Source organism: Coturnix japonica, chromosome Z (assembly GCF_001577835.2).
Source record: "Coturnix japonica isolate 7356 chromosome Z, Coturnix japonica 2.1, whole genome shotgun sequence".
In the NCBI taxonomy this organism is placed as follows: Eukaryota; Metazoa; Chordata; class Aves; order Galliformes; family Phasianidae; genus Coturnix; species Coturnix japonica.
Genome location: NC_029547.1, coordinates 8,867,646 through 8,930,415, shown reverse-complemented (window position 1 = coordinate 8,930,415; position 62,770 = coordinate 8,867,646). Strand labels below are relative to the sequence as shown.

At 42.3% G+C, this 62,770-nt stretch overlaps 2 protein-coding genes across 4 annotated transcripts in view; both read left to right on the top strand.

Moving 5' to 3' along the window:
• Nucleotides 1–2,539: 2,539 nt before the first annotated feature.
• GOLPH3 (golgi phosphoprotein 3) lies at nucleotides 2,540–37,658 on the top strand. The gene is made up of 4 exons (XM_015848346.2): nucleotides 2,540–3,025; nucleotides 22,333–22,464; nucleotides 32,723–32,837; nucleotides 35,667–37,658. The coding sequence occupies exons 1-4, from the start codon at nucleotides 2,813–2,815 to the stop codon at nucleotides 36,089–36,091; spliced, it is 885 nt and encodes a 294-aa protein (XP_015703832.1). The 5' UTR covers nucleotides 2,540–2,812; the 3' UTR covers nucleotides 36,092–37,658.
• Nucleotides 37,659–55,764: 18,106 nt separating this feature from the next.
• PDZD2 (PDZ domain containing 2) overlaps nucleotides 55,765–62,770 on the top strand; it is a 184,277-nt gene continuing 177,271 nt past the window's right edge. For 2 of the 3 annotated variants that reach the window (XM_015848372.2, XM_015848370.2), the window contains exon 1: nucleotides 55,765–55,873. The gene's annotated coding sequence lies outside the window, so the exon portion shown is untranslated. The remainder of the gene's footprint in view (nucleotides 55,874–62,770) is intronic. The other variant, XM_015848373.2, reaches the window with a different exon arrangement.

The following is a 62,770-nucleotide window of genomic DNA, read 5'->3' as shown; positions in this document are numbered from 1 at the left end:
GGAGATCAAGCACACCCACAGCAAGAAGGTAAGGTACAGTACAGCGCTCTGTAACACTTGAGTAGCATGAGGCTTTGTCTGTGTTTTCAGAGCCAGCTTCCAGTGTAACAAACCCAGCTAATTAGATGTGCTTCCACGCTGCTTTGAGTCCTGAATGAGTCAGGGAGAAACGTAACCCAGAGATATCTGTGTGTTCCATCAATGAACGCCTATAGCATGCTTTGGGTGGATGGTATTACTGGAAGTACCATCACTTCCAAACGCTCTGTGGGCTGCGATCACAGCCTGGCTGCTGTTGGGAGTGAAACCATCTTGTACCAGGCAGGTGTAGAACAGACCTTGTGATGCGCTTGGCTGAGCCCTCAGGAACAACGTAACTCCATTCCTCTCCTTCACCCCTCTGCACAGAGGCTTACAAATTACGACTCCATGGAAACATCTTCTGCGCACCATCTGGCTTTATGTATTTTTCAATGAGTTGATGAGTATTTACATGCTTTACAGAGAACAGGCAGTTACTGATTTGTTACACGGGAAGGGAAATAAAGGTTTTTAAAAACTGATTTCATATAGAAGCTATTGGATTAAGTGCTTTAAGTTTTGCCAGAATCCCAGTGGCCATTTTGGTGTTGGTTTCACAGGATTTCCACCCCATTTTCCTCATTGAACTTGCCAAGTTAAGGCAGCTACACATTATTCCTAGTGATAATGGTTGGACTGAATCACTGTGTAGAAATGAAAGCGCAGCTTCCCCACAAACTGCACTTTAACCGATACTTTGTCTTTATCATTTCAGTACCACGATTGCAGAACTAAAATAACCAGTATGGACTCTTCCTACTGAGCAATATTGCTCACACAAAGGGAGAAGATGCCACTAAAATACAAAGATTTCAGCAACAAGCAATCGTCTGAGCTCCACAGGTGAGGGGGAAATGAGAGGACCTGGAAATACATGAAACGAAGGAGATCTCTTTGAAAAGCGAATGCCTTTCTGCCCCTGCCTAAAACATCTGTCAGTCATCCTGCAAGAAAAAGGCCTATTGGTTTTGTTTGTAGAAATATGGAAGGCAGTACTAAATTATTAATTCAAAGCCCTGCGGAGCTAAGAGAAATAATTTTACTGACTTTGTGGCTACATCATATTTTATATGAGCCAGGTATTAATGCCTGGCACTATGCCACTGGATGTAAACTGTGCACTCATCATAACCCGATCCAATCTATGTCAGATATGGAATTATCCTTCATATTTTGGGACAATATCATTCTTAAATCTGACAGGGAAGAGAATTAAGGAGAGGCTTATTGGAAAAGATATATTGTCAAGTTCCATCTTTGTGAAGTGATAGGTTAAATGATATCTGACTACTGAGTGCTGATTGCTGTCAAAGCATGGGCTTGTTCTATCAACAAAAAGAACTGTAACAGTTGGAGCTTTTTACTTAGCAAAATTTTGCTGCTATGCTGTTAGTGTTGGGAAGTTCATTGATAAAACCAACAAAAAAATGCCAGTTGGTCTGCAATGGCTGCTGATGGTTTTATTTGGTACCAGGACAGCAGTATAACAGGTACAGCTGAAACTGCAAGAGAGAAAACACTCGAGAACAGCATGCAGCCACTGTGCTCTAAATATGGTTTTTACAGTCATTTGGCCACCAACTCTTGTTTCTTCCCACCCAAAACACCTCATGTTATTCTGATCACCTCTCTGGCCCAATGGCAAGTCAAAATCATTGCTCCTTCTCTTGTCTTTCTGTGCCTTTGTTCCTACTGCAGGCCAAACTCTTGTTGTCAGAGACCACCACTAATATTGGATAGAACAAACCTCAAGGTATTTTTTTCCTTTGAACTGCTTTTTATTATTAATGCTTACCGCAGATTTTACTTAAGCACATGTCTGTAATCAGTATGGTTTTAAGGACTGTCAGGTCTTAGGAAATCCATGCATCCCTTTGTTCCTGGCCACTGTTTTCCATGTTGTAAGAGCTCCTTCAGTCGTGGTACAGTGCCTATCTGTGAGGCAACCTCATCCTGGAATTGATAATTTATAATATTTTATTATAAATAATTTATAATATTGATAATATAATTCCTGGCATTATACAGGTTAGCACCAACTTTTGTGTGTGTGTGTCACAGCACATCCTTTCATGGATTCCAGCAGCATCTCCACCTGACATCAGCTGCAATGGCATAGCTAGGAAAGGCAGGTATATTTTACTTATGGAAACGCCTGTTGGACACGAGCAATATCGCTGTTATGGCCCCGAACCATTAAGGCCATGAAATCAGCGCTGTGGGATCCTCCTGCCTCCACATCGCCTTCTCACACCGAGGCCGCCCCGCTGCGGCCTGTTGTCTCGCTCCCTCATTGCGGGGCGGAGCGGATCGTGGCTCCGTCCCTTCGCTGTCCCCGCCTGTCGCTGTGGCTGTGGCTGTAGCTGTGGTGTCCGCCCCCTCCCGTCTCCATCCCGTCCTTTCCCCTCCCTCCCCTCTGGGCTCCTCCCGCCCGCGGCCTTTTCCGGCTCTCCCCCCCTTCCTCTCTCCGCTGCCACATCCTCCGCTGACATCAGCCCGCTCCGCCATATTGCACCCGAATCCTCCTCCTGCCGCCAGCTCGTTCCCCGCTTCCTCCGCCTCCCGCAGCCCAGCCCCGCTCCCCATGACCGCCCCCGGCCGGCCGCAGTTGCGGTGCGGGTAGGGCCGAGTGGGAGCGGCTCCCGCACCTTCATCCCCGAGCTCCCTAATTACCGTCGAACCCCCTTTGCTGCTGCTCAACCCCCGGCCCGGCCTGTGCCCTCCCGCAGCCATGACGTCCCTCACTCAGCGCAGCTCGGGCCTGGTGCAGCGCCGCACCGAGGCGTCCCGCAGCGCCGCCGCCGATAAGGAAAGGGGGGCAGGGGGAGGCCCGGAGGATGAAGGCAGACGAGAAGAGCCGGGAGACGACGAGAAGGGGGACTCCAAGGAAACACGGCTTACCCTGATGGAGGAGGTGCTGCTGTTGGGCCTCAAGGACCGCGAGGTGACGACCGGGCGGGGGGAGGGGGCGGCGATTATCGGGAGTGTGTGTGGGGGTACAAGGGGAGAATCAGGGGAATTATTCTGCTATACATTCATTTCTGCCGTGTGTTGGGTGGGATGAGGTGGAGGTGGAGCCCAACAGCCTCTGGAGACGAGGTGAGGAGCCTTGGTTCGGGTGTCCTGGAGGTGGGAACACGGCTGGCTTGAGCCTTGGGGAGCTTTGTGGTGGCTCACCCACCGATGGTACGTGGGAGGCTTGTCTCTGTGCTGCTTGTACCCACAGGGCTTTATAGGATGTACATCAGCCCTTTCTGGAAACACTTCTCAGATTAATGCTTGAGAAAAAAGGCCTTAAAGTTCATGGAGATAGACGTGATAAAAACAGGCCTTGAATCCTAAGTGGGTCAAAATGAGGAAATAGCGTTATTATGTAACTCAGTGTTTTCACTGACTTTATAACACGCTTGTTTGTCGTGGTGCTGTGAACAACAAAGTGTATTTCTATAGATGTGGTGGTCAGTTTTGTATTGACTTACCATTTTGAAAGGATAATCAATACAAAAGACGTGCATGCTGCATAAAGGCCCTATCAGGCAGAACAGTTTGATGTGCTGTGTGGTGAATCGCAATATGCTTTTATTTTAGTTACTAGCTGTCGTGTGAACTTAATTAAGTGACCAGCTTAATTCTTTGTTGTTGTTGCAAGTAAACTAAAGACTGATTTGGGTGCAAGTATCCTGACTGTTCACAAACAGAAAATAACAAGAGGAAACTGCCAAACGGTGTGTTCCCTGACATTGCATTGCATCCAGAATAACTTCACTGGTTGCTGATATATAGATTAGAAAGTAGTTTTTCTAAATAATGTTAACGTTGTTGGGGTTATGTCTACATATACATATATCTGTTGCAATAACTTGCTTTATTTCTCTCTCAGTCTATGTGCTTCAGGCCACGTTCTTCTAATCCCATTTTTCCCAGACGGACCTTGCCATGGCATCCCAGTAAAGTCAGCAGATACTCACAGTGATGTGTGCTTCTGCCTGCTGATCCTGAAGACGTGCCTATGTGTGTTGCTCTTCTAACTCACCTGAATAGTTGCAGGGAATAGTTAGGCTTGCCGAGACAAGTCAGGGTAGGAGGTCTTGCTCTGAGGAAGATGGGTTAGACTGGGTGAATTTCCAGCCCTGTTTTTCCTCAGATGTGTGGTAAATCTCCTTAATCTGTGGGCACTGGGCAGTAAAGATTTCAAACTAGGGAGTATTCTGTCTGCTTAGAATATACAGCATGTATATTTAAAGTTAGTAATTCATACCAGTCCCAAAAAACACAGCTTTGAACTGTTAAATCATCTAACTTTTACCATGAGTATCAATGGTGCTTGCTACAGATAATGCTGTGTCCCTTTGTATGAAATAGGGAAGTGATTACAGTGGTGTGGGTATTTGGGACTCCTTTGAGGTTTTGCAGTCTAAACGTCAGACAAGAAGAATGATGAGAATGATAACGTCGTTTGTAGGGTGGGGGGCTTATATGCACCAATTAGCACACAGTTTCTGAGGCTGTTAGGTATGAGTCACTTGAGCCTGTGTTTTACTTCTGTGTCTCCTTATGCCTTTGTCTTTCATGCAAAGTAAAGCTCTTTATCTTTAGGACTCTTTAAATTTAAACTGTAGATACATCTTTGAAGGTTTGGGGGTTTGCTTTCTGTTGTTTTAGTGAGCAAAGCAAATTTACTTTATGCAGTTGGGAATGCTTTTTATGAAGTTTTTACTTCCAATAGAATTGGTCCCCAGTGACATTTGTTTGAGGCTTTCTCATGACAGCAAGTAGAGAAAAGTAATCAAAGGTCTATAAAGAACAACTGTGAAACTGCACAAAGTATAAGGGACGGGCATAAGCAGGTATGTGAGCTTTAATCTCAACAACTGCAAGCCAGTAAATCTACAGTTGACAATGTCCTTGTTTAACTGAATGCTGAATTACTTCATGCTTTTGGAATAGAATAAAAGCTACAAGTCCGTGCTTGTGTGAGAGTGCGTTTCCCTAAGAACAGTTAATTGACAGAAGTCACTGCTAACTGCAGCGATAATGGCTTCAACAGCCTTGGGGGGTGAGTTCTTTTTCAATGTTAAATAGTAGTGAAAATGGCGTAATATGTGAATTTTATCAGAAATGCCTCACGTGCCAGTAGACACTGTTTATGATTTCTTTGTGTAGGTAGAAGAGCCTTTGCTCTTCAGGGAGTTTTACAGGAGGATTCAGACAGTGATGGATAGCTGAGTTCAGTGTTCCTAGGAGATGCCTATAGGTGTGTTGTGAGAATCCCACTTTCACGGCCTTGAACAACCACAGCAGAGTCTGAGTTGTTGCCTTGTTGTCCTGCAGTGTTAGTTGAGCACTGTGCACGTCCTGCTGCCCTAACACATGCAGAACGCTTCATTCCCATTCATGCTGGAACACATTTAACAGCCTTTGAACAGGCTCCTTGGGCATGGTCTTTTTTCTTACTTTTTCTATGTTCTTTGTAAATTTGATATTATTAAAATGTAATTTATGTACATGGGCTGATCAATTTTTCACTGATGGCTCCTTTTCTGTTTGTATCTTCTAAGTATGCATAACTATTTCTGTATTCCAAGGCTAAGAAAGGTAGCAAGGGGTATATGCTGATGTACGCACATGCTTGCATAAGGTGTCAAATGTGGTGTCCTTGGAGGAACAGATAATGCAGTGGAACAGAATGCATTACTGCAGTTCCAGAGGGGGCATCCTTCAAGAAGTATTCAGAATCCCTTTGGAAAAGAGGCTGGGAAAGGGAGTTGTGTTCATCCATCTAGAGCAGAGCAGCAGTAGCCTGTTGCTATAGGAATAAAAAATACTGAAATAAAATACTTTGCTGTATTAAGTTAAAAACAGTAATGTGGTGTGATAGGTCAAAGCTGTGGTGAAAGGGAGTTTCTGAAGCATCTGAAGTCATCTCTGCCAAAAGAATGGAGTGACAAACACTAAGGGCTTGTTTGTGAATGACAGCTAAAGGGCTGGTGTAGGCCAGTGGCTCTTTGACAGTGGCTCTTCCAGATACTGTCCAGCTCTGTCCCATAGGATGCTGGATGGCTATAAAGTGCTTTGAAGCCATCCCTCCATTTTACGTTTTTCTACATTTAGATTTTGAGTTGTTTTTTTTTCCTTGTTGGAGTTCTCTCTTGGCAGTGGTTGGGAATCTGTTGAAGTTCAGCAGTGTTTACAGCAGTTCCTGTGTATCCTGTGTCACAGCTAAATGAATGAAAGCAGCTATAGAGGTCTGTAGTTCAAATAATAATGGTGATAAAGTAAAACTTGTATTCAATCTGTAATTTGTTGCATGTTGGAAGAAAGCTCGTGTGAAGTATGCTGAAATAAGTCGTACTACTGCCTGCTCCAGCAGGGAATATTTCTGGTTCTATTTATTTGTTCCTTTGGTGAAGTCTGAAATGTTGTTTGTGAGAGTGAAGCAATATTCATGCACTTAATTAGGTGCAGAAATTCTTTGGGATCTTCATTCATGCTGGCCTTCAGAAGTTCCATTTATGGATGAAGTTTCAGTGTTATGGTAGAGTTACAGTGTAGCTTTTTTGTCAAAATGTCTCTGATGAAGTTATTTCTTCTACAGTTCCCTTCCTTTCTGCCCTTCTTTTTTACCTCCCTACACAAGGTCTGAGCTGGCAGAAGATGAGAGGTACAAGATGAGGAGTACACAGATTCTGAGACACAGCGAAGTGCCCCTTTACTGTGCTTGTCAGTAAACCCTGCCTTGAGTCTTTGGAGAACGTGCTGATCTGGAAGCAGCGTTATTTCCATAAGTAGTTTTTGTGTTGAAAAGGTGTTTATTTTTCATAGTTTGGATGCAGCCAGTGTGTTAACCCTGCTCCTCTAGCATAGCTAAACTGTGATCTGTATAACTAACTTCAAGTGTAGTGTGATTCTTCCTTTCATCTCAAGCTGTCTAGTGTAAGAAAACCAGGCAAAAACTTATCCAGAGCCTTTCTAATGATACATCACGATTTTTTAGTGCTCTTAAAAAGCAAAGCTGTAACTCTTCTTCCTCTCTTGCAGCAAGCTGTTTTTCTGGCAGGTTTTTTTTTTCTTGATGTGTACCTGAGAAAGTACTGCTGGTTAATTGTGGAGTAAGTAATTCTGGAACAGGAAAACAACATTTTGTATTTAAAAAAAAGTAGTCATATCCAGCTTTTATTTTATTTATTTATTTATTTTGATGGTGGAGCAGTTGAGGTGCTGATGTATTTATCTCAATTAAGCTGCGTGTAATGGGCCTTCTTTGCAAGGCTAAGTTTGCAGCTTAAGAATTGCAGGCAGTATGTTAGCTATGAATATTCATCGCAGAGCAAGTGACTGCAGCACCTGTTCACTTGTTTTGCCTTAGCTGGGGAAGGGGAAGGTAGGCCACAGTAACAGCGTGGGTCAGTTTCCTTTGTGTGGACACATTTGCACTGAGCATTTAGTAAAAAAAGGTAAAAATAACAGTTGTCTTACTGTGTACTGCTACTGATTACTTGTTTTTCCGTAGCTTACCTGCTTGTTAAATGTCAATTTCAGTAATGTTTTCTTTAGTTTCAGAATGAAGTATTGATGAAATATTACTGAAAGATTTAACATGTATAATTTTTATGTCAGAAGTATGCATGAAATAGAACAAAGCTGTTCTGTTCCTCTAAATGATACTGCCTGTAAACCTGGGTGTGTGGGAGCACGTAGGTTGTGTGTTGGTATGACGAAGACTCTTAGTGCAGACCCATAGGTCAGCTCCACCTCTTAACTCACTTTGAATTACAGTATTTCTGCCCTTTTGTTTCATTTTGTTTGTGGTGAACCATTAAGTTGATAAATGGTATGCCTTGTGAGCTACATCGTTGTGATTGGAAAGGCATTAAACATTTACAGGACCTATTGCTGTTTGTGAGTGTTGCAGGCTGCTGTTCATCACACCAGGAAGTTAGAAGACTCTTGGGTTTTTTGCGTATCTGCCACTAGTTTTCTTCTCATGTGTAAGCTGCTTATTGCTGTACAATTTCTAACAATCTCCTCTTATGGTTTTTTGGATAGCATCATGTGGTTATAACCAGTCCTTACCTTACAGACTTGCAGTCTGTTGTATATTGACAAGGGTTGTACCACAGATTTTCTGCTTTGCAAACAGTCCTCCCAATTTTTACTTCTGTAGAGGTTTGTTTCTTCCCCATCTGACACTCTCAACTAGGAGAGAACCATTCCTTACCTATTAAGATTCAGCACATTTTTCGCATGTCTTAGTGGAGGAGGCAGGTACAGCACTTTCTGGTTGGATTGAGGTATATGCCAGGAGGAGTGCCAGCGCTGTCTGAAGCACCAACTACAACTGCTTTGCTTATGTAGCTTATTTAAATACAGTTTCTTCTTTAGCAGCATCTGCAGACTGTGTACAAGACTTTGCAGTTGGTACATCTCAAACGCTAAATGGAATAACTTGTTCCTTTTAGTGCAAGAGCGGTGCAGCGGGTGGCTTTTTTCTTATCTCACAGAGAGCATTTTGTGATGTGGCATTCTTAGGAGATAGACTGTTTCTTGAAATTTTTTTGCTCCTGGGTAAGTGAAACAAAGGCTGTTCTGAAAACAAAGGGCTGAAAGGATTTAGGGAAGTTCAGACAGTTTCATTTTGTACACTTTTTTTAAACATCTAAGACATTGCTCTGGAAATTCATTATCTTTGCAGTGACTGATGAATAGGGATGGTTCACCTCCTTCAAAGTGAATTACTCTGCTGCTCCTCTGTTTGTGTTAACCTACTGCTTTACTTTGTACATGAATTATCACAACTGTGTGGGGAAAAAAGCAGGAGACAAAGGTAGCTGTTGTATTTAGGGGCTGATACCGGTATATTGGTAAGTCAAGAGGAGAGAGTTGTAGTTGTGGTGTTACCTAGTCAGTCCAAATTAGTTTAGCGTCCACCTATTACTTAGCCAGCATTAGACCCACTTTCTCTGCATTAGAAGGACTTACAGGATTTCAGCTTTTCTCGTTCTGTGAGTAGAGCCTGCCATGTCTGGTAGGTGGCGTTAATTTTCTCTGCAGCAGCTGGTTTGGTATGCAGTCCTCCATTCGTGACCTAAGCAGCACTGATAAAGGATCCTGTTAGAGCTGTTGCTGAAGGCTGCCTGGCAGCATTAAGGCCTTCTGTGTTTGCGCCTTGGGTGCAGCAGGGAGGCATCACCCGCAGCTGTGGGGGCTGCCAGGATAGCTGTCCCGCGGGTATTGTGTGCCATATGGCCTCATGCTCAGCAAAAAAAGGAGGGGATGGGGGTTGTTGGTCATGGACTGTGTGGTTCTCAGTCTTATATGTGGGAGGTGGTGAGTTATTTTCCTTTATTCTTTTCTTATTAAATTGCTTTCATATTTCAACCCACAGGTGTTTGACTGGAGTGTGGGTTTTGGTTGGTTGTTTGTTTTTTTGTTCTCTCCCCCTATCCTGCTGAGAGCAATCTGCTGTGGGGCTCAGCTGCCTGCTAGGGTCAGCCCAGCACCAGAGGCCCTCACTGTGTGCAAGTGCTGTGCTGAGAGATTCTGCTTGTTAAATTTGCATCTGGGCAGGATGTGATCTCTTTGTTTCTTTTCCTGCCATGTTTGCTTACCGCAGTGTGAAAACACACCTTTTGAGTGAAATAACTGATCTGGAGGATTTGAGCACCAGTCAAACATTTCTTTCAAAGTGGGGCTGGATTTTATGCTCAGTAACAGTAGCTGGTAGTGTAGAAATTAAGTTGCAGGTTATGGAAGATACTTATTGCAAATTTTGCACAGCATATGGAGAATAGAAGTTGGACTCTGATGGAAGGCAGCATTGCATGAACTGCACATTAATTGAAGTAGCTGTCTGCATGTGTGCACCTAGCCATGCCAAAAGTGAGGATTCTGTCTTTTCATTCCTAAAGGAGCAGTCAGGCTTCTGAGTGTTGCTTTGTTAAGGGTTCAGCATAGTGCATGTTTAAGTTGCTTCCTCTTCAGTAAAGCTGTGTCTTTTAGATCTTCCTTTTGGTGAAGAGATATATGTCTGTGCATATGCTTACAAAGCTGGGTGGTAGTATTTAGCTTTAATGCTTTCAGTAGTCAACCGCAATTGCTATTTGTTATTCTTGTTGTGCTGTCTTGAGTTAGTCAAATACCTGACAAGTTTCTTGTCAACAAAATTGCACCTTCCAGAATATGCCTGCTTGCTTTCCTGAAGTATTTCTAGTGCTTGGCTGTCAGAGCACTTCTGAGACTGTGTTTACAACCTCACCTTGTGTTCATAACTAGACAACAATTTTTATTCCAGTAAAATGGCTAATGATTTAAATGTCATTGAAACTGGGAAATAGACTGCAATCTGGCACTAAGTTCTTCAAATCATTGTACTTGGGTAGTGTACAGTTCTTCACTTAAGTTTGCTTTTCTGTCTTAAACCTCTGCAGTGCTGAGAAGGCAATGTCTTGCCTGAATTATAAGAATTGCAATGAAGAGTTGGTTAGTTGTGGGTTGGTACAGTTTCTTAGGGACAGTAAAGAGTAATCACTTTTTATAATTACAAATTAAATATCCAGATATAGAGCTGAAATGTTTTTCCACTGACACATCAGAAAATACAGAATATTCTTGTAGAGGAGTTTGTCTTCTATATTCTCAAATTTCTTTTTTTTCCTTGGTACTGTTTCTGAGGTATGACTGAAGAATGATGAGTGTCTCTGTAGCATTCTCATTTTTTCCAATTACGTAGAACTGTTTCTTTTGCTGAATCTGAAATTATTTTGTACCCATTTAAGAGCTACTTGCAAAATGAGACTCCCTGTTTTCTTCACCAGATTTATAGAGAACTCAAAATTGTCCTCTCTGAATGCATTCACATTAGCTGAAACTGGGTTGTGTGTTTCTTTAAAACAAGTTAGTTAGGAAAGAAGTTAAGATTGAGATCTGCCAGATGTTACGTCTGCCAAAACTAAAAATCAGTTTTTTTGCATTTCAGCTAAACTTCTTGTCTTATAATCTAAATGTGATGAAACAACTTTGAGTGTCTTCTCCAGAACAGGTTTTTTGTTATTTGCTTGTCTTTCAGGTCCATAATACGGGGAAGAGAAGGATAAACTGTGAGTGGAAGGAAATGATTATTGAAGAATTCTTTAAGCAAGACTCTAACCCTCAATGTTTTGTTTTCTGCCAAGCATGAATAGGTTGGGCTGAGACCGTGCAGTTCCCTGACAAAAGAAATTGATTTGGGTCTTGGCAGAGAATACTGCCACAGAAAATGAACTTGGTGTTGTGTTTTAACCCATTTGGCATCATGCACACTGTAGTGTTATGGAAAGTGAGATTTTCTTAGTGGTAAAAATATAAAAATAAAAAATGTATAACTTTTATATGTAGGGATTAGTATGCAAACTTTGAACATTTTTGGAAAGTAAGAGAGGATTCATCATCATTTTCTGTTGTTCACATTTTCCCCCAGCTCCTTATGAATGTGATCAGATATGCTGGTAAAAAGACTTTTGGTTCTCTTTGGAATTAAGGTGCTTTGCCTGTTTACAGTCTCTCTAAAGTTACTTAAAGACTGAGGGCCTTACACAGGTCCATGTAAAGACCTAGTTGAGGAGAAACGCATGCTGGCTGTGCAGGAGAGGAGCATAGAATTCCTGTCATTCCTCCTTTACTTGCAGTGAAGCTTATGAACTGATAAAGCTGAATTTCCAGTTTTCCTGGTTGCAAAAAATTCCATTATTTTTTTGTAATGATCTGTAGTAAATATACAGAAGGTAGTATTTGAAATAATTGTTTAGACATTAAAATGAAATTAGTGGATTTGTTGAGTGTATTGTTTTACGCAATAAATAATTTTTGGGGGAAAAAAAAAATGAAACCTCTGTAGCAGCCAACAAAGCAAACAGTTATTTTGGTATTTGTACAGGTCAGACACTTAAGTAGCATTTTTGCAGTGCTTTTGGTAGTTTTTATAACTTTTGCAGCTGCTTTTCTTGTTTCTAAACATAGATGTCAGTTTGCCAACAATTCCTACTAGTGTGGTGCTGTGTGTTACCTAAAGTTATGCTACTTAGCCTTGTTATGCAGACTGTGGTTTTGAAAGTGTTGACACAATGGATTCAAATTGTCTAATGGCCATGCAATTATTTCTTCAAGTAGTGACCAGCTTTTCCTATTTGTGTCACCGAGAATGTAGAAAATTCTGGGTTTTTTTGTGCTTTGTGTTCATTTTTTTACCAAATTTGTTTGCTTGTTTTTATGTTGAGAAGCTTCTTGCAACAATTCTCTGCAAGAATAAACATAGGTAATTTTTTTCAGAAGAGTTTTATTCTAATATAAGCACTTCCTGCTCAAAAAAAGAATGTTGTTCAAGTTTTTAGGATTGCTTGGAAAAGTCAGGTGCTGTTTTGTTGGACTGATACTTTTATGAGTACGCTCAGCACTGAGTTAAGCATACATTGCATCGATCTTGTTGACTTGCACCCAAGATCCAGCAACTGTGTTTGTTCCTCTTTGTATAATGATAGTATTCCTAAATGAATCACTGTCTTTCAAGGAGTTTCCTTATCTAAGAACTCTGTATTACAGCAACCCGGTTATTGACTTTTTATCTGTATGAGATTTTGTGAAGTTGCACTGTCACTGAGAACAGGTTTGCTTACCTGCAACAATACCAGGCAATATTTCCTAAGCATCAATTTTACTTTCGGCAGTGTTATGTAAAGGTTCTGAATTCAAGGTTCCCATTCTGTTCATTGTCCTCTTCTACCCTTCTAGGCTGGGATCTCCATTTAGTTGCAAGATGTGACGGGAATACCCAAGGAGATGTAGTGTGTCTGTTAAGGAGTAGTGATGGTAGATGCATTAGGAATTCATAAACATTTTTGGTCTACGTAAAGGAGTGAAATTTTATGTTAAAACACAGTTTATAATAAACCAGATGCCTGCTTTATCCTTTTTATATACGTACTGCTTATAGTTTGTATTTTACCTCTTTGAATATGAGAACAGCTTTAAGGAGATATTGCAGTTTTTTTAGGTGATTCTTGTTTTTAAACGTTCAAAGTGTTAGTAATAAATGCAGAGGCCTACGTAAAATAAACAGTATATTAAGGTGGTTTTCTTTGTGAGAGTTATGATAGCCCCATGCTCCTTAATTTGCTGGTACATTTCATTAAAAATGAAACACTTAATAAAATAAGTGTACTCCATTAAACATCATAGTTCAGAAGCAGAAAATAAAATCTGTTGTAGTAGCTTTAGAATTGTGTTTGCAGAGAGTGCAAAGGAAAGGCATCACCCATTCTTGATGAGGAAACAGTGGCAGAAAAACACATTTTTTTTAACCCATTGCAATGTGCCTGGACAGTGTATGCAGTTACCCCTTGCCCTCTGTCCTCCCCAGCTCTCATTCTGCAGATCCAAAAATACGATGTTGCTTCAGTCAGGAACTCCTTGACTGTAAAAGTGAGAGTTCTCTCACTGCTGTGGTCAACGCCATTGTGAAGTACATCATAACATCAAGCCTACACTTCAAGAGAAATCATCTCTGCCTGTCTTTTGCAGTAGGTTTCAGCATGTAGTGGATAATGATTTGGGATTATTATGTTTTATCTGTGCTTTGTGTTAGCTAATAATAGGTTAGCAGACACCTTTGAAAGAGCTTGGTATTGCTTCAGAGAATCGTAAAACGATGCTGTTGCTGTTCTGTCAGATTTAAATAATATAACTTTATAACTTCAAACTTATGATGATTAGGGTCATCTAAAGCAGGGAGCTCATGTTAAGTGCTAAATGTAGTGTTTAATATGCTCTTTATCCAAAAGACAAATGTGGGGTTGTTACAGAAGGGGGTGCTCCTGCCTCTTGCTGTCTGTCCCAACCATCTTCCTTTTTCTTTCTTTTTTTCCTTTTTTTCCTGCTTATTTGCAGCCATTGAAATCATTTCAGCTGCTCAGTGAATCAGATGAAGGAACTACCATTGGCTTTCAGAGAGACTGCTTTCTCATACAGCTCTCTATGCAAATACTGCTGTGGACTCAAGGGTGAGAATAACAGTGAGTTGTCACCAAGTGCAAAAGCAGATACTGTTTCTCAGCAGAAGTTTGGGCTCTTTTGAGCTGCCTTTTTTGGTGTGGCTCTCAGGTGGCTGGAAATGAAAACACAGAGGAGGACTTACCTCCTCAAGTTTAAGGAATTTTGTGCAAGGTAGGGTTTGAAATGCAGTGATTTTACCAGTCACTAGAACTGCAATGAGAGGAAGAGCAATTGAAATGATGTATGGAAAGTAGTGATTCAAAAGCAGTTCTTAGGCTGGCAAGGTAATAATGCACCAGGGTATCATTTTGACCTCTGTTTCTTTTCCTGATTTTCTTTTTTTCTTTTTTTTCCCCCTCCCTGGTGTTTCTTGTTACCATGTTAAGTACTTCTAAGTACATTAAAAATGTGAGTCTTTCTCTCATTACTGGGATGGCTATTCAAAGTGATCATTTGAGTTTTCCTGCTTCATTATGCATCATGCTGTGTAAATGCCATTAGTAGACCTTCATAATTGTGCAGTGCAGCTTATAAATTATATCATACTGTTTTGCCTAGGCCTACAAATAACCCAAACTGACTGAGTACTTCCACGACCCACACTTGATTTATCTAGTCCATCTCAGGTTATGCATCTGTTGGCAACGCTTTTTCCTCATCTCCAAAGGAGAAACGAGCCACTTTGCATTTCTTGTGTTTCCAGAACTGTGGCTCACCATGACGTTTCCAGCATTGTGTCTTTATTATACTGGTGTGTTAATTAAGGAAACTGATTGAGGAGGCCTAGTTTAATTGATCTCAGTAATGCCCCACAATGCTGCCAGGCCTAGAATGTTTTTCTGTATGTTTATCATCTATGACTTCTGAGAACTTAACATGGTCTGCCACGTATCAGGAAGAACAGAAGGCAACGAAGAAACTACTGCTTGGGAGAATTAGGTATCTTATATAAACATAGTAGTTTTGTACTTTAGAGGCTTTATATGGCTACCTTTGACACAGCATTTGAATGCCAGTCATGCAGAAGTAATAAGTTTCGAAGATTGCTTTCCTTACTAAATTTTTGAAATCTTTCTGTTTGTGTATTTTGTAAGAGAAGAATTTGGAATTTCCTGAGTACAGGCACGTATGATTTTTAGGTAGCTCCACTGATGTTTTTTGTTCAGAATGCTCCCCTTTAATTGTTTCAGTTCTGTTACAGTAGATCTTCTGTTCCTCTTTTTAACAGAGGGTGTTGGGTGAGGGTGTGAGAGGTACTCTGAGATCTGCATATGAAATGAAAAGGCTTTTATGGAGAGAAATATAGATTGGGCAGCATTACTTCACGTGCTGTCATAGAATGGCTTGGATTGCAAGGTATGTTATTGATCATTCCAACCTCCCTGCTGCATGCAGGGCCACCAACTTCTCCATTTAATACTAGACCAGGCTGCCCAAGGCCCCATCCAACATGGCCTTGAACAACTCCAGGGACGGGGCATCCACAATCTCTATGGGCAGCCTGTTCCAACACCTCACCACTCTCATAGTAAAGAACTTCCCTGTGACATCCATCCGAAATCTTCCCTCCTTCACCTTAAAGCCATTTCCCCTTATTCTGCCATTATCTACCCTTGCAAAGAGTTAACTCCCTTCAGAAGCTTTGCTGTTGTGGCTTTTCATACATGTAAATTGAGTCTGAGTCTGAGCTGAGCCTTCAGCCAAGCACTGACCTCTAATACTGAATATTATTGAGTCTGCAGAGTTGAAGCTGAGCCTGATGAGCCTGTTCTCTAAATAAATGAATTCTGTTTTTTTAGCAAGTGGGTCATATTAACTCTCAGTAACTTTCATGGACTACTGCGTGGCTTTGTGATGTTTTTTAATTAAGACTTAGAAAACCTCCATTCATTTGCTATGGTTCTGTGGTCTCTAGAGTGATCTGTAATAGCTTGAGACTTGCTGCATTAGATAAGGAAATGCACTGAAAGTCACAATCTAACATGTGCTGAAGAAGGTTCTATAAACAGATATCATTAACCAACTGCATTAAGCATGCTTTGTGTTACCACGTGTATCTTCAAAGTCTCAGGTTTGGAGCTCTGCAGCTACTAATCCTCTTATGAATCTGTGATGTTTTTCAGAGTTCTCTGCCAGTTTCTGGTTTTTGCAGAGTATAATAGAACTTCTGGTTTTCTATTACGAGATATTCGAAGAATTGGAAAGAGGATGTCTTTTTCTATAATGGGAAGAAGCTTTTAGTAACTCTTAAGGGTAAAACAGAATGTTCTGAAGTAGAATATTACATGGCCCCACTCAAGTCCTTTGTCCTCATTTGTAATAAAATGTATTTTTAAACTTATCTGTTAGAAACTTTCTTGGTCAGTATTTTCAGATGATGTCTATAAATATAAAATAGCATCTGCAATTCTGTTGTATTTCTTTGCCATGCTGTTAGCTGACTTTAATTTGTGCCTGAGACAGAGAACACTGGACTTCTTTTGTAACAGAACGAGACTCACAATTTCTTGGAACTGAATAGAGCAATGAGATAGGTGGGTGAATGACTGTTCACTGGCTGTTTAATACTAAAGTGAAATATTTTTGAATTTATGTTCAGGTTTTTAAAGTAACATCAATTGTGTATAAATCACATTTGACAGTAATAGTTGCCATACACCACTGGTTATTCTGGTCATGTTTCCTCATTCTGATTGTGTACAACTGTAGTGGTCATTACTGCAGTAGCTTTGGGGGTCTCAGATGGAGAAATTGTTATCAGTTGGTTGAAGTTTTTCTTAATAATCAGATTCCATAATTTGCATAAGATTTATGGATTTTAAATGTGCACAAGTCTATACTGAATACCTTAGAAATTGAAAATCCTTAGGAATGTATTCTAATACTTTGCAATAGGTCTTTTTCTGTAATTGTGCTTAGTTGTATTGAGTGATTCAATAAAATATTTAAAAGAGATTCTATACATAGAACCCTTTGGTGCTGTTGGTGCAGTATATGTATTCTAAGTTTACTTTTCTTGCTCTGTTTTTTTTTACAGTGTAATCAGATGCTACAAGGCTTTTCATAACCAGGGCGATGTTGGAGCTCCTGAAAGGCATTTGTTTATTTGCGCAGGATTTCTCATAATTTCTAGCAATCTTCAGATCTTTCTGCACATGTCCCAGGGCCCTACTCCACTTTAAATATAGTCTTGTGAAGTTTGATAGTCAAAGATATTGGAATTAAGCAGGGTAAAGAAGTTGGGAAACAAGTGAAAGTGTCAGGGTACACTGGTAGGACCTCTCCAGTTGGGGTCATTTCCTTTCTGTGGGGTATGTGCATCAACCCAGACTCCTGTTACATTCTGCATGCCAGCATTTGTAGGACATGGCTTCCTGTATATGTTTGTGTTTTTTGCTTTTTTATATACAGACCACAGCTTTTGGATTCCCACCGCACATAGGAGGAAGCTGCAGGAGTTTTGCTTAGGTCAGCATTGCTCAGCCCAATGTATTGGTAAGGGTAGCTTGAATGTGTGCCAGTACAATCGTGTGGCTTTTCCCCCTCTTCAACTGGAAACAAAAATAAGATGGCTGCTCTCCATAGATGGTGTAAATATGTTGTCTGCTATCTGGTATGCACCATATGCCTGAACAGTGAAATCCATGAGGATCATAGGAACTCAGTCTCTGATAAATGCAGGTGTGAGAGTTTAATATCTTACTATCACATAAGCATGTAGCAGGGAAGCAAGCTGCTGTAGGAGAAGGGTGTTGTGGGTGAATGGTGTAGACATACAGCTGAAGAGGCAAAGTAAAGGCAGGGAATGGTGGATAAGGCAGTAGGGTAGGTAACACAGTGGTGTTAGAACCGTGGTCAGGATATGGATGGTGTTCAGTAAGTAGAAGCTGTGGTGATCAGTGGTTTACTGGACAGAAGACCTCTCAGAGCTGGGAAATGGGCAAGAGAACAAAGCGAGTATGTGCTTCACCATGTGATGGGAGAGAAATGTTTTAATGAGCATGAATTTTGGATAACCTATTTTTTTAAATAGAAAGAGGGTGTTAGTCTTAGCTCTGTGCTTTTCTGTAATTTTGTGGAAAGTTTGAGCTTTCAAAGTTAATACAGTTGCAAGATTCTACTATAAACATTATTTATTTCCCTTTATGCTTGTATAGCAAAACTATTTTTTATATTGCAATTTCTAGGTCAGCTCAAAAGAACTTTTCTGCTGTGTTTCTGTAAATAAACATGACAGTTGTAAACAGTCTAAGGATCATTGAATCGGTGTAGATTTAAAACTGTCTTGTGAGCTATTCATAGCTTTGTGCTATTCTGATGTGATTGCTGTCAGATAAAAACAATTACAACTCACTGCCTTTTAAGTCTTCCCCACCACCATTGTCTGCCAGCTTTGAATGTTTATAAAATCAGTAAAGGCTTGTAGGAAAAGTGAAAAATATTTGGCTTTGTATTGCTGGGAATATTGGTGCTGTTCAGGAACATCAAATAGTGAAATGTCCTGTGCCTGTCAATAGTGACCTTTGTTCTGTAAGCATTTTGGGACTGCTGGGCGTTTGGAACATAACATAAAAACAGGGATAAAATGTCAAACTGAACCCTTATTGTCTTCATTGCTCTATAACCAGCAGTGTCCGGGCAGCGTTCAGGAACTGACGTGCACAGAAGGACTTTCAGTGCACACTTTGTACTCCTGTGGTAATTTCCCAGATTGTGTACTGCTTCCAGAATCCATTTAGAAGTTATTTGAAGAAAACTTTCACCTTCCTATAAAAACAGTCTAGTACTTACGTAGACAAGGAATTTGTCTTTGACAGGTTAAAAAAAGATAGTTTCAGTTGCCACCCTCTAGTTCTTGTCTGGCAGAAGGAGTAGTTGCTTCCTGTGCAAACAGTACACTGTTCTACAAAGCTTCCTCTCTGTATATTCTCTCCACCCTTTTCATTCCTCTTTTCTTTGCTGTTCACCTATGACCTCTTTAATAGGTAGTACCATAGTGCTGAACATTATTGTTTTTCTTTCCCGTTTCTTTGACTACATGCATCATTTGAGGTAGGTGTCAGGGAACTCTTTTCAGAGTGGAAGATAAATGTCTGCTTCTGCTTTGTTTCACCAGAAAGCTCAAGTTAATTTAAGGATGATTTAGTTAGACTGCTGTGTGCTAACTTCACCTTCTCAGAAGGTTCCCTCAATTGACTGACATTATTGCAGTAAGTACTGAACAAGGTTGGTCAATCAGTCTGATTGAACTATCTAGAAAGACCAATTTAGTGGATTGTAAAATGTTTAGGATGTCACTGGCTGTTATAAAATACCTTGTTCCTTACTGTGCTAATATAGTCTATGTCTAATGAGACGTTCCTTATCTTGTGGATACCCTGCAAACTTTGAGCCTGAAAAAAAGTTGAGGCAATGGACCTTCTCATGACTTTAATGTCACTGAACTCACTAGACAAAGCAGTTCCTTTTTTGAAGATCATGATCTCTTTGAACTACCTTTCAGAATTGCTTCATTAAATCATCAGATGGTTTTGCAGTCTCCATCCTCCCAGGTTTTCAAGACCTGCTTGGATAAATCCCTGCATAATTTGGACTGACTTTGTAACTGAACCTGCTTTGAGCTGAAAGTTGGAATAGAAATTTCATGAAGTCCCTTCTGACCTGAATTATCTTAGGATTATTCATTTATCTACATCACGCAGCCTGTGGTTGTTCATGTTGGATAATTGATGAAACAAAGGGTTTAATGCTGAGTAATTGCTGTCACCTCCTTGATAAATACTTTAAAAATAAATCTGTCTTCTCTTAACTAAACAAGGAAGTAATTTCGAGAATTTAAACTCTTTAGTATAGTATAGTATAATACTTCATAGTAGAAAGAAATATTCATGTATCAGGCCATAGCTGTTTGTTTGATTTTTGGTTTATATATATCTTGTCTGCTTTCAGAAATTATTTTTTACTTAAAGGGCATAATTGATTTGAAATAGGACGTAGGAGTCATTGTTTTATTTCATAAAGCAAGTACTGCACCTTATCTTACATGCTTGTTTTTCTTTTGAGAAGGAAGTGGTCTGATGCCAACCAAAAAATTTATGGAGTGGCCAACATTTGGTAATAGCTGATTCTCACAAAGATCGGTTTTGAATAGAAAGACTGGCTAGATAACTTCCAGAATGCCTTTGCAACATTATACTTAAGGCCTTTTAAGTAAACATCTGATATTTCATTAACAACTTCGTAAAAATTCTGTGGAATTTTTACAACTATTGTTTGTTTATATAATACAGCTGTTCAAAGCATCTAAATGCAAAATGGAAACACATTAGCTGGGCCTAGTTTGTGTTTGCTGTCGTGGACCTCTGGTATATCTGTCCGGTGTCTCTGTGCACTGACAGATGTCATTTGCAAATACTGTAAGGTTGTGTTGCTCATGATTTGGGCTAATCTTAGTTGCTGGCTAGGGTAAATTTTATGAGCGCTCTCCTTTTTTTCTGTTGTTTCCTGTATCCCAAAGTGGCTGTTTTCATGGACAGGATGCATTGCTGCAGGATTTTTGGAAGGCCTTCTCTGGGTCATAGCATTGTTTCTGCAGTCATTTGTCAGAAGGAAAATCATTTCTTGAAATGATTTTGTTTTGTCTTAACATTAGAGAACTTAAAGAACAGTGCTGAGTATTTAGTAATTAAAATGGAATCCTTTTTATAAGTCTTTGTCACTATACATGAACAGGAGAGTACAAAAGTCAATAAATAGCGTTTCTAACTGTTAAGGAAATTTACAGGGTGAGGTGTTCTGTTCTGCAGACAGCTATCAATGCAGAAATATAGATGAAGCATGAAGCGTGTGATGTGGTTCATAAAATAAATGTGGTTTGTGGAGAAGTGTGCCTCATGTTTCAGAAATATTAATGTTTTCAGTGGGTTTAGGTGAAAAAATAGTTACTGTTAAAAAATTTGTTGGAAAACGTTTTGGTTTGGTTTGGTTTACTATTGTAGAATCACCAACATTTGAAAAGAGCTTCAAGATCACCCAGTCCAACTGCCCACCAATCACAGTATTTAATATTTTCCACTAATCCACATTCGTCAGTACAGTATCTACACATTTCTTGAATGTTTCCAGGGATGGTGACTTTACTACCTGCCTGGGCAGCCCATTCCAGTGCCTGACCACTCACTCTTTCACAGTTCTTCCTAACAAGCTGAACCTCCCCTGGTGCAACTTAAGGCCATTCCTTCTTGTCCTGTCGCTAGTTACATGGGAGAAGAGGCCAACCTCCTCCTTGCCAGATCTTCCTTTCATTGAGTTGAAGAGAGCAATGAGGTCTCCCCTGAATCTCCTCTTCTCCAGGCTGAACAACCCCAGCTCCCTCAGCCATTCCCCATAAGCCCTGTTCTCTAGACCCCTTACAGCTTTGTTGCCCTTCTCTGGACACACACCAGGTCATCAATGACTTTCTTGCAGTGCACGTCCCAGAACTGAACACAGTACTTGAAGTGCAGCCTGACAAGAGCTGAGTACAGGGGGACGAACACCTCCTGTTCCTGCTGTCTGCACTATTTTTGATACAAGCCAGGGTGCCATTTGCTTTCATGGCCACCTGGGCACACTGCTGGCTCGTTCAACCGAGCACTGACCAACACTCCCAGGTTCTTTCCCTCTGCACAGTCTTCCAGCCACTTTGCCCCAAGCATGTAGCATTGCCTTGGGTCACTGGTACTATGTTCAGACTGGGAAATCTGGTCTTCAGTTTGTGCTGATTGCAGCATTTGTTTGATCTTTCCATTTACAAGATGTTTTCTATCTTACTTAATGTTGATTTTTTATTTTTTTTTCTCCATATAATCATTATTTCAGTGCCGTATTGTTTATGGCATGTTTCTGTTTATCATGGAACTCAGATAAGCCTGTGAGATTCTAGTAATGCCAAGTGGTTGATGTCTTAGAAATATATTGTTTATTTTGATGTGCTTGAGCTCTGTGGCCTATCTTGCTGTTTTGTTTTCTGTCACTTTCCTGAAGTTTCCTAGTTCTTCAAAGAACTGACAGAGCTTCAAAAGTAAGAAAATTCATCTGTTTCTCTTTAACATTTACAGTATAGAAATGATGGTTTTCTGTCATTAAACTGTACGAAGGCAAGATAACTGCTTAGAGAACACAGCATACTTCTTTTTATTTATGTTCAGGTGCATGTGGAAGTATCTGACTGTCTTTCATTCTTCACAGGGTTACACATCCTTCTGGAATGATTGCATCTCCTCTGGATTGCGTGGCTGCATGTTAATTGAACTTGCATTGCGTGGTCGTCTTCAGCTAGAGGCTTGTGGAATGAGGCGTAAAAGTCTGCTGACAAGAAAAGTAAGTGGAGTTATGTGGTCATTTTCACTTTTGTGTTGCGTTTCAGGCAGTGCAGTAGCTATAAATTACAAATGGTTGTAACAAAACACTTTTTTTAAATTTTTTAAATGTGGTTAGAGATTGAGTGGTGACTTAATCTGCATCCGTGGAGTTTAAACAGTGAGCTAAAATACCCTGGAAAATCTTCTGTGTTTGTTCACAGCTCCTGTTTGTTCTTGTTGACCTGTTCCTGTTGTACTTGGGAACCTTTCATAATCAGTTGGCAGTGGTGGTGGCCATGGTGCTGTGGCAGCAGTTGCTACTAGGAGCCTCCAAGCACCAGCTGTAATCTGCTGAAGGAACTGGCTCTTGCAGCATGGGCTAGATGTGAGCTGGGGCTGATAGGGACAGCTGACTGTCAATGTGCTGGATGCATCCTGCAATTCTCAAGGCACCCACAGTGCTGCCATCCCTGCACTGTAGAAGGAGACATTCCTGTGCTTTGGGCCCCTGGCAACACACAGATATGTCTAGTTAAAATGGTTTTAGTCACTTGACTTGTGGAACAAACTCTGTAACCACGCAGTAGTTGTAGAACAGATAGATTTTATTTGTCTGGCTGGGTGCAGGGGGGATAACTCCTTCCTAGCCTGCACACTGAAAGCAGGTAAACATCCCTATTTCTAGAGGGAATACATGCATATTCATGGTACAAGGAGTAGTTATTACAATTAATTCTAGAAATTCATTACAATATTCCACACCCATTCTATGCCCCAGACTCCACCCCTAACTAATGACCCCCTATCATTTCCATTGTTATACTTTTATCTGTTATAATTTTAACAATATAACAGATGAGCCTTTTATTCGTTTCCCCCCTTTTCTATGTCCTAGCAAATTCTTTTGCTAAATTATTCTGTTATTAGCTATCACCTGTTTGTTTACACATCCACATAAAACAACATAGCATACAGCATACAAATATCCCAAGGAAAAGTAAATATATGTGTTGCCTTCTTATGTTTAAGCTTAAGGGGTTCTTCAGCAGTCCACAGTGGTTTTGCTGTCTTCTTGACTTGAGGATGGTGAATCCACAACACCTGTTCTTTCACCTAGATCACTGTCTATGATGTTAATATTACCAAAAATGGTCCTTCCCACTTGGGCTCAAGTGGTGAATCTGAGAGGGATTTGACATATACATAATCTCCAGGTTTAACATTATGAACAGGTCCATCCAATCCTCTTGCCCTTACGCCCAAAACTGATCTTTCTGTTTCTTTTAACTGCCGTTGCAGGCCTATTATGTGTCCTGTCAAGGTCTCTTCACCTACTTGATTTGAGGTACAATTCTGAATCATATACAGCCTACCATATAACATTTCGAATGGGCTTAGTCCTTCCTTCACTCGAGGTTTGGTTCTTAATGCCATTGGTAATGCTTGGGGCCAAGTCACCCCAGCCTCCTGCCCTAACTTAACAATTTTCAGATGGTTTATTTTCTCTACTTGACCACTTGACTGTGGCCAATGGAGAGTATGTAATTGCCAGTCAGTCCCTAATAGTTGACTTACTTGTGCTACTACCTTAGCTACAAAGTGAGGCCCTCGATCAGAGGAAGTAGTTGCTGGAATGCCAATTCTTGGAATTATTTTCTGTAACAATAGCTTTGTTGGTTCTGCAACAGAATGCCTCTGGCTACTCTGAACCAACTGGCACATAACAAAATCCTCCTTTTTCCTGGCAATACCATAAAAATCAGTTTGCCATTGTTGCCCTGGAAGGTTCCCTTTCCCATTAGGCCCACTTGTACCCTGTTCCTGGTACTAGGATCATATAATTACTTAATCCCTTAGAACCAATTTCCATAAATTACTAACGGGCACAACAATGTGTCCATCTGGGTATGCACCCATCTGTCAGCTTGCTCTCTTCCCTTCTAAATCATTAATTAGATTCCTATCCTCTTTAGAATACCTTATAGGTTCTGACTCTGGTTCTGATATTTTAAATATATCATCTGGAATTAAAGTCAGTTCACCAGTTTCTTTTCCTTCAGCTGCCTGTTTTGCCACCTGATCCACCATCTTATTTCCAGTTTCCTGTACAGTGTCACTCTTCTGATGTCCTTTACAGTGTAGAGCAGCCACACTCTTTGGTAGATTTACATCATGCTGAATTTGTTTTCCTTGTGTGTAAGCAATCCTTGCTCTTTCCAGATAGTACCATTAGTGGGTACCACCCCAAAAGCATCTGTCCATATATTTAAGGTTCTTGTCAAGGCAGTCATTTCAGCCTTCTGAGTGGAAGTCCCCACAGGTAATGGTTTTGCTTCAATTACCTTGTCAGTAGCAGTTACTGCGTATCCTGCCTTACAGTTTCCTTGTCTCACAAAACTGCTTCTGTCGATGAATCCAGGAATCCTCCGCATCATCCAGTGGTTCTTCCTGTAGGTCTGGCTGACTGGCACAGTCTCCATGCAGTCACACACTGCTGGTTTGGAGGTAGCTCTGCATTGCTGTCCTGGGCTTTTGCCAAATTGCTTCCTTCCTTCCCTTTGATCAGTTGAGCTTTCTGTTGAGAAACTTGATAACCACTGAAACCAAGACATTCAGCAAACACACTGTCCGTTGCACAGTCCTCTTGGGATGGAGGAACCAAGTCTCAGGCTCATGAGCTGACCAGTTCTCAGAAATCATAGGGCTGTTCTCACAACCCTGGGTAACACTGTCCAGGTTAACTGATTTATTTATTTTTTTCTCCCTGTATTGGGGTTTTCCTATTCAAGGGCAAATAATTTTAGACTTTCTTTAGCAAAACCAGGCAGAAAAAAGCATCCTTCAAATCCAGAATAACAAACCACACCTACTAAAATGTGTGGATTTGCCACCATGTGTTGTCAGCAATTCTATTCTCTGCCCTCAAATCTTGTACCAAACTATAGCTCTTGCCATCCAATTTTCATTGGCAAGATTGGGGTGCTGTATTCGGATCCCTATCCAATTAATAATCCAAAATCCAAAAAGTTATTTATTATTTCTTTTATCCTCCTACAATCTTGCATCCTCAAAGGATGTTGCTGTACCCTGACTGGGCTGGCTCCCATCTTTAACTTCTATTAGGCTGCATTTTAGGCTCTTCCTGATACCCGTGCTTCTGAGTATACCTGATTTAAGATTTCTGGGGGTACAACATTGCTTTTCCCAGTTTGTGTTAAAGCTGGATGTAAAATTCTCAGTCAGTTGGTCTTGCTTGACACTCCAGTTTTCTTTACTAAATTTAATCTCTACATTCAGCTGTTCTAATACATCATGCCCAGGTAATGGTTTTGGAGTGCCTGGTGTGTAGAATAATTCATGTATTCCTGCATGCCCTCCTAGCCTGTATTTAATTGGTCCCCAAAAAGTAAGCTTCTCTTGCCAGTAGCTTCTACAACTATTACAGAAATCATCTACGGGTAACAATTCTTGATGTAGTGCTGAATAAGAGATGCCTGTATCAGAATGTAAGCCTCTTCACCCTGCTTCCCATCCAGTGGGGGTGGAACTCTCCCTGAGCCCTTCCAGGCTGCCCCTTAAGCTCTTCCCTGAGGGAATCTCTGGGTCCTCAGGCCCTGTTCTAGTGCAGCAACAGTAACAGCTGCTATTGTTCTTCCCAATTTCCTTACTTCCTTGCTATCTCTGTTTCTCAATCAGTTTTTCCAGATCCCTCACCTCTCTTCTCTGTAAGGACTTGCCTGTTACACCTTGCTCAACTTTGCCTTCCTCAGCCTGTGTCTTTCCCAAACTCTTGTCACTTTCCGAACTTCAAAATCCACAAATCAAACAATACTGCACCTTCCACGAACACCCAGTACTTGGTCTCTTGATTAGGGGACTCTTTATAAATTATAAATATAATTATAAATCCCATTACTCCATTTATGATCCTGGTTTCTTACTCCGTATTCCCCCTGGCTCGCCAGCAAAGACTCTTCAGTGAGCCAAAACACAGCCCAGGGGGTCTTCTAGATATTTCTTAGACACCCCTTGTACCGTAACAGCTTCTTAGATAGCACTTTCACAAGTGTGAAATTTAACAGTCACAAAGACAGAGACAGCAACCAGTACAGTTTATCCTCGGGATCCTTCCTCTCTCCACCTCTCCCCAGGGCCCAACCTTCCTTCTGTGTTCCATTCCCACTCTTGCATAGCTGCCCACCTAATCATGCCTCTTTCTTCTCCAGTAAACAACATATCCATGATAAACATAGAAATTTGGCCCCAGAAATTGATCTAATTGTTCTGCTACTCTTATAGAATCTTCAATTAAGGATTTCATTTCCTTCCTGAGACTCTAGCATTTCTACTAGTAAAACCAGCCGGCGTTACTATACAGCGTTTTCCCTTGACCTAAGAAGACTTCCCTAGGAGGAAAGGAGAACTCTCCAGGTCCTGTTTACACTGTTCCAGTTCCCTCGGTAATTGAGAGTGCATCCTCCCTCTAGGGCCCTGCATGGGATCAGCAGCTCAGCCAGCCCCCTTCTCTGGAGGGGTTGCTGCTGCTTTAGAAATAGAAGAGAGGGAAGTTATTTATGGGATTTCCCCCACCCCCTTTTCTCCTTTTCTAATGCTAAAACCATCGGGTCCTTGGGTGGCACCATGCCACAATCCCACTGCTGTTCAGGGTCATTATGGAGAGTAAAGAACGAATCAGCGTTGGTGGCTTCCTCCCCATTGCCCTCCCTCCTCAAAACCGACGTTAACTGTAAAAGGGTGTTGTAATTCAAAGTGTCATTTACAGGCCATTATTCATTGCTTTCCAACTTGTCTAACAACAACCACTGATTACAAAACTTGATTAAAGTTTTCTTGCTCAGGCTGCTCCCAGGCAATATCTCGCCAATGAGCCAAGGTGCATACAAGTGGGATTCAGATGGGAACCTCCTTTCTCTGTGTTTCCCCCATATAAAATCTTATTAATTCTTTGTTGTTCCCCAAAGTCCACACCTTATAGCTAGTATATCAGCTAGACCTGATACGTGTTGCTCTTTAAACCCCAGCTCACAACCCCAACAGAAATATGCCCGTCTCCTATGTTCACTGTAATTCCTGGATAGCGTTACAGGTTAAGCATCTAACAACAAATACAGGGTTGCAATTACTTTCACGGTGTAACAAGCATCCAGTTGCTTTCAGATCACACAATAATACCACTCACAGCTTGGATCCAGTATTTAACATTCACACTATATAGCAGCCACTTATAAATTATCCGTTGCTGGGTAATGGAGTCTGCCTACTTGCCCATGGCGTAGGAATTCCCTGGATAAGAGCTATAACCAATGTCCCCAGCAACAATAGCACTTATATTATAAATGGAATTCCACAAACAATATTGTTGTAACAGAAACACTGAACAATTGCAAAGATAACAACGATGACAAACAGTTCCTGTCACGAAAGGAAAGAAAATCAGTTGGGGCTTTTGTCCTCCCCCTTGCCCCCCTTGACCAGTCACTTTAAACACTTCCATTAACGGGAAATTAACACTTCCAGCCACCTCCCTCACAGCCGAACGAAACCAGGGATGGGACACACTTTTGTAGCTATGATCTCTCTGAAGTATTACAAAGCTTACATTCCCGAGCATTTTAACAATATAACAGATTACCCCTTTATTCTCACTGATGTTTAAGATGAGTTTTTAAGGTTCTTTATTGAATTAAGCTGAGGATTAGAGGCTTTAATTTATTCCTTTTGCTGCTGGATTTTTCCTTTTCAAATGCATAAAAATTCTTTGAAGAATTTTAACTTCATCTGCTTCAGTGGATATTTGTTAAATAGCTTTACTGAATGCGAGGTCAAATATTTCTATTCACCACAAATAAATGCTCTTTTGTGGGCTGTTTCCCTATCAATATTATGCTTCGTTAATTTTTTTTTATTTTTTTTTTTTAAAGGAGAGCTCCCAAGTTCCTCAAACATCTCCCAGCTTCCTTCTTTTCTGAAGAATTGAACCTCTGTCGAGGCAAACAGCTCCTACTTTTAGCTTTATGTAAACATATTCAGCACTGATTAGTTTGCACAATCTTTTTTTTTTTCCCCACAAAGCTTTTGGCTCCTTAGGCATTCAGGAATGTTCTTTAGCAGTTATTTTCTTTCTATGCAGACTTTGTCAGGTCTGTCTAACAGAAGATTTAACTGTGCTTTTTAGGAAAATAGGAAAAATAACCTGTGCCATGCCCTTAGTGCAGCATATGAACCAAATTCATGTATTCCTCCTTTTGTTAAGAATCAGATTTTGGGGGTTGGTCTGTCTGGTTTTTGACTTTGATTTTATTTTTTTTTTTCTTTTTTTAAGCTATGTAGCATTTTAATGCTTCATTCTTTTTGTTGTTGAAAGAAAATCTAGAGCTTGTTTTGCAGGCAGGAGAGTTCTTTGGAAATGATCTAATATAAAATTCAAATGCAGTTGATTTCTGTCTAAGGAACTTGATGCTTCTACTTCACCTCTCGGTATGGAAATAATTATTGTATTGCTTCCAGTCTTATTTCAAGTCTAGCAGTGTTTAATACTGTATTGCTCTTTTGAAAACCAGGTGCTCTGATTTGTAACTCAAACCCATATTATCATTACAGCCATGTTCTGATGGGTAAAGTTTAACTTTCAATTACTTGTTTGGGTTTTTTTCGAGTTTCCCTTCAGCTGTTAATAGTGTTTGTGGAGCTATATCAGGTAATCACTACGACTTAAAACTCATTCACTTCTCTGCTCAGTTAAATCTTTACTCAAATCATTGTCTTGATCTTGTTGTCTGATGTGGGACATGAGACAGAAGCAATAAGCTGAGACGAAGAGGAACGGTAGGACGAGTTTTTTGGCAGTAGTGCAGGCACTTAACTGTGCTTAAATGTCAGATACAGATGAAACTAAGAAACAGGCAGATCGGTGATGAACTTTAGAGAGTCTTCCAATAGCCAGTATGACTGACCTTTGTGTTGTCTGGAGAGTGTAAAATCACTGCATTGTTTCAGAGTTCTATTTGCTGGTGCCGCTACTGGAAGCAAAGAAATGAAAGTTGAGGTTTGTATGTAAATAAAATAGTTTCTGAGACTAGTGGTTGTTGAAGGTGGAAAATGGAATTCTGTGCTGCCTTTTACTGTCTCAGAAAGCAAAACTAGTAATTACAGCTTTTTTTATTGTTTAAATAAATCTCGGCAATTCCTTGGATTTACCTCTGTTTTATAACTGACAATTCTGAGCAGTTAATGCATGAGTGATTTTTTTATTATTATTAAAACTAAGTAATGAAGAGTTCACTCAAAAAATGAGTGCATGAGGTGCTTAATCTTCAGTGCTGCTTAATTGCAGAATGATGTGGAAAATGCAAATTAAATACTTTATATGATTGAAATATTCTTAGTGGCTGAATATGAGGCAAATCTAGTATGTGATAAATTCCTGGAGAATTGGAGTAAAGAAAGATTTCTGCAATGAGGCTGAGGATCATAATCTCTAAATAATCAGGTTTGTAGCTTCTTAACCTTAGTTCATCTATTAAAAAGAGGAAAAAATGTTCCCTTGTGTGGATACTTTGTCTTCTATGATGGTTCAATTCACAACATGCCCAACTCAGTTTCCACTCTTATTGTGCTTCAGTGACTCTGGAAAGAATTAACTAAGAGATTTTAGTCAATAAATCCTTGTCCAAGAAAGGCAGATCTGTGAAGAGAGGAAAAAGATGCCTGAGCTCCCCTTATTGCGTGTGTCCATGTGCTGAGAGAGAGAGAGAGGAAGAAAAAATACCATGGAATTGCAAAGCAAAATAATTTTATTTTTTTTTTTGAGGGGAAGGGTAATTGGAATAATGTGTTTAGTGGAGGTTCTGTTTGGCAGAGAAGACTCCTTGTAGCTTTCCTCTAAGTGACTTTATGTAGAGGCTCATTCTGTCATCACAGATCATATGCTGACTGCCTTCTTGAACCTCCTTGCAGTGGTAATAAAAGGTATCTTAACTCTACATAATCAAGGGAAGCTGTTTCCTAAACTTCTTAAGAGATCTTTAGTGAGTGTCTGTGTGGCAGTGGTGAGGATGTTGTGTTTGGAATTAGTTTCCTCTAAAGCAGGTCAGTAACTTCACACCTCACCAGTTAAGCAGGATGGTTAGTAGCAGTAGGCTGCTCTCTGCAGGAGGCTGGAGCTGCCGGCTGTAACTGAAGTTGCTGCGAAATTAATCAGATGGGAGACTTCAAATAAACTATCTGCTGCCAAAATGATAACTTTTCAATAAGGTAAATAGCTCGTGGTTGTTTTTTCTTTTTTCTTTTATTTTCTTTTTTTTTTCTTTTTTTCCTGATCTTTAAAGAAAGGTGTAGAAGGTTGCTATTAATTGAACACAACGTAGCAACTAAAAACACTTGAAACTTGCCCTGGTGTATTTAAGGAACAGAAACTAAGAGAAGTTAAGAAAAACATGGTATGAAACTGGAAGAGATGTAATAACTTGGTATGTGGTTGATGAGGTTTTTGAGCTAAACTGTGCTTCAGGCTTGTAAATCAGAAAGACACACGTGTTGTGTTCTGTTTCAAATAGGAGTTGTCTGGACTAAAATTAAACCCTGAACTCCTGATTGATGCCTACTTTGCAAAAATATTTTGCATGCTTTGTTTTTGTATCTAAGTGAATCTTATTCTTTGTAGTCTGCCACTCTTCCAGTCTTGTTAATTTTATTCAAATTTCAAATTGATTGCTTTATGCATGCCATCTAAAATGGAAATGACATTCCAGCAATGATCTGATAGCTGTTTAGAGATCTTTCCTACATTTTTTCTGTTAACACGGCCTAGAATGAAATTTTCACTTTGCTAAAAGGCTGCTTTTTTGTTGTTTCCGTTGACTTGCTGCCTGTTGATGGAGGGTTTGGGTTTTTTTTCCATTCTAAATTACATAGTGGTGTATTGGGTCTTCTGTATGTGCTCCCTGTTTCTCATCCTGGCTAAAATACTTTGAATTTCTTTCTAATTTCACTTTGTTGTCTTTGGACACATCTCTGGTTAAGGATAATCTTGTCATTACAAAGCTTTCTCACTCTTGCAACTCACTTCTGTTCTGCTCATCTATAGACTCTATGAAAACACATCTTAATTCCTTTGTTGTTTATAATGTGGGTTGAGTGACAGAGCTAAACTTGGGCTGTATTTCATTGGAATACTTTAAGCTTTTACAGTCTGACAGCCGGCACCTTTTGACTTTGCTTGAAAGTAAGATCTCTTACCTGCTGCTTCTCCTGTAGATGTGGAATTGTTTTGATGTGGCTGAGTTTTTCTTTGTTTCCTGTTATTTCTTTACCTGCATATAAAATGCCAGCTTGTGAGACAATTGCCAGGTTTAATAGTTTGCATACGCAGCTTTGTATCTGGCAATTCATCTTTTCCTAAAGAAATAGCATTGTGGGAAAGAGGAATGTCTTCCTTATTAAATGCATTGAATTGGACTGCTTAAATCTGTATCTTTTTAGTTTCATGATGTTGTCTTTTTAGCCAGAAAAGGTGGTATTTGCACATGGTTTATAGGCTTGTACTTTTAAATAAGCAGTTACTCAAATTCTTATGCTCAGTTATGTTACTGTGATTTTTTTTTCCCCAGTGCTCTCTGGGGGAAAGAATTCAATTAAATCATTTTAGAATTAAGTGACATCAGTTTTTATATGCGTATAGTTTGCTTAACCATTAGCGAATGGAAAGTAACATTTCTCATCATTCTGTTCTGCAGAGCTGTAAAAATTACAGATGTTGAATTGAGCTCATAGTTTCCCATTGATCTTTGGGAGAAGAAAACCTGCCTTTTAAATTTTTGTAATTGATTTCTCAGTTTCATGTTGCCCAGTTGCTTAACTGCAGTGTTTTGAGTCAGTTGGTTTGAAACACTGCCAGCAGAGAACAGTTTAAAACTGTAGTGTCCTTCGTTTCGAGGAGGAAGGGAAGGACTACCTTAGTAGTTTATCTTCCTTAAGTAAATAAAAGTTAGTGTTAACTCACGCTTTATAGCTATAGTTTTAGTTAATTAACTTTTGATACTGGATAACTGACTTAACACAGATGTTTTTGTAATTAAAATGTTGAATAGTTTTTTAATAGTGAGATATTTTAAAAACCTGCATATTCTTAGCAGAAAGATTTGTTGCTTTTTTCTTTCCCTTTGTTCTCATTACAAGTAGATTTTCAGAGTTTTTTTGTTTTTGGATGTTTGTAGTGTCTGAATTAAGTGAAAATATTGTGTTTTATTCTGTCTTAGGTGATTTGCAAGTCTGATGCTCCTACAGGGGATGTTCTGCTTGATGAAGCTCTGAAGCACATAAAAGAGACCCAGCCTCCTGAAACAGTACAAAATTGGATTGAACTGCTTAGTGGTAAGCCTTGGACATAAAGTATTTGCTTTTTTTCTCCCCTCAATAAAGCGGGATGCTTGGAGTCACTGGAGATTATACTGTTAGATTTTGGAGAAGAAATTATGCAAAAATTTAATTAGTCTGCCTTCCAGAGTTGTTTCTGATTGATTGTAGCCTTTAATCAAGTGTAAGTAACTGTTGCTTTCAACTTAAGTTGGTACGGAAAGGATCTGGGTGGAAGTGTCAGAGAACGTCTCAGCTCTGCGGTAAAATGTGTCTTCTGGTAATCTGAAGTGAGTCAGGACTGTGCCCTGGAGCTGTGACTGTCTTTACTGTCTTTCTTTATAACTGGAAATGAGAGCCAGTGGGAGCCTGGAGTTTAGCCATATGGATTCAGCACTCAGAACTTTGGGTAAGAAGTTAAGAAGCTACCCTTATGGTTGTCACAGTTGAGAGTGAAGATTCAGCCATCAGTCATAAGGAAATAATAAAGACGAGTTCTTTTTTTTTAATACCTGGGGAAATGTAACAAATATTTTCAAATACTGCATATCACTTTTAGTTGATCTGTGTGGTTTGTGTGCAGATCTTCATATGAAGCTAAACATTTTTTGGGAAAAAAAAAAAAAAAAGGAAAAACATCAGTTTGATTTCATTTTTACAATTGCAGTTAAAACTCTTAATATAACTCTCCAACAGCTGTAGTCATGGGCTGTATAATTTAAGCTGATCAACAGCCACATTTAATAGCATATACTGGCTTTTTTGTCCAGTTCTCTGCTTCTTTGTATTTCTGTTTTTCCTGTACTACCTCAATAAGCCTTACTTGCTCTCTCATGTTCTCCTGCACAGTTCATACTTAGTCCTTTCCATTCCTTCTTTCTAGTTCTGTGAGTGTTGGTCAGTAGGTAGAGAGAATGAAAGAGTTCTTGTCAGTAGGGGGCAGGGCTGCAGCACATCCTCACGATTTAGTCTGTTCTTGCCCAGCCCTCCTTCACTTCTGCAGCTTGTAAAGGCAGTTCTTTTCATAAATACAGACATTTCGCCTTAACAACATCAAGTTTGTGCTGGTTCAAAGAAGTTTATGCAATAACTGAAATATATTGTAGGTTTTCCTTGGGGCATGAGCCTGATAAACTTTGGCTCTAAGAAAAATTATTACCATTAGTGCAGTGGCTGAGACTTAGATCAATCCTTTTTGCTTGCACCAGTAATTACTGGTTCTTCTATGGTGCTAGGGTATTTTGCATTTCTCATGGTTGAGAACTGCTGTTTGAAGAATGTTTTAAAAGAGCTCTTTAATCTGGGACCTGATCCTGGGAAAACAGTTGTTCCAGCTGTCGTTATCAGAAGTGCAAGAATACTGCTTCTGTTCCAATGTGTATGAGTTCAAAACCATTGTGGAAATCTTTATATGGATGTTTGAAGCTACATTTGCTAGGCCGGTGTTGCTTATAAGATAACCTCAAAGAGAGGCAAGTACAGGGAATACAGAATGTTGGGTCAAAAAGCCAAGTCTCCCTGTATTAAAAACATCCATCCATCTGTATTGGAATAAATGTGTAGTGGTAGAGATTGGTCACAAGGTGTCACCACAGTACTAGTTTTTATTATCACAGGCGCATCCACATACCAGATTTAGAAGCATCTAAGAAGAATTGTTTGCTCTGTGAAGAGCTGAAAGGACACTGCCATTTGGGGGGTGATGGTGTGTGATAGTTTCATTCGTGGTCAAGCTGTAAAATCCCATGGCAGTAAAGAGTGGGACCTACAGGACTTTTACGATGCAGTTGGTGTCACCCCATTTGTTTACTTGACTTGGCTGTTACTTGCATAAAGCTTGTCACCTTGAACTAAGTGGGAAAGACTTAAATTCTTCTGTGTTTTTATTTATTATTACTGAAAAGTAACAGAAAAATAGAAACACACTGCTGTAGAAGTTGTTATATTGTTTACAGAAAAACTGTTTCTACATGAGAAATGTTCAATGCTGTTTATCTTTCCTCACCTGTAAAAGTGCAGTGGCTTTTTAATATCAGGAGGAGATCTTAATGCTGAAACACCAAGGTAAGCTATACCTAAAAATTTTAGGCAAAGTAAACTTTTAAACAAAGATGGATTTCTCAGTGCTTAACAACTTCAGCTGCATATGTAGCTGTTGGCATACTTTGTGCTTTAAAAATTCCCTTCTCTTAAGTGCATACATGTGCTCTGAAGTGCCCTTGAGAGGAGCGGAAATGGGGGAAAGAGCATAAACTCGAGGATACAGAATAAACAGTTATGTAGGGTAGTTACACATAAACTTAACTTTATGGCAGAAAGAATGGTGGTGACAGTTCTTCCAGTCTCTGAATTGATAAATACTGGAAGCAGACAAATATGTTTTAACTTTTGGTTAGCCCTGAAGAAGTCAGGCAGCTGGTCTAGACAAACTTGGAAGGTTCCTTCCAACTCACCTACTCTGTTCTAAATGGACAAGGATGGAGGAAGTGCTTTTTAAATTCTATATAATAAATGTTTTTGTTATTACTATTAAAACTCTTTGTGACTGTTCTCCATCAGTACAAGAGTGCTTATTTATTGTATTCTCGGTCAAGGCATGACTTAGCTAGCATTTAATCCCAACTTTAAACATACCCTGAAACTCTTCAAATTTGTTCTCATGGTTTCTGTCCTTATTAATGTGTCTGGATAGGTCAGGGATCAGAGAAATGCTGACATGCCCACACTGTCTTACGGTAGTAGTCAGCTATATGAATTTGACAGCTCACTCTGCACCACAGGGAAAAAAAATCACTGTGTAGTTCAGCTTAGTTTTTGCCTGACTAGCTTTTTTGTTTGTTTTTTTAGGTGAAACATGGAACCCGTTAAAGTTGCACTACCAGTTACGAAATGTCCGTGAACGGTTAGCTAAAAATCTAGTGGAAAAAGGTGTACTGACAACAGAGAAACAGAACTTCCTTCTTTTTGACATGACTACGCATCCTCTCACCAACAACAACATCAAACAGCGCCTCATCAAGAAGGTTCAGGAGGCAGTTCTTGACAAATGGGTGAATGACCCGCACCGCATGGACAAGCGTTTGCTGGCACTGGTTTATTTAGCCCATGCTTCAGATGTTCTGGAGAACGCTTTTGCCCCTCTTTTGGATGAGCAGTATGATTTAGCCACAAAGAGAGTGCGGCAGCTTCTGGATTTAGACCCTGAGGTTGAATGTATGAAAGCCAACACAAATGAGGTTCTGTGGGCTGTTGTAGCAGCTTTCACAAAATAACTGCAATCAGACTGAAGTGTTCTCTTTTCTTTCATGTAAACCAGTTGTTTCTCTTCTATTGACTATTCATATTTTCTGTAATTTGTACCTTCTCACATGATGAATCAGCTCTTGTTTAATGGGGATTATAAGTGGTGTATTCCTTCCTTCTCTGTGCATCTGTATACAGGATTCTGCTGGTACAAGAGACCTTCCTGTTTAAAACAACAACAGAAAAACGTTTTACTGCCATATTGGCATTCCATTTCCTGTTAAGTAGGAGTTATCTGAAGTACTTTGGTTACTCTATTTTTCATTTTATTGTTACTGAAGTGGTTTAATGTGGAAAGCACCTCGAGGAAATGTGCATGCAATTGGATCACTAGTCTCAGATGACACAGATGTGTGCATGCATCAGTACTTCTACTGTACAATTCATAACAGATCAAAAAGGGCCTTTTTAAATCACCAAAGCTCTATGTTGAAGTGTCTGTCAGGGCATTTTACACACAGACCTTTATTTCAGTTATGTCTAACAAAATTACTTTAAAAGCAGAAATTGCATTAAGCAGCTTCGTCAGTAGTTTTTGTGGGGATACCCGATAAGTTTTACTTTTCATGTAAGTCTCTTGTGTACTTATACTTTCATTAGGGTGATAGGCGAGTCACAAGGCTAGTGTAGAAAGGTCCAGTTGTTTCATAAGCCAGTTTTAGGATGGAATACATTCCATTATCTTGTATATATAGTTCAAGTTGTATATTAACAACTGCCCCATCTTAGTATTTTGCAAGACCCGTTTAGTTGTATGCCTGGTGCCCCTTACTTGCTGTCAATCGTTGCCATCTGTTGGAAAGAAAGGCCTCTTATAAAGAGCATGTATGTGAAAGCGTTTTGTTTCTGGTGTCTACAGAGTTTGCCATCCAGATACTCTCAGTCTGTACATTGCCTTTGATTACTAGTGTACAGAAAGAGACCACTTTCTGTCATGGATAGGTGTTTGTTTTTCTTTCCCCTCCTGTGTGGAAGAGGCTTGTGACCAGCACAGTTCTCGAGTGCAGTTATTAATTCTGTTTGTACGCAAGTTAATGTTTGTCTCAATGTCATCACCTGTTTTACATTTGAAAATGAAGTCAGCCCTAGCAGGTGTTGCATGTAAGTGGTTTGCAAGTAATGGCTGCAGTTCGGATGATTAAGATTTCTGTAATGGGACACTCATTTTAATTTTCATATACGATTATGCTGATTAGCACACTATTGTGGGGGGAAAAACAACGGCAACAAATATATACAACTTAGGCTTTTTCAAGTTTATTGCCTCTTTACCACTCCATGTTACATCTCCCAGTGGTTTTACAATGTAAATATTATGCATTGAACAAATAAGCATTGATTTATATATTTTTTTCCTCATAATGCAGATTTATAGCGGGGCTAACAGGTGTCTAGAAACGTTATTGGTTAATATTCAGAGCAAGAATACTAGATGGTGTATAACTGTAGAGTTGAAATTTAAGGGATCTCTTAATCTGTATACTAGCTTTTTACCTACAGTAAATAAACTATGATCTTGAAAGTGCCTGAAACAGAGCAAGCATGTCATTTTTATTTTCTGTTGCTAATTAGAAAGGTTTTATTGCTTAACTGAAAGCTTTAGTTCATATCCTTCTTATTAGAAAGGGTGAGTTTATATTGCGTAGATCAAACTGACCTGATGAGTGGTGTTGCTCAGAGCTGCAGCATTCATGACCAAGGGGTAGTTTGTGAGTGTGCAGCTGTGCCTGCCCAGGTCGGCCTCTTCTGTCATGGCACAACTTTACAGCCTCATCTGTGACTGGACTTACGATTTTGCACTTCATTTCAAATCATTCAGATGCTCACGTAGCTTAGTTTAAAACAGAAACTGAATTCGTCGTTACTGCATCTCTTAGTAAAGATTTTGAAGACACGGTCCTCAACTTTTAACACCACTCTGTTCATTCAGTACTTAAATGCTGTTTCTTTGCGGAAAACAAAAGGAAAACAAAAAGAAAGAAAGAAAGAAAGAAAGAAAGAAAGAAAGAAAGAAAGAAAGAAAGAAAGAAAGAAAGAAAGAAAGAAAGAAAGAAAGAAAGAAAGAAAAGAAAGAAAGAAAGAAAGAAAGAAAGAAAGAAAGAAAGAAAGAAAGAAAGAAAGAAAGAAAGAAAGAAAGAAAGAAAGAAAGAAAGAAGAGATGAAATTATATTATAAAGTATTTCAAACTCTGGTTTACAAATAAAAAGATAAACAGTGTTTTCTCAGTTGCAAAATGCTGTTTAAAACTTTGAGGAGCTTGGGCATGAACTTGCAGCTTAGGCAATTATTTTAAACATTTTCCAGCCTTGATTGTTGTAAGTGGAGGAAAAATGAAGATTACTGTTTTGCTCTTATATTTGACAGCTTACAGGACACATTCTGTGCTCAGTAGTGTTTGCTGTTCCACTGTGTTCATTGCGTCACTGGTGATGTCTTGTATATCAGAGCTCTTTGAGAGGAGAGAATATATTAGTTGGAAAAGTCAGAGGAGCAGTCAAGCACTCAGAAACAGGTTGAGTGCATAAAGCTTCTAAAGCAGCTTTGAAAACTTGGAGCAAAATGTTTTGGTCTGGCAACATCTTCCATCGTTCCCTCTCATCAATTCATCTTCATTCTGTACTTGTTACGTTCCTGCCGTGTTTCACGTTAGGTTCCCCCCCATTCAGGGCTTTTGTCTGCCTTTCAGCCAACGTGTCTAAATATGTCACTCCTCTTTAACTGTCCCCCCACACACACACAGATGTGAACTCCCGACAGTGCTTAGCACCTCGCTTTTCCTTCAAGGTAGAACCTGTGTGATAAGGGGACTTGGAGTCAGTGCTGAGTGGTTTGTGAAGAGTGACAGCATCTTCTACTAGATTGCTTGGTATGAAGCTGGGTATGTGGGGGAGATAGAAGAGCTTTGGAGTCTTCAAGTCCAAGTGCCTCCAAACCTTGAGGCTAACAGCGACAGCAGGTTAATAGGGGCTGATTTAGCAAACAGCCTTGCCTTCATTACTGCATCAGGTTCTAACAAAAAGGAGTCTGCTTTGTTCTGTTGAGATCCAGGTACCCCTCTTCCTACCACAAAGGTGGTTTTAAAGGGAGTTTTGGCTGCTTGGGTTCCAGCTCTCACAGGCCGCTTGGTGTGAAGGCTGCGAGCTGTAGGCTGAAGAACCTGAACCTCAAGGGGAAAGATGTTATTCAGGGACTCGTTCTTTTAGAACGCACTTCCACATTAACGTCAAAAGGAAGGGTAAATTCACAAGTGATGTATGAGATTTACCTCCTCTATGTTTCTAGAGATGACAACAGTGCTCCTCTATGGGGCTTTAGTGAAAACTTTCATGCATGATGCTTTCAAGGTACAAGTCGCATAATTTGGCTATCAAAGACTGGTGACTGAGTGCTTGTGTTCATGCCCATTTCTCCTCCAAAGTGAAGATATGTATTAACTGATGTGTTCTCTGTGAACTGAATCTGTACTCAATCAAAATAAAGCACCCTTTCAAGTTATCAGCTGCAAATGGTTAATGTGTATCACATGCACGTCGTACCCAAAGGATTTTTTACTCGTTTGTTGGGTAGTTCACAAGTGTTAAGGTTTTGGTCTAAAACGGTTTGGGAAATAGAACTTTTCAGGCTTCCATTAAAGCATCAATTCCATGTAAACTGAGCTTTCAGCACTGAAAGTATCAGGGCCTGTTGTGTCTGTCCTATAGAGAAGGACGCGTTTCTTGCGAACAGCTTATTTGTGCTGTATCAATGCTTAATGTGCTCAGTGGTGTTTTTACTCAAGATCTGCAGCCAAGTGCTTTCTAAGTGTTAAATATTGAAGTGAGGTTTCAGGAGGCCTTGTGTAGAAAGGCAGGGTCTTGGGGTGGGGAGGAAGCAAGGGCAGAACCACTGCCTGTGCTCTGGACAACATCTGGAGTTTCCTCCCATCAGTTCTTGTTTTCTCCTTTCTAGAGAGCAGCAACACGAAGCCTGTAAGGAGCTGAAGAAATGCCTTCTGACTCGGAAGGAGGAGAAGCTTGTGTTAAAAGCTGGTTTAAACAACAGTGGGGAAAGCAGGGAAAGAAAAGCTGTTGCATCGTAGCTTTTCTTTTCCTTTTTTCCTCCCCACAACCTACCTGAACTTTCAGGCAGTTTGCTGTTTCTCTTTTGACTTTGGCACCTGCTCTTCTGTTCCTTTTCTCTGTATCCTGGTGACTTCCTCTTTTGTGCTCACAAACAATCTGTACTGACTTCCAGCCTCATGTTGTCAGTCTTGCCGTTTCATTTTAACCTTTTATTATTGCTTTTGGATTGAGAGCCACCTTGAGCTCAGCTTTCCATCACCTTGTCCTCAGAATTGCTTTTACCTCCTGGCTGATGGTTTGAGCAGCCTCCCTCCAACAAATAGCTTTGTCTGAGCTAGCTGGCTGTGTGGCTGAACTGAAGCTTTCTGGTATAGCTCATAAGAAATGATTTCATAGGATGAACAAAAAAAAATGATTTAATTTACCTTGACACTGCTCTTTGCTCACTTCAACAGCAAGCTACTGTCCATGCAGCAGAGGGAGGGCTTGCAGGTGACTAATGTGACTTTTGCCACTTCTGTCATGTAAGCAGATCTTGTTTCTGAGTCAGTGTTCTGAGGACTTGCCGTCTCCTTATTAAATCTATCTCATAGTGAGGATGCAGATGAGATTCCTTCCTATTGTACATTTCCCTTTTTTCCTTTCTCCCAGGACGGATGCCAGGAGAAGCCTTCAGTGGCCTGTTGTGAATTCAGATGGCAGAGGGTTTGTAACCTTGCTTTGCCACTATCAGTGTCTGTGTGGGTCCTTCTTTGTTCTCTGCCTTTTCAAATGGAATCATGTTAGAACCAGCTTTTAAGAATCTGTTCTAACTCCTTAATTTCCTGCGGACCTCAGTCACTTCTGAAAGGTTTGCCTAAGCCATGTGGTACATTTTGCAATGCTAAGCAGAACAACGCCTACTCACCATTAAAATCTCTGTGTTCAGAGGACTTGGGGAAGGAATTTAGCCACCCAGGTCCTTTAACCAGGCAGCAGCTCACACTAACCTACCTCAACCACAGGGAAGTCACCTTGATGGAGAAGTCACAGGGGTACCCTGAACAAAAAATGGGTCAAAAAGGTTTTCCCCTTCCTGCAAAGGCCCAAAGTTCCTGAGGCAGTTTATGCAATGTTCTTAGTGGCGTTTCGAAAAGATCTCCTATGGATGCATGCCTTATTGCTCTTTGCCCACACCCTTGTGAAAGTGGATTTGGTCGTGGGCCAAAGGTGAAGAAGCACTGCTGCCTCTGGTGGTGCAGTGCTGCTGCTGGGCCAGGTGAACTGTGAGCCATGACAGACCCAGGCACCTTCCACTGGAGCTTATTCTTACTGGGATCCTGTCCTGTGTGCACCAGGGAGAGGTTTAGGGCTGAAGCATTTCTGTGAGCACAGCGGTGGAAGCTGAGAGCTGTGCATAAAGGGATCTGGGTGAAGCACCGCTGGTCAGCACCCTGCAGATGTCTGGGGTGTGCTCATGGCTGCGTGGGAGAGGAACAGAGGCTGCTCACAGAAGTTCCAGTCATCCAGGAAAGCACCGCGTCTGGGGAGCGAGCGGTTGTGCTTGACATGGGGAGTGCGTGTGACCTTCCGTGAGCTGGAATACATACAAATAAAACAGGCTGGGATAAAATGGAATTATAAACACATTGGGAATAACAGCTGAGGGCTGACTGTTGGATGTGTTGCAAGCAGGAAATGGAGCTGAAATTGCTGCACTAATAAATTGCTTGCTGCAGATATGTTGCCTGATGTTAGGCACCAGTACTAAGAGTGATCTAGATGAAGATTTATGCTTGTTTTAGTATATCCAAACCTGACACACACTGCCAAGGGGATACCGGATCCCCTTTCTGTGGGCTGATCTGCAGGGGAATTTGTACACAGCGTTTACAGATAGGCATTTAAGCTAACTTCTTACATTTGTTTGTGAGAGAAGGCAGTCTTCTTTTGATGTTGCTAAAGCAACCTCTTTTTTTCCCCTTCTTTCATACAGAATACGCTGCCAGGTTCACGTATGTCTGACTATCAGTGTAAGGCTGAAGTAAGCTGCAAGCTGCAGAAATGCATGGTGTATTTTTGTTTGTCCTTCACAGTGATGGAAAGAAGCACCCATTGCTCAGTCTTTAATTGAACTGTATCTTCAGAAGCAATCACTCAGATGGTAACTAAAGGAATGAGCAGGCTGGTGACTATCCTGCTCTTAGCATGTCTTGTGGGCAATTTTTATCAGCTGCATTGAAAAGAGTTGAGAAACCCAAGCACTCACCCCCAGGGGTTATGGTAATGGTGGGATTCAAGGCTGCTCAGCCCCTTGGCTGTACAGTCAGACAACTCCCAGCTCTTCCACCTCTCTCTGGGCTCCCTGGGGCAATGCCCCAGGTCTCAGATGAGCAGCCAACTGCCCAGGCTGCCCCTCAGGCTGCTCTCCTCCAGGCTCGTCTCCTCTCCCATGAACATGCAACCTCAGCCTGCAGGTCTGTATGCAAGTTGCATGGGTGAATGCCATGGGTCCATCAACAAAATGAGGGAGACAATAAATATCAAACATGGAAAATGCTGATGTAAATTGACAGAAGATCTTAAATTAGAGTCCTGACAGTTTGGGGTGGAGGGAGCAGCAAGAGGAAAACACAACTTGGAAGCGTGGAGATCCTTGAGGTAAACCTATGGGTTTAACCCAGGGGGCTGCGAGTGATGCTGACCTCCAGCCAGGAGAAATCACAGCAGCTCAAGGAGGACTGTGGGTCAGAGAAAAGATAAATATGCCTGTCTGTGGGACAGGGAACGTAGCACAGTCAGCCTTGTCTCCAGTGCTGGGCAAGCACAGGAAGTATGTCCTCCTGAGTCCTTTTTCAAATGTGTAACAGAGTCGAAGGTGCCTGGGGCTGGTCAAAGATTTACTAAGTGCAAATTGTGCCTGACCACCTCAGTTACCTCCTGTGATGAAATATCTGGCTGAGAGGGCAGTGAATATAAGACCACCTGGATTCAGTGAGGCTTTCAGCACCATCTCCACAGCACACTCATAAGGACTATGAAAGCACGAGCTGGAAGGCCAGACTGTGAGGTGAGGTGAGAATTGGCTTGACCACCAGGCTCCTGTAGTAGACTGGGGCTAGTATTTCTCTATATCATCATTTGCCTCATGAAGAGGCAACATGCAGTTCTGGAAGACTTGTGGATGATGTCAAGTTAGGGAAGAGCTGTTAACACATCAAATGGAAGAGCTTCCATTTAGAGGGACAAGGAGAATCTTAAAACATGGCCAACAGACAGCTGTGATAGTTTTTTTCCACTGCCCATACAGGGCTCCACTTATCCTTGCTGAACTTCCCTAGGTGTCTGTTGGGGAGAAAGGTTCTGCACCTCCAGCCATGGCTGCTGGAATAGCTTAAGCCAAGACATGAAAAGCCATTCAAGTCCATGGGTGTCATTTATGTAATTATTTACTTTAGGCATTTGTCTCCTGTGTGGAAAGGATTCCTATTGTAGATACTGCTGCTAAACAAAAGAAAGTGAGAAACTGTTTTGCAAACGTGTGAATTTCTAGGATATTTTCAGCAGATATATGCATCTGTCACTTCCTTCAAATACACATTTATGCATCCACACCAGCGAAGTACTTGCCTTCCCTATTAAACACCCATCCATACTTATGAATGGACATCATAGAACTTAGTGCTGCAGCACGATCTCATGTGGGGGTCTCTCTTCATGTACCTGTCTATGTATCACAAGGCTCTCATTCACATCATGGTTTTCACTGCAGGCTCTTGGCATCTCATCATTTTCAGATCAACTTTACTAAGGCCGAAAATCAAATTGCCACCTCCATCCAACCTCCCTCAGGAAAAGGCTCGTGTCACTCCAGAAATAAACATCCAGAGCACCCATGAAATTGCTCCCCTTTGGAGTTCTGCTATAATGAGAAACATCAGCTAGGACCAGTTAACAGCCAGGAGTATCAACAAAAAAGGGGTCAAAAAGCAAACTCGGCTGTAATCACAGTTGGCTGAAGTGTTGATTCATATCGTAAATTGTGGTAATTGTTTTTTAATTTAATTAAATGCACACATAGCTCTGTAATTAAAAAGCATGTAGGTGTTCTAGGTTTTTTTAGGAACTAACAGGCACTTTCATTCTTGCTTTCTGTCTGCATTGAGTCACAGCTAATGTGAGGCAATGACAGTGATTCTTTTAATGGCTTTTTCTATCTGGACATGAGGTCATTTATAATCAGCTATCTTTTATTTCACTGCTGACCTCGTGCATGTTTCAGTAAGGTCCTCATATTTAGATTGCTCACTGTTCTAATACGTGACCTGGACTTTTTAAGTTCTGCTTCCAATACACCTTTTGGCGCTCATTACTTCTAGGATGGAAGAAGCAAATTTTGGTCTCCTTCCTGTGTTTTCTCTCAATAAGTGACTCGTTAGCTTATTCTGTGGCCTGTCACACTGCAGCACTCAGCACTGAAATGCACAGTAGAACACACAAGTCCGTGTCCTATTTGTGGAGAGTTACTGGGATATTTCTGCTTAGCCACAGCTTCCCTTGCATTGCTATCTGAAATAGTTGGGTTCCTTCCTGAGGTCACAGCTGCTTGTGTAGTGGCTGCTAATGAAAGGCATCTTGAAAGATGAGGGGAACCGAGTCTCATCCAGTCTCCTAAGCAAATCCTGTATATGTTTCCCCCTCTGTGTCCTGTGTTTTGTCTAAATCAGGTGTTCTGCTGAGACGTCCTGCCTTGATGTGAGCATACCAAGAGACTGGGAGCCTTGCATATCTCCTGTTTCATGCTTGGGTAGTTTTGTTTGTACAGGGTTAAATCAGTGCTGATATCATGCAATTGTCCTACATTTCTAAGGCTGGTCTTCCGAGTGTAACTCCCAGCTGTTACATTGTGCTATTTTCCCTATGAAGATGCATTTATATTGTAATTAAGTCACTTCACAATGTTTTCAAAACCAGACTGAACAGCTTCAATTCCTTAAGGGCATATCAGTACAGAAGAGTAGACAAGTCACACTGACATGATTATACCAGGAAAATAAAACTGCCAGGCTCCAGCAGAGCTCCACACAATGACATTTGTTTTGGGGTAGAAGTACTTTTCTTCTGAACTTCTTCCAAAGGTGTATTGGTGTGAGGTGGTCACCCATTGCTCTCTCCTGCCTGAGGCAAGATTTTGGGGTGGGCAAGGAGCACTTGGGCTTTGGAGAGTGGGAGAATCCCAGATAGGTTTCGTGCTGCTTCCATCACCCCTTTGGATGTAGGATGTGAGATTTCATGAAGCTAAAAATGCTTAAGACAGCCCCTGGTGCTTCCCATCCCTCCTGCTAAGCCCAGCACCATAAACACTGCTGAGATCCCACTTGGCCCTCATGGCTCACACGAATGGTGGATTGAGCTGCTGTAGTATATTTGCAGTCATTTGCTGAGAAGAGCCATTTCGGACTTAAAGCTCACGGATAGGGTTGCCTCGGAGGTTTTTCTGTAAGTTCAGAGCAACATGAATATAAAGACATGAAAGTTCATGGGAGCCTGTTTCAGCCTGTAAGTGGGTCACAAGACGCTGAAGCGCTGAGTGAAATAACACCCACACAAATCAAATAAAAGAGTAGCTAACCTGTATTTAAAAAAGAATAATCTTTCTGGGTGCCTTAGTCATAGATGTCTTAGGCATGAAAAATTCAAGAGAGCGAGCACTTAGTGGAGAAACGGCCGCAGAGGATGCCTCAAGCCTAAGCACAGAATTATCAGGCTGACATTAGCAGGTAAATCACCTTCCCTTTATGCTCAAGGGAGAGGGGTGTGTGCAATTTCACTGGGAAATAATGAAATCTGTAAGTGTGAACCCTGGAAGTGGTGTCTAGTGAAGGCTTTAGAGGGGAAAATCTCAACAAAAAATGTCTCATACAGGAGCCCGCAGTTATAAAAGGAAAAGGAAAAAAGATAGAAGAGAAGTAAGAGAAGAACTAGAGAGCAAGTAAGGTGGGATAAACCCTACACGGTGCTGACACTGGCTATAGAGGGATACAGCTGTGTAAAGTGATGCTGAGCAGAGCGGAGCCATGGTCTCAGTAGCTTGGGAGCCTGCTGGTGGGTTTTATCTTAGTTCATGGTAATTACAGCACAACCCCACCAGCGCTGCAGTGTGTCTGTAATTACTGTGGCCCTACAGGGTTCCTAGAGGAGGTTTTGGATGTTTTGGTGGCTGAGTCCAACTGCTAAGAGACTGTGGGCTGAGCATGGATGGAGCTGCTCCCAGGGCCGTGCCCCAGGGCAGGCTGCCTCACACAAGGGGTTTATCTGCCAGATGCACTCAGCCTCCTGCACCAGGGGCCATGGGGAGGAGGAGGGCAGCATCGGGATGGGGCTGACTTAGCTCTGCTAGGAAGTGGGGATAAAGTTATCCCCACATAGTTACGGAGGAGGGAACACTGCTATTCTGCTGTGGGCTCATCCTGTTCTTGCGCTATGGTTTCCTGGTGAAAACAGAAGAACCAAGGGTATTTTTCTCCTGTACAAATGCATTTCTGGGTGTCTGACAGTGAGGGATGCTGCCCTCCCATCAAGCATAACCTGTGACTTTTTATTTTATTGTTTTAACCAACAGTAAAACCAGAATGGAAAAAAAATCACTCAAAATGGCAACAGGGATGAAGGATTATTTCTGTTCAGTATAATGTTCTGCATGCATTGTCCTGGCCACAGAAATGGGCCTTCCTTGGAGAGGTGTTTCCCACCATCTGCCTGAGGTTGGGCTTCAGCACAGGGATGCATGAGCAAATATGGGGCTCCTGCCCACAGCATTCAATGACTGGCTGGAGAGGAAGATGCTTTGTGACAAGAATTTGGGATGACAAAATTAAAAACAACAGCACATTACTGAAACATTTTCTATCTTAGTCAAAACTGCCTCCTGTTTGGCATCAGCTTACGGTCAATGCTTTCACAGCCCTACAGTGCTCAGAGGATATCAGTGGCTGTGGCAGTGCAATTAGTGGGGTTTTCTCAACAGGCTGTGGTTGGGCTGTGTTTTTGGATGCTGACGAGAGAGCAAAATACTTTCATATTGCCTATAAATACAGACATTGAAATCTGTAGGAAGCCCACTTTGCCAGCTGAAAACCCACTTTAGAAAGAAAACGAAACCTCTTGACCTTGAAATAGCTTCCAAATTCTAAAAACAGCACATCCAGCCAGCTCACTGCCTTCATAACAGACATTAATCACTGACATATTTTACATAGTGTGTAAAATGTAATAGAATCACTGTCCCCATCACCATCTTTGCAACTAAGGGCTGATAAGTAGAAGTGCTGACCTCAGCTGGTCGATTCAACACGATGAGTCATGGTCTTGGGGACACATACGCTTCCTCTGCTAATATCCTTGTTCCTATTTATTTTTTTAAGAGCGCACTGGCATGCTGTGTACCACAGAAGAGCTGCTTTACTGGGCAGATCCAGAAATAGCAATATTCCATTAGTTCCCTCTCTTTTGTAAGGGTTTCACAGTCACCACTCATCCTGCAGCATCTCCGAGAGACTGGATGGGGATGGGACACCAGCAGAGCCAAGCTACTGAGCAATGAATTCATCTTTAAATTCTTTGCTGAGGAGCTCCCTGGTGTCTTCTTGCTTTCTGCACCGCAGGGAGCTGAGCCATAGAGAAAGGCGCAGCGGATGTAGGATGCTCCACTGAGGGAGATTTGGCATTGCTCTCAATGAGATTTTCTCTGCAAAATGCTGGCTTTCTCAACACAGCTGAACCAGCTTGAAACAAGTCTCCATCAGTACCTTGTTTTGGTCTGGTGGTCCAGAGCAGGCTGCCTGCCTTTAATGAGATCCCCCAGGGCAGGGCACTCGGCTGATGCAATGCAGAAAAGTCTTCTTACCTCAGCTGCCCCACAATGTAGCTTAATAACCACACAATACTGCAATGAATGCTTGCTGCCCTCTCACCATATTTGTGCTGGTCCAAGCTGGTGAACCACGCTCCTGGGGACGTGGATGCTCACCCTGTCCCTGTGTGTGTGGGTGCTGACAGGGCTGAGGGTATGGGGAATGAATGGGTGGGTGCTCAGTGCCACTGCCCTGCAGCAGAGGGGCTGCACATGAGGAATGACCCTGGTGCAGTGCTGCCTTTGCCACTCTGCAGGCAGGTGCATAATGGAGCAGAGCAGAAGCAGCCACTTGCACCCCCACAGCCATTTGGTTTGGGTACCTCTTCAGGCTGCAAACCAGCAATAAAGTAGTTTAAGAAAATTTAAAAATAGCTGTATATACTAAAGCAGAGTCCTTTGTCTGCCTGTGTAATAGTCCTTTGTATCACACTAGCATCACTCAGTTTCCTTTGATGTTCATGATGTTTATGGTGCTTAGGCTTCTTTGCTCCAAGCAAATTGACTCTAAATCAGGATTGGCCTTCCATTAGACCTGACAGATTCACAGTGCAGAGAGGGCTTGTTCATTTGCTGCTCTTGGAAAAGGCAGGAGCACAAACAGCTGTTGTGCCGACTCACTTCCATGTGCAAGCTCACCAGGCTGGGGACCGAGAGGGACACTCATCTCAGCCAGGAGCAGGGTCCCTCCCCTGGTGGCAACTTGCTGCATTCTGTCTGGGATTTATGTGGGATAATTTCATCAAATTGCATTAATATTTGACATTTCAGCTCTTGGAAGTTTTCAGTGATGTTATTTGCAAGGACCTTTTTCAATTGCTGCAGATTGCAGTTCTTCCAGAGCGGTGTAGCACTTTGGTTTCTGTTGCTCTGTCTCTCCCTGGAATTCTGGTGATTTATTTGATTCACTGCTCCTTTGGATTTCCTGTGCCTGTTACAATGTACCCATGTCTCAATGACACAGAAAAACATTCATTTGAAGGAACAGCTCTGGCTCTCAGTGCTACGGGTGTGATACAGAAATAGAACTGGAGAACAATTTCTTATTGGCTTCTTCAGAATTTCAGACCCCAGGTAGTTCGAGATAAACAACATGTTTCACTTAAAGTAGGAAACCAGATATTGGTTGCTGAAACCGTCCACTGAGGTAAGATCTGGGAGCACTCAGGAGAGACTTCTGCTCCTTCACAAGATTTCCATCACATGCTGTGAGCACTGCAAAAATTCAGGCGTGCAGTTTTTTCCACTCGCCACTTCATATTTTCTAAGCCTTGTATTTCTCTCCCTCTCTTTCTCTCTTTTTAAAATATATATATATTTTTTTTCCCCAGAAATGAGTAAGCACAATAAATACAAAGGAAGTATTACAAAGAATAAAAGAAAAGGCATTCAAGGCAGGATGCTGCGGATGGAATCACAGAATCACCGAGGTTGGGAAAGACCTCTGAGATCAGGCAGTCCAACCATGCACCTACCACCAGCATTTCCCCATTAATTTCCCTCAGTATAACATCTAAATTTTTCTTCAGCATTGCCAGGGATGGTGACTCCACCCCTTCCCTCCCCCTTGGGCAGTTTGTTCCAGTGCCTGACCATTCTTCTGGATAAGTTTTTCCTAATGTGCAACCTTAGTCTTCCCTGGTTCAATTTCAGGCCACTGCCTCTTGTCCTATTGCAAGTACACAGGAGAAGAGACCAACCCCCACCTCACCACAACCGTCTCTCAGGGAGTTGAAGAGAGCAATGAGGTCTCCCCTGAGCCTCCTCTTCTCCAGACTAAACAATCCCAGTCTCTGCAGCCACTCCCCATAAACTCTGTGCTCCAGACCATCACAGCTTTGTTGCCCTTCTCTGGACACACTCCAGGGTCTCAATGTCTTTCTTGTAGTGAGGGGCCCAAAACTGAACACAGTACTTGAAGTGAGGCCTCACCAGAGCTACGTGCAGAGGGATGGTCACCTCCTGCTCCTGCTGTCTGCACTGTTTCTGATAGAAGGCAGGATGCTGTTGGCCTTCTTGGCCACCTGGGCACACTGCTGGCTCATGTACAACCAAGTGTCAACCAGCATCCTCAGTGCTGGATTCTCTTCCACACAGCTTTCCAACCTGCTGTTCTGTTGTGTTTCTTTTTCTTTTCAGAAAACTTTTCTGATGAAGCGATTCCATCAAACATGATTTGGGGCAAAACTCAAGCATGTCTAGGAAGTAAAAAAGAGATTTGAGGATGCTGCACATATCATGCTGGTAAAAACCAAACAGATTAAACTAAGTCCCTCCTGAATATCAAATCTCTGTATACAGCATTACATGCAGTCCTCACAGACACTCTGACTATACATCTCATTTTTGCCTTGCCAGCATTTAGTGGTATTATTTTGCCTTTCTTTAGCACTTTACACCCAAGTTTCCCAAACTTCTGGAAAGCATCCGGCTGGGTGTAGGTGGCACCACTGTTCCTACCTGGCATAGCAGAACACTCAGTCATGGAGTCATGAAGGGCCCAGAGTCCTGCTGAGCACAGCCTGCCTTTGGAAGCTGCACATCTCTTTCTGAGCTGAGCAATTTTCCAAATCGCTTGTTGTGAGCAAAAGGATTAAAATATCTCTTCCCTTTTCTTCCCTGGTTTAGAAGTAGTTACTGACAGATGGCCCACGACGCTCAGCGCTCATTCAAACAGCACTGAAATACCAAGCATTTATTTCCATGTGTACAGATGCACGCGGACACACACATGCACACAGGGAAACAAATCCAGGCAGTGTTTTAACATAACTGTCAAATCAAAGCATACCTCAGTGCAGTCACCAGGCCAGATTCATGCTAAATTTGTCAGCTGAGCTCATCAGATGAGCACTGCTCTCTGACTGCAAGAGCATCTAATGATTAACACGTGTGATGAGTTTTGGATGGAAGGAGGGCAGACGGCTTACAGGCTCTGTCTGCAGTAGGTGCCTGCTGCTGTGGGCTGGAGAAGTGTTGCTGTGAGCTTCCCAGCTGCAACTGCTGATGCCACTGATGGCCATGGGCAGCACTTTCCAAAACCTGGCTGATCACTCAAAACACTTCTCTTTGCACAGACCTTGATTAATATCATGGTGATAAGACATTGGCTTGCCTACCTTATGTGTTGAAGACATGGACATTTCTCTGCAGTTTGCTTCAGCAGTGGTGTGTCTATAATGCACAGTGTTACTTTATACATCCTTGGTGCCAATCCTGTGCAATGGAGGTCTCCATCAGTTTGTTGTTTGCTGTTGTGTCCAGGCAGCAAACAGCTGTGTAGCTGTGGTACTGAGGTGGTGACAGGCTGACAGTTGGGCTACATGATCTTTGTGTTGTTTTCTAACCTTAACGTTTCTATGATTCTATGATTCCATGAAGTGGAACAAATAAAACATTCTGGTTCCTCCAATGGCCATTTTTCAGTTCCAGGTTTTTGCATATGATCAGATTTATGAAGGTGTTTTGAAGCAGTAAATGGCTCCATATGTGTCCCCTCGTACTTAGCAGTGGAGTCTAACAAATTCTAAAACACACAGGAAGAGAGTTGCAGACAAAGGGAGGAATTATGAGTTGGTCATCTAATAATAGAAATCAACTAAGTCCAAACTTTGCTCCTTCAAAGAAAAATAAACACAGCATCAGAGCAGGTCTGATAACCGCTGTGCAGTAACAAGACGATGACTAATTTGCTAAGGAAATTAAACAAAAATCTTGATGAGAAGCTCTAGGAGGAACTTCAGTGCTTGATCTTTTCCAGCCCTAGACGTTTTGTGCCTACTACTTGCAGTGTATCTGGTCCCTGCAGTTATTAGATCTACTGTCACGTTCACTCATGGATTTGACCTGTGATATCTCAGACTGTGGTAATCAAAATAAGTGATGATCTTGGAATTATATGAAAGAGAGTCTTTAGAGGACTGTATCTTATGCATATTGCAAAATAATATTAGAGAGAGGTTTTTACCCTCAGGAGCTTGGAAAATGAAAGCTTCTATGGAGATTTGCAGCTGAATGTTTGAATCTGAGAAACTTTGACCCTTAATATTGACTTATTTTGGTCTGTTAAGGGTAGTATTTATGCACTGTACATATCTTAGACTTTATCTGCCGATGAATAATGTAGTATGTAACACCCATGAACAGCTTCCAGTAAATACATCCAAATGTATGTTCTCTTACTTTGAAGTTTAGCTCTTGTTGGTGGCAGCACGTTTGCCCACCGCCTTTATCCCCCTGGTACATTTAAGGCAGATGATGAAGTTATCCATTTTCTGTGTTTCATGCTAATTCAAAATAAGTAATTCTTAAGGTCTGCACAGTGATGTGCTCTGGGGAAAGGCTATTCCATCTGGGAACTTTCCATCCTCGCAAGGCTTGCAGTCAGTCTATTAAAATACAGGAGGAAAGGCATAAAGTGGGAAACCCCTAGTGATAGATTCACAGCTATTAGCTGACTTTTTTTTTTCCCCATTGCTGCAAAACTGCAGTAGGATTTCAAAAGGCAGTAAAAAAAGTATTGGATCAGCATAGTGATTTTTTTGCCGTTGTTCCCACTTGCAGCAGGCAATAGAGATTAAAGCTGGGACAAAGTGGAGTGCCCTCATGACAGATGACAACAGGCTCTGCAGAGCCAAAGCTGTGGGCTTTCAGCCCGCCGTGATTTTTTATGCTCTGTGCAGAGCTCCTTCCAGTGCCCCATATTTCTCTCATTTGGCCCTTTCAGCCTTGTATTTACCGCAGTGTGTTGTGGAGGAGATGCATGCAATGTGTGCTCTCTTGGGTTTTGCTTATGCAAAGCAAATCGCTGTCAGCGCTGCCGCAGGGGACGGGGTGTGGGATGTGTGCTCAGAGCCAGGCACCATCCTGGAGAAATTACTCTGCTTTTGGGGTAATTATTTCCAAGCAAAATTGGAAAAGAGCTTCCACCTGAGGACCAAGATAACTCCAGGTTATTACTGTCGTCCTGCTGGTTAATTTTTCCTCACAGATAAGAAAATCAATGGGATAGTTCATTTTAGCCTCCTCATAAATGGAAATTATAATAGCACAGCTATTTTATACACAAGAGAGCACGTGTGTCTGCAAAAAGGGCAGAGAGGAGCAATGCTAACGGCAAAGCTTTTGCTCCATGCAAACAGTAGAACAGCGGCGTTAGTAGCGGAGCTCACAGCACGTTAGGAGCCACTCAGTGGCTTTGGAATCACAGCCTGAGTTTTGGAAGCTGCTGTGGAGAAGACAGAATTGCAGACACAGAGCTCCAGAAGCTCTCATCCCTGCGTTGCAGTGTGCTGGCAGCAGCACCAAGCACACCCCGCTCACTTTTTCCTTTGCGCTTTCTGCTCTGCCTCTTTGCCAGCCTGTCCTCAGGTCAACAGACCACACCAAAGCAGCATCCAACTACCCACAGGACGGTGTCAGCACCACACGACCCTCTCCAATGGGGGCTGGGGGTCACCAAGGGCAGGGATAGCTCAGCACATCTGCCTGGGTGCCTGGACACTGCCACAGGTCAGGGCAGAGCGCTGCTTGTGACAAAATTACAGATTGCTGAAGTTGGCATTGGGATGAAACGCTGTTTGCATGACCAAAATCTGCTGCACCGTGACTCTGAAAGAGCTCCAGCTTTCAGGGAAGAGACCACTAAAATGTGGTCTTGCTGATACAGCCACACTGGATGACATGATTGGAGCAGCATTTGCATCCTGAAAGCTGAATATTGCTCCATATGCTTACACCGATCTCCCCCCTGCTTTGCCAGTGTCTCCCCTTTTCTCTCCTCCAGCTCCTCTTCCAGGTTACTCTGGCATCCAGAGAGATGTTTCCCTTTCAGTATCGTTACCTCATCTAAAGCAAAATAAAACAAGATGTGGGGCACTCTCTGTGTGGCGAAGCATGGATAACGCCAAGGGATGGATTTAATCTCTGCCCAGCTGGTGTACGAGAAAAACCACAGAATGCTGCTAATGCTATCGACATCCAGCCAGGATGCAAAACACAAATATTGCAAATCCGATCCATCAGTGTTGGGAGATCCATACTCATGAAACCCCCATTTAATCAGGACTTCGATGCTTGCATTGCAGAAGAGGTGTATAACCGTCAGGAGGAGCAGAAGAAAAAATAGAGGGTAAAATATTGCTGTCAGCCTCTGGAATTCCTGATTTCAGCTGTGAATAAAGTCAACCTCTCCACAGAGATCTGCAGAATAGAATCATAGCGTCATTTAGATTGGAGGACACCACCAGGATCACCCAGTCCAACCATCAGCCCCCTACTGTGCCCACTAACTCACATCCCTTAGTGCCACACCTCCATGTTTCTTGAGCATCTCCAGGGATGGTGACTCCACCATCTCCCTGGCAGCCTGTCATTACCTGTTGTCCTAACATAACCCAATGCACGCAGTGTCGTATCTTTTCTACTTTTTGGCCTGACATCAAGAAGTAGAAGCAGTGATAGATTTACATCACAGAACTGAATGCCAGTAGCTGCCTTGAAAAGCATACAGAAAAACTGCTGGTTATGAGCACCAGCTTTGCTTTGTTGGTGTGATCCTGCCTGGAGCCAAATGCTCTGCAGCAGGAGCCCCGGGCCTCAGTGCTTCATAGCATTTTCTTATGGGATGTGGGGGAAACACGTATGCTGTTCCTGCTTCACCCCCTCACCCACCCATCTTGCTTTCTTGCTACTTCACAGAGCTGCCTGGGAACAGGAGGGCCGATCTGTAAGCGTGGCATTCTCACAGGGACAAATCACAAACAGAGCATTACTTACTGACCAATCCCTGGAAAAAGAGTGGAAAAATCACAGCAGAGGATTGAATCCGTCCAAGAGTGAACTCAGAATGGCCTGGCAGGGCACGGGGCATCCCATGGGTGCTGCTGCTGCTGCTTTGCCAAGCAGCTCCAGGTAACCCTGCTCCCAGCTTTGGCCTTGGGTATATAATCGGTGCAGACACTGTTGCGAGCTATCAGCTTCAAAGGAGAGTTGTGGAGAACCTTGGTGTGTGGCTACCTGTCACAGTCTTTCATAAAGGCAGTCCTTCAGAGGTTCTTTGGTTCTTCTGAACTCTTTTTAAGATTTAATGTTAGGCCTGTAAACCTTGGACAGGGTGCAAGTCAGGAAGGGACTCTGGCTTGAGAGAAATCAGAGCTGCTGACCGCTTCCTTTTGTGCTGCCAGGAAAAGTGAGCCTGAAGAGCAACACAACATTGGAAAACATGTTTTTGCTTTAATAATCTGAAGTTCTGAATAAAGAAGGAACTTTAAAGAAAAAATAAATAAATAAAAAGGGAAGAAAAAAAAAATAGAAAGGTGTTGTTTTATCTCTTTTAAATGGGAAATTCAATGTTCATTTCAACCCTCTTTGGAAATTGCACTTTCTGCTGAGTGAGAACCGGAGATAGAAGCAATACAGGGGAAACAGTCTCGGGAACATCCGAAAATACCAACACCGCGCCCCGCACGCTGCGTTCCCCTCATAGGCGGGGGCTTCGGGCACCGCTCCCCGCAGCTCAGCTCCTGCCCCGGGGGAACCACCGGACCTGGCTCCCGGGGCGGGGGGCTGGGGGGGAGGGTGGCTCCCGGCGGGGCGGGTTTGGCGGCACCGCCCCGCGCCGGGCTCCGGAGCTGCCCGCCCCGTCGGGGCCGCCCCCGCCGCTCCCCGGGCCGGGCCGGGCGGGCAGCGCGGAGAAGCGGAGCGGTGCGGAGAGGGAGAGACAGCGGGCTGGGGGGCGGCCGGCCCTGAGGGGCGGGCAGGGATCGGGGCTGTGCGTAGTGCCCCGCGGCTCCTCCGAGGTGAGTGGGGAGCGCGGAGCGGGGAGGCGGCCGGTGCTGGTCCCGGTGGCGGCTTCGCTCCCGCGGGGAGCGGTGCGGTGCGGGGCTGCGCTGGGCTGACTGCTGCCCCCCCCGGCAGCGGTGGGCTGCATCCCCCGGCTGTCGGTGAGGTGCGTGCTCGCGGGCTGTCCATCTCCAGGGGGCGGTGGGCGCCTCCCCCGTTGCCTGCGGCTCCTTCTGCGGGGCTCTGTAGTGTGCGTGCCGCAGCCGAGGGACTGGGGTGCTTCTCCTCCCCAACCCCCGGGGTCGGTGGGATTCTTTCCCAGGGACTTTGTGACCCGCAGCCAGCAGGGCGCATCCTTCTGTGGTCGGTGGGGCACAGCCCCGCAGGTGTCAGCAGGGTCGGTCCATCCCCCAGGGATTGGTGTGGTTTCATCCCTGGTTGAGTGGGGCTCATCCCCTGGTCTGATGGGACCCTCAGCTGGCTTTGCTGACCCCAGTGCATCCACGTGGAGGGCAGCGGGGGCTCTGACCCTACTATGTTGCCTTATGCAGTCTCCCTGTGATGTGGATTAGATCCCACTATGACCGTGTGTGTGAGTGACTTGCAGTGCACCAGGGTGCTGGGGATATGAGCAAGAGGGGTGCAGTCACATAAGAACACCCCCCTGCATGCAGCAGAGTAATAAAATCAGCATGAAACATCTGGCTGATCTCTCCCCCCCTTCACCACTAACCCTCCCCCCCCTCCCCCCAAATAATAATAAAGTAGTTCTCTACACTGTGAAATACTCCTGTCCACACAAAGCAGGCTGAGATAGGTGCAATATTGTAAGCCTGGGAGCAGTTATGGATGAGATGAGTTAGAGGAGAGCATCAGGAGCTGACCTCCAGCTCTGAAGTTAATTGTGCTGCCCCTCCTTGGGCGGCAGAGGTCCGCAGTTCAACCTGTCTGAAGGTCCCTGACTGTAGTCCTTTACTGCAGAAAACTCTTGCGCTCCTTTGAAAGTGTTTTAAATGAACTTCATACAGCCCATCCCGTTAACCTCCATGCTTTCCCTCGGTAGCCTTTTAATGAGCAGTAACCTCCCTGATCATCCTTTGGCAGTGTGTCAGGTCCCTGTGCTGGCTGGGAGGGCGAGTGAAGGGACATCTCTGTGCCACCTCACCACTGTCCCTTGGGAGCTGCAGGGATACTATGGGACACCATCCTGATGTCCCAAATCAGCTTCTTGGTTCCAGCCATCACAGCTCAGGAATTTCACTTGCTGTTGGCAGAAGAAGCAGCTGTGAGCAGATAGTGAAGCTTGGTCAAAGTTCCTTTACCTTCATTTTGAGGCAGGTGGCTGTGTGCTTTGCAGCCCTCACTTTCACACCCAGAGTTCACTCAAGTTGCAAAGATGATGCTATTTCCTCCAGAGAACTCACCAACTTTGCTGATTGTAGAGTGGCCTCTACATCTCTTATGCGGTCCTTGCACTGGAGGAGTCATCTGCTGAGCTCACAGTGTGCAGACATGCAACCTGCAACGTTATTGAGTTAATTTTCTCAACAACAAAATGCTTGAATGCAAATAGAATGTAAAACATGCCTTTGAAGTCTTCTTCTTTTTTTTTTTTTTTCTTTAAAATTATTCAATGCTTAGCCTAGAGGAAATCTATTCTTTCACTTTTAAAAACTCACCAACATTTTACAGAAGCAGAATGTGATTTTTTTGGGTTTTTTTTTGTTTTAATTAAGTAAGAAAAAGAACTAAGTCCTCTGATTTTCCTGATGTGAGGCCTTTTTTTATGTCCCCTTTACCATGTTGGGGGACCACTACTCTAGGTAATGTGAAAAGCTTTGCTGGAGGAATGGAGAGCAGCACCAACCTCTGCTTGTGGGTGTCTCTTGTTGGGTTGTTTGGCAGTGCTGTTGAAGCCCAACATCTGTGTTGTAAGAGCCACATTTCAGAGGACTTCAGAGTTGCACGTCTTTATGTTGTTGGTGTCTTGTTCAGTTCTTGGTGGCTTCATAGAATAAGGAATGGCTGTAGGCAGGAGTCTGGCTGTGTGCAGGAGTGCACGGTGTGTGATGGGACCTCAAGGTCCATCCGCCTTAGTTCATCATCACAAGTGTTGTGAAATGCTTGGTTCCATTTATTTGCTGTAGAAATGAGTTTCTGCATCCTGCCTTTAAAATCCAAGTCATGACATCTGTGCAAAAAAAAAATCTTGCTCTTGTTTTTGTCACTGTTTTAGCTATAAATCTTCTATATGTCACACGCCATGGCTCTTGGCAGGTCAGTTGGGTTGTCCTAAGTCAAAAGCTGTGGATTTTATCAATGGAAATATACAAGTAAGTCATTCCTACAATTCTTTTCTGAGTCTTATTGCTGAACATACATGGCTTTGCTGTGTTGTACACATTTTTGCACTGATGTTTCTGTCTTTCTTGCCATCAGTACAGGGCTTGTTCTTCTGCCAGGTTTCCTGCAGGTGCCAATAGGAGCTTAACATAGCATTCTTACCCCTAATGGGTTCAAACCTCTTAGAAACTCCGTTAGACAAATGCAGAATTAAAAAAAATAAAAAATAAAGTAAAATCAACAAACTTTGAACCAGGCAACACGAAGTCAGGAAATGCAGGGGCTGGGGCTCCAACAGCAATATTAACTTGGCTGCAGTGCACATCCTGTGCACTCTTAATGGCATAAGTCTTATAATGTATACAGGAATATGCACGTAGGGTAATATATGCAGAGAGAGAGTAGAAAAGAGTGTTTTTCTGAGTCTGACCCACTTGTCCATGCATGAGCCGGCTGCTGCGGGCCTTGTGGGAGCCAGGCACTGCCTTGCACTGTGCTTCACAGTGTGCAGGGCACCAGGCTGGATGTATCTGTGTGCTGATGGAGTGCAAGTAACTGCAACAAATAAGCAATTTGGGTTTTGTTTCTTTGGAAACAATACCATTTAATGAGCTGCTTTGTTCTGTGCAGTCAGTATGTTGCGCAGGGCAGTCCCCATTTTGTAATTCACAGCCAATGTGGACTTGATGGACTTGTAACAAAGTGCCATGGCTTCGTGTTGCTGAGTCGCCTCCTTCTCCTCCCATTGCCTGTGTGCTGCAGTAACAGCTCTTCTGCCTAATTTTGACTGGTACAAAACCGATTGCGCAAATATTGTGCTTTAATACAGATCTGTGGCAGACCAAGCACCACTGCCCTGCATTATGTATTCTTCATTAAGAACTGCGGTACCAAGACATTTCACTAGGTTGATGCATTCAGCCTGGAGGTTGAGCAGTCTGTTCTGGCCCTCGCCATGTCATAAGACATCATGTCTCGTGCAGTTCCCTTTGCACAGAGCCCAAGGTTTGCGTGCATTGTGCCGGCTGGGGCAGCCTGCAGTTCTTCAGTAGCAATCCCAGCAACAACAGAGGTGGCATGAGTGAACTCAATTAATTTGTGGTTACTCACCATTAAAAACGTAGTAATTATTTTCTGCTATAAAAGGACTCCAGATCTATTATTGGTACACTGATATTGCTGTCTTGCCATTGTAAATCTTTGTGAAGGAGGCAGGAGCAGGTCTGTAATTCCACAAGGTGATGCTTCCCCTGTCACACCCGCTAATTGCCGTGGCTCCCTTCAGTGCAGCCTCCCAAATACATTGCTAGAGCCTGGTGGTAGCTGTGCCACTTGCACTGTAATTTCATTACTGTTTGCTGTGGCCAGCACTTGATTAATTTTCCCTGCAGTGTTACAGTTAGCAAAGGGGATTAATACCTGGGTGGCTTATTGTGTGTGCTTAATCTATATTCCTCTTGAAATGGAATTGTATTAAACTAATTTGGCAAAACTTTGAAATGGCAGTGAGGCTGCTTTTGGTAATTGATTTTTTTTTTTCCCCGAGTGAGTGGCTGCCCATTATTAAAATGATGTTGTTTTTTCACACAGCTGGAATGGGTCACTCAAGACCTCAGTGGGTTTTGGATTTGGTTGATTTTGCTTGGTGCTTTGGGTCACACTGTGGTTGATGGTCAGGCATCCTCTGTCAGCTCCCAGAAGTGGGGTGGTGGCAGCCAGGATTTGTGCTGGGTGATCTTCTGAAGAGAAAAAACGGGGGAAGTGTAGGAAAAAAAAGCGCCTGTAACTGCATTAAAGATGTGTGAAACTTCCGCCGCTCTGCAAAAAATCCCACGGTTTGACAGAGCGGAGCCATCCTCCCCATCTCAGACAGGAGAGAAATCTATTCACTCTTACTTTTTAATCATATTCAACACAAAAGACTTTTGCTGTGCTGTTTAAAATCCAGGCTCCTTTCAGCCTGTGCTCTGTCGGGATGTTTTCATCTGAAATGGACTGCTGAGGCTGACTGGAGCAGTCTGAAAAAGCAGCGCTAACCTTCCTTCCTGACACTTCAATCGTGCCTTCCACCGTGCGAAAGTAGGGCATAAATGCATTAACGCTTGTCACTGGCAAGAAAATCCCATCCGTGATGGGGACCAGAAGAGAGTGATTCTTAGATCCATGATACAAATCGGTTCATTATTTATTTCAATCAAAGTCTGTAGGTGCTGTTAAAATGAAAAATTGAAGCGCACTTTGCAGAATAAATGCAAACTGACACTGCACCAACCCCAAAGCCTCCCTGACCTACAAAATGAAGGAGAGCTTTGATGCTCACTTCACGCTTCCCAAAGTCTCAGACAAACAGGCTTTGCCCAGAAGATTGACAGAGTGAGGCCCAGTTAAAACAGATGCTGAACCTTCTCTGGTGGCAGTTGTCTTTCAGGGAAAACATGCTGCTGTTGCCCCTCAGGTGTTTGATATCTGCACAGGAGCAGTCCAGATGCTTGCTCTTCTGCAAATACTGTGGTTACACCTGCTAAGGTATACCATCTCATCAGTACCGTCATCCCCTAGAAGGCTGTCTTGGAAGTTCAGCAGTGCTCTCAACAGTGCTCCAGGGTAGGTGGGTAAAATGCTGCCTGTGTTCCACTGGAACAAGGTTCCCCTCACCTCCAGCTGTGGCTCAGGTGTAGCAGCTGTATAAATCAGTCATCACTGTCTGACCACAACTTCAGGTTAATGCCCTGCTGCTTCTTTCTTCTCCAAGAGCAAAAGTGTTGCCTGGTAGTGTGGGGTGGGTCTAACTGTAATACTGAGTTATGTATTTTAGTCATTCTGGTGGTCTTGGGATGATCAGGGAGGGTGATCGGTTGCAATATCTTGGTGTTAGTATAATAAAAAATTAAAAAGAAAGACTTCAAAATGGTGGGTTTGGGGAAAGATTTTATCCGAAGGTGTGCCAAAACCCAAAGCCTAATGGCTTTGCTTGCTTAATGCAAGCCTAACGCTCTGATGCAATGATGCAGCCTCAGCAGCTCCTCTGTGTCTGCTGTGCTGGTAGAGAGTGAAGGAGACATGTGGGAGCACCATGCTTGTTCTAGTGCATGGCTTTCATCCAGCCAGCAGGAGCTCTGATGGCAGCAGACCTTATTTGAAGACCAAAGTCCCTGCCATGCCCATGCTGAAACACCGCTGTGGAGGTTGTCAGATGACAAGTGGGGACAGGTATGAGGCATTAATCAGCTGTTTCATTTTAGAACGTGAATTCTGGTCCTACATTCTTCCTTAAATGATCAAGTTTGAAGGAGTTGAAACTTCCAAGAGTGATTAGCTTTTGTGTGGTCATCTGTATCCCAAATGTGCAGTTTTGAGCATCCATAGTTCTTTCTGCTGGGAACTTGCTAGCCATGTTTATCTGGCAATACAGCCATGTAGGTGAGCTAACTTTGGGGCAACTTTCAGTTTGTGCTCCAGAACCAGCAGCAGAGATTAAATCACGTTTCCTGCCCTTCACTCTTCTAGGAATTGCAGCAGGAAAACAGAGTATCCCATCCACACCACTGCATACTGCTTGCATTTTAATCTTCCACTTGTGATGAGGAGCTGAGCAAGGATATATCTTTGCTGATATGATGGGACTTGGGCTGCGGGATGAGATGTGGCACAGCCTGCTCCATCAGCAATCCACCTTACCTCTTGCACGGAATAACAGACTTTTTCCTCTTCTCCTCTGAATAAAGCTGTGAACCTGTACACAATTTCTGTCCCTTAGCTCATTTGGAAGGCAATAAATTAAGTGAACAAGTGGGTGGCACAAATGGGTTATTCTAGTTGGTGTTCTGTTACTCCTGATAGTTGTGGGGCAATGGGGAGTTGGGTGTAATGAGCTTTCCTTGGCCCACAGCCTTTTATTTCAGTCCATGCCAGCATGTTCATCAAAGGACTTAAACCTCCATTAAGTTGATAGCAGTAAGGATGGTGAATGACAGCTTCTGGATAACCAGGATGGGATGGGCCTGCTGGGTCATCTTGCCTTTTGCTTTGCTTTCAGTAGGATCCTTCCTAATTAAAGCATGACTGCTGATTGCAAGTTGTATTGTTTGAGTGGTTTAATGAATTACCACCCTCTCTGAAAAAGAAGAATTGTATTTACCAGTGTGGCTGTAAATGTCTCAGCTGTGGGGTGATTATTTACTGCACTATTTTAATGCAAATGTTTGTGGTTATTTACATTGATCATATGGGCAGTGCACATAAATTTTATTTTGTGGTGAATTTAGGTTTGTTTTTTTCTTCCTTCTATATCTGTGCTGCTGTATGCAGTTCAGTAGAAGCTGCTTGATGTGTAATTGCCTGTCACTCAAGTGCCACTTTATAGTCTAGAGATATATCAATGAAAATATTCTTCCTCCTCCAATTAATTTTGATTCTCGGGAATGAGTTACTCCTATTTGTCTGGAGTATGTTCTCTTAAATCATTTGATACTTCAGATTTGTATTACTGACTGCTGTTCCCAAGGGGGTGGTGTTGGGGACTGCCCTGTTCAATATCTTTATGGAATACCTGGATGAGGGGATTGGGTGCA

Coding starts and splice junctions, on each gene's coding strand:
- GOLPH3 (XM_015848346.2), top strand. CDS start 2,813: ATGACGTCCCTCACTCAGCGCAGCTCGGGCCTGGTGCAGCGCCGCACC. Junction 22,465..32,722: donor AAAGTCTGCTGACAAGAAAA/GTAAGTGGAGTT, acceptor ATTCTGTCTTAG/GTGATTTGCAAGTCTGATGC. Junction 32,838..35,666: donor TTGGATTGAACTGCTTAGTG/GTAAGCCTTGGA, acceptor TTGTTTTTTTAG/GTGAAACATGGAACCCGTTA.